The sequence below is a fragment of the Xenopus tropicalis genome, chromosome 1, assembly GCF_000004195.4.
Source record: "Xenopus tropicalis strain Nigerian chromosome 1, UCB_Xtro_10.0, whole genome shotgun sequence".
Lineage (NCBI taxonomy): Eukaryota > Metazoa > Chordata > Amphibia > Anura > Pipidae > Xenopus > Xenopus tropicalis.
In genome coordinates, this window is record NC_030677.2 from 176879124 (window position 1) to 176951212 (window position 72089).

A 72089-nucleotide genomic window follows, 5' to 3' on the forward strand; every position below is an offset into this window, starting at 1 on the left:
TGTGTAATGTAAATTGGAAAGAAAGCTCTGAATGATATTCTTTTTTTAGGTAAATATATATATTTGGTTTAACACCAATACCTTTAACATGCCATTGTCATTACTCATTAGCTGTAAGCACATTTCTCATGATGCCAAGGTAACGCGACTAAATCAGCCAGCAGCTGCCTCTCCAAACTGGCAGAGTAAGTGTGCGCTCTCGGCTCCCTTACAGCGAGTAGAGATTCAGGCATTGGCAGCGCCGAGGAGTTGTAGCCGCTGTCCAGAGATGTGGTGCTGAAATCCCCACAGTACTAAGGGCTGAGGTGCCACAGCCAAAATCCCCAGATACAGTATACCATATGCTAGGACAACAGATAATGGACTAAAAGTCATATTAACTGAGCCTTTATTTAACTGAGAATGGCCATTAGCTACATGTATATAGCATGTGAAGCTAGCCTATATAATCTTACATTACAGAGATACGAGCAGCAGACACATCTAGTATAAAAAAGAGTATGTGGAGGCTGTGCCAGCTCGAAACAGTCTGTGGATCAGATGGGAGCAGAGAGCAGACATGTTCATATGGGAGCGCACTGTTTACTCCAGTGATGCCGGCAGCCTAGGAATAGCTTCCCTAGTATTTGCAGTGCAGCAGCTGATTTGCGGGCTGCTGAGCATGATTTGCCTTTGTGTGTGGGCGTCTCCAGCTGTAATGAGTGAGCTCAGTGTAGTGGAGCTGCGAGCACCCAGCACTTGCTATTTTAGCCTCTCACCTCCCTCGGGAATACCTTATAGATTGAAGACGCCTGGAAGTGTGTTTGACGTTGTTGTGACGTGTAAAAGACACATTTCTAATGAAGCTGATAAAGGACCGAGCATTTTTCTAGCCTCGGAGAGAGAAACCTGCTGCTCTTATCTGTCCACATAGCAACCAGGACCAAGCACCCCGATTTGAAATTCTCATTGGACTCTTTTGGGGGTTTTGGCTCAGACACTGTGAGAATGGAAGGACGATACTGGTACCCCGTGTGCATTGCTTCAGTCGCTGTCTTGTCCTTGTTGTGTCAGGTGCTAGCGGTTGGGGTGGATAAACGGTATGTGAATGAATGGGCAGCAGAGATCCCCGGGGGGCCCGAGGAAGCCCAGTTACTTGCATTGGAGTTGGATTATGATTACCTGGGACAGGTACCTCTCACCATTTAACTTTCTCATTATTGTCTGGGAATAATTTATATATCTGTACTGTATGTACACTAGGTCATGTGTCCTCTCTCTCTTCTACTGTATATTGTGCTCATCATTACACTATCAGCATTTTGTGCCAGAAAAACCTTACTGTATTTGTATCTATTAATCTATCTATCTATCTATCTATCTATCTATCTTTCTATCTATTTATCTAAATCTATTTGTGTCTATTTGCTATGACTACATTTTTTTCTCAATACTTCTATTTATTGGAACTGTATGTGCAGTACAAGATATTCTATATCCTTATTTACATTTTTTTGGACTCTGTAAGCTATAAGCTGTAGTCCATAGCAGTGACCAGTTCAAATTTTGAGTCCGACTGACATATTGTGATGGCTTCATTATGAATTAAGTTATAGTTGAGCAATCAGCTATATTCAAAAGCAAGGAGCTGGTTAATATAACTCCTGGCACTGTTGTGGGAATATAGTTCTAATACACACCTCAAGCCTCTAGGGTCCCACATTCTTTACTGGTATTATAGGCTCAGCCACTGGGATTCAGCACTTAGGGGCCTATTTTTTATGTGTGTAAAATGAAATTTGCGTAAAACTGTGTAAAAAGCTGTGTAAAAAAAATGGTTTGCTTTCTGAACGCCAGATTTTATGCTGGTAATTTGCTTACATTCCGGCGGAAGAAAAAATTCGGAAAAAAGTTATGCAGATATTATGCAGTTTTTTATGCAGCGAAGCTAATTTTGTTGCCGTTTTTTTACACAGCATAATAAATCTGCCCCTTAGGTGTCTCAAACCCTAACATGAGATGATAAGGGTTAGCATTAGGGTTATTAAAGTATTAGAAATGTAAAAATACAACATATCCACATAATATGAAGCTCTGTATATAAGCTCATTGTATGAAACGCTACATTAATTGCCTTCTTTTAATTCGAAATAGTAAAAAGGACTAAGCCACGATCGTGAAGGGGTTGGGGGTGGGGGATATTCACTCTGCATGCATTATTGAGCAATTTAATAGAGGAAAGCAGTAAACACCAGTTTGCTGTTCAGCCTCCAGGTTTGTAAATGACGTCTATATTCTGCTGTCATGTTATGTTGTGTAGGGGGAGCACTTAATCCATTGTGGCCTGGGGGCGCTGCTAGAGATTCCCATGGTTACATGGGAGAATGGAAACATATAACAGTTAAATCTGTCATAGATGTCATATATTCACTTGTGATTCACGAGTTGGCTACCATTGGATACCACAGCTGTAGCTGAACTGCAACTTCCCTTGCCCCTAAGCACAACTCACTGACAATATTGTGACAAAAGGAAAAGGGGACTAATAACAACCAGATGCTAACTTGTTCCACTTCAGTGATGCTGGCATTGTTATTTAACTAGTATTTATATAGACAAAATATATTTAATATATTTCGTTTGTTCCTTTTCAAACAATATATCTAATATAAATATAAAATATGCATTATGTATGTATAAATGAACTGCTGCTCAGTCTAACGGGAAGTAGGCAAAATGCATGTTTAAATGTGTTTCAATATATGTTAGTATTGAGTTCCAAATTGCAGAAAAAAAAACTTTATCCAGAAGATCTAGTATTCTACATAATAGATGCCATACCTGTAAATAGTGAGCTTCTCAGGGAAACCCAAATGATCTAAGTGCCCTGTGCAGACATACACTACAATACATATATACATACTGTACCCAGCCAGATCCCCAGGGCTGCTCATGTTGGATTCTATGCATGCAGATTGCTTTACTCATCACATCTGTGTTGTCTCAGGACTAAATCTGATTACAGGAAGCCTTGAAATCTACTAAATACTGAACTAGAGCGGAAAATATGTCTGCAAAATAATAATGAATGGGGAGGTGTCTCTGTGACAGTGCGTCACCTGTGGAGCCTGATTCGCTTTCTGCTCATTAAGAACAGCTTGGGACTGAGTTGTGGCTCCCCCACCCTCCAGTGCCTTGTGCTACTGAATGGACTCTGTTACGTAGCTGATATGAAGCTGCACTATTACTCCTGCTATCACGGCACCGCTTGATCCACTTGAATACATATATAAATATGCAATTTCCACTGTGCCTACTGCTGAATATGTAGAACTACAATACACACATGGGATTAAGCACTATATCCATGTGCACTTGCCACTGATAGGTAACTTATGGTCTGTGTATAAAATGAATGTGTATTAGAATACATAGATAGTTTGCATGAAAAACTCCCAAGCATTTCAGGCAGGTTTTCAGAGAATGTATAAATATAATGCAACTCTGTACCAGGGGCAAATTATTCACGTTTACTTTCTTTTCAGGGTTTAAAATAATTTCCTATTTTTGTTTCAACTGAGACCAAGTAAATAAGAAACCTCAGCTTTTACGTATTAATATAGATTATGTATAATCTTACATTACAGAAATACTACAAGCATACACATCTAATATAAATAAGAGTACGTGGGGGCTGTGCCAGCTAGAAACAGCCTATACGTGATTTTAAAAAAATTGCAGCAGCTTTGGAGGATGCGGAGAGAGGGTGCTGTGGATCAGATGGAAGCAGAGAGCAGACATGTTCATATGGGAGCGCACTGTTTACTCCAGTGATGCCGGCAGCCTAGGAATAGCTTCCCTAGTATTTGCAGTGCAGCAGCTGATTTGCGGGCTGCTGAGCATGATTTGCCTTTGTGTGTGGGCGTCTCCAGCTGTAATGAGTGAGCTCAGTGTAGTGGAGCTGCGAGCACCCAGCACTTGCTATTTTAGCCTCTCACCTCCCTCGGGAATACCGTATAGATTGAAGACGCCTGGAAGTGTGTTTGACGTCGTTGTGACGTGTAAAAGACACATTTCCAATGAAGCTGCTAAAGGACCGAGCATTTTTCTAGCCTCGGAGAGAGAGAGAAACCTGCTGCTCTTATCTGTTCGCATAGCAACCAGGACCAAGCACCCCGATTTGAAATTCTCATTGGACTCTTTTAGGGGTTTTGGCTCAGACACTGTGAGAATGGAAGGACGATACTGGTACCCCATGTGCATTGCTTCAGTCGCTGTCTTGTCCTTGTTGTGTCAGGTGCTAGCTGCTGGGGTGGATAAACGGTATATGAATGAATGGGCAGCAGAGATCCCCGGGGGGCCCGAGGAAGCCCAGTTACTTGCATTGGAGTTGGATTATGATTACCTGGGACAGGTACCTCTCACCACTTAACTTTCTCATTATTGTCTGGGAATAATTTATATATCTGTACTGTATGTACACTAGGTCATGTGTCCTCTCTCTCTTCTACTGTATATTGTGCTCATCATTACACTATCAGCATTTTGTGCCAGGAAAACCTTACTGTATTTCTGTTTTTCTATCTATCTATCTATCTATCTATCTATCTATCTATCTATCTATCTATCATCTATCTATCTTTCTGACTGTTTGTGTGTCTGTCTGTCTATCTATCTATTTATCTATCTATGTATCTATCTATCTATCTATCTGTCTATCTATCTATCTATCTATCTATCTATCTATCTATCTATCTATCTATCTATCTATCTATCATTCTGTCTGTTTGTGTGTCTGTCTGTCTATCTATCTATTTATCTATCTATGTATCTATCTGTCTACCTATCTATCTATGATCTATCTAAATCTATTTTTGTTTCTGTCTGTGATCTCTGCCATCAATCAAACATTGATACTAACAATAATTTGGTTAAACTACATTTTTTCTTAGTACTTCTATTTATTGGAACTGTATTTGCAGTACAAGATATTGTGTATGCTTATTTACTTTCATTTTTAGCCAGTTGCTCTGTAGCTGTGGTCCATAGCACTGGTCAGTACTAGGTATGAGTCTAACTGGCATATTGTGATGGCTTCATTATGAATTGCCATTCTTGTAAAAACCAAGAACATCAGTTTCAACATCGATGCAGTGAGCCATAAACCTGAAGGCCTTTAACTGTAGCTTGATGTTTCTAATAAGTATGTTGTACGATATAAGCTTTTAGTTACTGACTTGGAATACTAGCGTTCTTGCTTCGTGGAGCAGTCACAGACATGGGAACATGGAGCATGTGCCTTTACAGAATTTTCTCTTCCATATGCAGTATGGCACTGCTCTTAATGCCTATTTGTATCCTGTTTCACGTATGAGAATGGGCACCCTGCAGCCATCCAGATGTTCTTGAACTAAAGCTCTCAGCACCCCTAAAAGCTGAGCTGTAGTTTGACAACAAACAACAAACAATAGCTTGCTTATTCTGATTTACTGGGTCCCAACTGGAACAGAAAAAATAAATTATTTTAAATTATTTGCCCCTGGTAGAGAAGAGTTGCATTATATTTATACATTCTCTGAAAACTAGCTATGTATTTTTATTTATACACATTTATCTTATACACAGACCATTTACCAGTTACCTACCATGTGTGTATTTTAGTTCTACATATTCAGCAGTAGGCAGAGTGGAAATTGCATATTTATATATGTATTTAAGTGGATCAAGTGGCACCGTGATAGCAGGAATAATAGAGCAGCTTCATATCAGCTACGTAACAGAGTCCATTCAGTAGCACAAGGCACTGGAGGGTGGGGGAGCCACAATTCAGTCCCAAGCTGTTATTGATGAGCAGAAAGCGAATCAGGCTCCACAGGTGACGCACTGTCACAGAGACACCCCCCATTTATTACTAATTTGCAGACATATTTTCCTCTCTAGTTTAGTTTTTAGTAGATTTCAAGGCTTCCTGTAATCAGATTTAGCCCTGAGACAACACAGATGTGATGAGTAAAGCAATCTGCATGCATAGAATCCAACATGAGCAGCCCTGGGGATCTGGCTGGGTACAGTATGTATATATGTATTGTAGTGTATGTCTGCACAGGGCACTTATATAATTTGGGTTTCCCTGAGAAGCTCACTGTGTACAGGTACAATTTGGAACTTAATACTAAAATCTATTGAAACACATTAAACAAAATGCATTTAGCCTACTTCCCATTAGACTGAGCAGCAGTCCATTTATTCATACAGTGTGCATATTTCATATTTATATTAGATATATTGTTTGAAGAAAAAGGAGCAAAAAGCAAAAGAAACAAACATAACACATTAAATATTTGGTCTTTATACTAGTTAAATACTAGTTAACTAAGAACCCCAGGGTGAGCACCCAGATGTTATCTGCATTTGGAACTCAATATTAAAATCTATTGAAACGTATTTAAACATGCATTTAGCCTACTTCCCGTTAGACTGAGCAGCAGTTCAACAAACATAATACATTAAATATTTGATCTATATACTAGTTAAATACTAGTTAAATAACAACTCCAGCATCACTGGAGTGGAACAAGTGAGCACCCGGATCAACAGTCCCTTTTCCTTTTGTCGCAATATTGTCAGTGAGTCGTGCTTAGGGGCAATGGGAGTTGCAGTTCAGCTACAGCTGTGGGATGCAATGGTAAACTCACGAATCACAAGTAAAGTTTGTCATAGATGTCATATATTGTTATCTGTTTCCATTCTCCCGTGTAACCATGGGAATCTCTATCAGTGGCCACAATGGATTAAGTGCTCCCCCTACACAACATAACATGACAGCAGAATATAGACGTCATTTACAAACCTAGAGGCTGAACTGCAAACTGGTATTTACTGCTTTCCTCTATATAATAGAAGCAGAGCAAATATCCCCCACACTCCACCCATTCATGATCGTAGTTGAGCCCTTTTTACCATTTTGAAATAAAAGAAGGCAATTCTCATACAACATGCTTATTTACAGGGCTTAATATTATGTGCATATATACAGAGTTTTATACAATGTACATATGTTATCATTGAGGATTTTTGTATTTTTCAATTTCTAATACTTAAAGGTTTAAACTAATAGTCAACTGGGCTGTCTGTCATTATCACTATGGATAACCACTGCAAGACAGGACACCATGGCAAATACCACACTATAGGAACACTGGATTAGTTGTTCACACTGTAAACATGTTGCTGTTACTGAAGGGAGATGGGCAACAAATGTTTAATACTCATTTATCAAAATTGGAAAACAAGGACAACAAACTGCCTTTCACACAAAAACACAAAACCTTTATCCTTAACAACATTAACCAGTAATAACCTTGCAGCTCCTACTGCCATACTCTGTGTCTGTGAAGTACAAGGCAGACTCAAGTGGGACCAGTCCCGGCTATCTCGGGATTCAAATAGGCCCTGGCATTTTACGTACTCAGCTGCCCATACAGCCCCCCCCCCCCCAAGCTACTGACTAAGGCAGGGGTCCCCAAAATTTCTTACTCGTGAGCCACAGTCAAATGTAAAAAGACTTGGAGAGCAACACAAGCATCATAAAAGTTCATGGAGGAGCCAAATAAGGGCTAAGATTGGCTATTAGGCAGCCTCTATGCACACTATCAGCTTACAGGGGCTTTATTTGGTAGGAAATCTTGTTTTTATTCATCCAAAACTTACCGCCAAGCCAGGAATTCAAAAATAAGCACCTGCTTTGAGGCCACTGGGAGCAACATCCAAGGGGTTGGTGAGCAACATGTTGCCCCTGAGCCACTGCTTGGGGACCACTGGACTATGGCATTTTACAGCAGCCCCTCTGGCATTTGCCAGAATCCACAGATTGCTAGTCCGGGCCTGGACCACCATGTGCTAAGGTGTTGCAAAGGGAATATGGGGGAGGGGGCTATTGTATAGGGTGCCACCTCTCCTGCCTGGGAAGCCCAGGCAGGGAAGCGGGGTGTGACATCACAGTGTGGGGCGTGCCTTCATGGGAGTGGGGCTATGGTGCGGTGATCGGCAAATGGCCAATCGCTGCATCAATCTTCAAGAACTGAAACCTACTGAAAACTGGACTGTCCACGTCAAAATGGGACAGGTGGCAACCCTATAATTTTATAAAATGTTAGGTAAAGTCCTGGTCAGTCCCATTTATTTCTTCTGCTCAGGTCTGGTTGTGATGTTTGCTAAACCTTCTGGGTCCGGGTGGTGTATGTACACAAGGCACACATTGCACTCTTTAACCTCAACAGTTATGGAAATGAAGCCAGTGCATCTCTAACAGGGAATGCTTCTGAATACATTTCTTCACTGACATTTTATTCCTGAATACCATTTCAATAGTGCAATAATTGCATATTTAATTTGGGTTGAGGACAAAGGTCCATTAGGTTGAGCCCTTTAGTACAGATTATCCATACTCTAATCATTCTAAAGGTGGCCATACACGTAGTCTGGGAGGTCGCCAAGCGAGCGGATCTTCTCCCGATATTGCCACCTACGGGTGGGTGATATCGGGGGAATATAGGCTAATTCAGTCGTTTGGCCCTGGGGCCAAATGATCGAATTATAACGAGCTGATGCGGTCCCTGATCCGACTGAATTTTTTAACCTGCCCGATTGATATCTGGTCAGTTGTTGCTGCCCCTACAAAGGCTGATAAGCTGCCGAATCGGCCCAAGGAACCGATATCAGCCCGTGTATGGCCACCTTAATGCTAACTATAATCCCCTCATGTTAGCAGGGGCGCTGCTGCAATGAGTCAAACTGAGAAACTTGCCACAGGTGGCAGCACCCCTGAAGTTACTGGGGCAGCAAAGAGCCACTAATGGTAACTTAGAGCCAAAATTCAGATTTTTAAATTGAAATTTAAGATTCTTTAGAGCAGAGAGTGCTATTGCCAAAACGCCCCTGCATGTTAGGGTTTGAGAAACTAAGTGCTGAATCCTAGTAGCTGAGCCTGTAATACCAGTAAAGAATGTGGGACCCTAGAGGCTTGAAGTGCATATTATAACTATATTCCCACAACAGTGCCATAAATTATATTTACCAGCCCTTTGCTTGTGAAAATAGCTGGATGCACAACAGTGCCAGGAATTGTGTTATCAAGCCCCAGCTCCTTGTTTGAGAGTATAATTGGATGCTGAACTACAACTCCCAGTTCACAGTTCACGAGAGGCAGGGACTGAGTGGCGTCACTGAGAACATAGGGCTGGTTCATACACAAGGAGGCAGGTGTGGTACGAAGGGGTAAGGAACATAGTTAAGAGGCTAGCCAAATCATACTCACGGGGGCAACCATTAGCAGAGTACCTGGGATCAAACAGAGGCAGACACTAGAACAGAGCTGGTTCCTAACCAATAAGCTAGGGCTAGACAATTTGATACCCCAGGATCAACACAAATCACAGTTGGACTTTGTCCTCCAACCTCATTTGCACTATATCCATGTTTTGTTGGAATGATCCTCGTGTCAACACAGAATGAAACCATGTACTGTATTACTGAAAGACAAAGTCGTCATTTTGTGTGTTTTGTCAGGATGCCAAGAAGAGAGCAATTCATATAAACATTTGTACACGCACACATATATATGGCTATATTGATTATAAATAAAAAGAAAAAGGTTGAGAGTTGTGATTTTAATGCATAGGCTTGTTAATCAAAGAGACACTCTGGCTTGTTTACTAATAAGGTACAAATCTTGTTCCCTGCAAAACCCATTAACAACCAATGTGATGGTTCCTTTCATTATTCAGACTGCTGTAGGCTGGTTGCTATGTGTTAGTACACCAATTTTGTGGGCAATATTGCGTGAGTATTTCTCTTTTTGCCTCAATATTACAGTTTTGTGGACTTTGTTCACAAGTGAGAAGTGAACAGCTTGCGAGAGTGCTGCATGGGGGTCACTTTAACTCTATTTAACACAATACATACAGAATATGCAACTGACTGTGCCTGCAAACAGCTGCTTATCTGTGTTTGATGCAGAAGGAGGCAGAGTGCTGGGCTTTATTGGCCGTTTCTCACAATGGATTCTGTATAAAAAGCTGTACAAGGCTGACTGGCAGGGGGCACTGAACGAAGGCCTGGAGAATAAACTTGACAATGGTCTTTTATAATTAACTAGAAATTAACTCCGGCTAAAACTTACTTTATGACCATGTTCTTAATAGGAAAAGCAGATAAGAGATCAGTATTTCACATTGGCCATACCACAACATCCTTCTAGGCTGCCATTTGCCCCATGCTTCCACCCGCTGATGTACCACATGAAACTACTTACTGTTCCTTCTCTGACATATAACATTATATACTACATCATCTGTACGACTCTGCTTCTGGTGACATAGGTATGCATGGCAACAGCCTGCAGTTTGCAGTTCTGAACTTCCAGTTAATACCATCCTTGTTAGTTATATATGTTCCTTCTCTTTCTCTTGGTTATCCTATCCTATGTTCCTCACAAAATGGGGCATGTAATATTTTACTTATACACTAGGAGACAAGGAAGTTAATAATAACTGGGTTAAGTGGGAACAGGAGTCAGAGGAAGCAACATACACAATATTTATCTTACAAACCAACAGAACAAAACAAGCTCTGTACTCCATTGGTCTCATAGCCCTTATGTTCCTGATGAAGTCCAACAATCTAGCACCTCTGTGTGGGTCTATAGTAGTGATGTGTGGGTTGACCCACAAGTTTGCCCTTAGGGCAGTAAAGTTTAAGTTTGGGCTACCATTGTGATGGGTAGGGTTCTACAATGGCAACATTTGGGGGTTAAGGTCAGGTGTGGGTGGAGTTTTTCCTGACCTGCACAGCACTATGTATATACTGTACAGGGGATGTATCATTTTTGGGTACAACAGAATTTGAAATTCTCCATCTAAGATTCAGCCAAATACCATTTGAAACAAAAACAAACATCGTGTCATCTGTCAACACAAAAACCCCTAGGGCTGAACACCTAGGGCCACATATATTGAAATTTAAGATCTGGATTTTTGCCATGATTTGGGTAAATTATGCAGAATAAATGCGATGGAGTGTTTGGCGCCAATGTTTGATAACTTGATCACAATGAAACCCATTTAAGATTTAAGATAGAAGACTGAAGAGCACTATCACATAACTATTGGAAGAGACAACATTCCAGCTTTTCTCAAACTCAAATTTAAAAAATGTATTATGAAATAAGCACACAAGTGTTTACGATGAGATTAAGATAAATAAAATTACTTCCAGGCAAAAAGCATTATGATGTTTTCAGCTCAGTCACTGTGCCGTACAGGGCAGAGCTAATGTGATATTTATTGGATATGTTTCAGCAATGCAAGTAATATTTTACTCTCTATGCAGTACTTTCACCTCCCTTGCAGGACACATAAAATAAGCGATATTATTGCCAAGTCTTTAAGAGGAATACCACCAGTCTCAGTTAGGGTTTTTGGATTCAAACCCTACAATAAATTTGTACAATATTAAAAATTACACATTGAAGGTTTGGGGAGAACAAAAAAGTATTTATCTGTCAAAGGGTAAATGGCCAATACTCTGTAGCTCTAGGAGATAAATAGACTCAAACCCCGTGCAAGGTTTATTAATGCTGCACGATTGAAGGTCTCTATGATGAGCCATTATAAATTGCTGTTTTTAAATAAACCTTTGAGCAGATGAAGCAAGAATACACCAAGCAAGACTTACAGTATCTGCCCAAAAACTCATTGTTCTTCTAACTTCTTCTCTTGTAGATTGGATCCTTAGAAAATCACTACCTGTTCAGACACAAAGCTCATCCAAGAAGATCACGCAGAAGTGCCCCTCATCTTACAAAGAGACTAGCTGATGATGGGCGGGTAAGTGCATATATATTCCACATAGCTTCACAGTAACAGGGAGAGATATTAGTATATTAGATATTAGTATATTAGATATTAGTATATTAGATATTAGTATACTAGATATTACTTTCGCAGTGTCACTGCTATTCATGGTCACCTTCATTCTCACCTCAGCCAATGCACCTGCCCATCATTTACCTTTATTTTCATTGTAGGTGGAGCTTGTTGCTGAGGGCCACGCCATTTCATATATGGGACCCAGGTGTTATTTGACTAAATCTGAAGCTTGAAGTCAATTATAATTAAGCATTATTTTCCCAATGAAAAGCAACTGCCTGAACTCAATTCAGCACTCACTACATCTAACACATGAACCCACTCCACGTAAGCAGCCATCAGTGAGTCACCAATACATGGCTGGACTTGGGTGTTTCACTTCTGAGTGCTATTCTTATACCTACTATTAAGTGGGGCATGTGAACATTTTTTATTATAATGTGTAAGCCAACATCAATGGTAATGCTGCCAATAGCAACCAATAAGTTGGATTTGAATTGTCATCTACAAGTTATAAAACAAAAGAAAAGATCTGACTGGTTGCTTTGGGCAACATCACCAGTGATGTTGGCTTACACACTGAGAGGTATATTTAGTGATGTTGCCCATAGCAACCAATCAGATCTTTGCTTTTGTGTTCTCACTTGTAATAAATATGCCCCTAAGCATAATTAGGGGCAAAGTTAATTCAAAGTTACTTTGATGCCAATATTACCTTTTATGTAAATGAATTACTTGTTTGCACAAATAACAGAAATTGGAGCACAAACCAATTCTGTTTCTGGTACTGCATACCCCTCTATACCAGACTCTGCCTGTGGTGCTACTTTATTCAAAATACTGAAATTCGATGTTCCAATTTCAAAGCTAGCTATAAAATATAAACCTTTTTTGTTGTCTCTTGTTAAACTCTGAAGTAATATGAAGGTTTAATGAGTAAAAAACCTCTCAGGACCTACTCAACATAAACTCTTACTGGCTTGAATAGACCACCTATCCTTGCCGTGACTGGGTTTGTGTTTAAATTTGTGGTGTTTGGGGATACAATAGAGATATGGATTACAGGTCTCTTAACACAAAAAGTTATAATCGGTCTTGTCAATGAGATCATAATCCTTCCCAGTTTTAAGAATTCTGAATGGTACATTCAATGGGATTCATTTTTAAAATCAAATTTTTTGTCTCCAAACAAATTCCAAAAATATGTTTGTAACATAATTGTCTGTATTTAAAATGACTTAGGTCACTATATAATTGTTTTGATGTAGCTTGGTGGTGTTTGCATGTCACAATTTGGGTAGGGGTCCAGCCAGTTAGACCGACGTAGGTCTCTAGTCTATGTCATGTCAATTTTCTGTGTCAAACAATTATCATATAAGTGGTCTCACTTTATAATGAAGTTCAAACCCAAATTTCTTACTGCCCCAATATGCAAAAATCCCCCCTGGGTGATGCCATAAATCTGTGTGGGGGTGAACTCACCAAAGCATGTGGGGGTCCAGGTGCTTACTCCCCAGACGTTCAGCTTGAGGGAGGATATAGGCACTCATTTTTAGTCACAGGTTGGCACAAAAAATGGACACTTTTAGAAAAATGCAAAAAATAATATTTAAAGAAAAATTATCTCAAACAAAGCCTTATGTGTTTTGTGCATTGAAGGGCACTTCATAGAGCACTACATAGGCTAAAGGAACGCTAAACGTGTCCCAATATTTAAACTCCAGTTTTTGTGTCAGCCTGTGATTGAACATTAGTATCTCTTTCTACATAGCTAGACGTAGAAGTTACATTTTTGTATTGCTCTAAGTTCATGCTGTGTAACCATGTATTCATGCCCTGTGTGTCATTGTGTTGCTTAACACAGGGCACAATAATTACTATATTCAGCCCTTCCTCTGATTTGCATGCCCTGTCTTATCCTGTTCTACGCTAACAGTAATTTTGCAGACAGAACAAAATTAGATAATTATTAGTCTGAAAAACACTAAGGTCTTATGCAATTATGTCTGACCTTTTCGTCCGGAATATAATTTTAAAAATGGCTAGAAGCTGTTCTTATCTGCTAGGCTATTATTTACATTATATACAACATATACTATATGGTACAATAGTTTTACTTTTGTTTAAATTGTGTTATCATAACTTGGTTTGCATAAGAGATCAGAAACTACTCAATACAGAGGGTTTATACCCCTTGTTTGTTATTGCGTAGCTTACCTTTATTATTCTGTCTTGAAAATCCAAGCATCCATTAAAGTCCCTTTGAGTAGCATGGCCAGTGAGCTGTTGTGGTTCTAAGTATTTCATCAACACTATGCAGATTCAGTTCTGAAATTAAACCTCTAGCCAGTGCTCTGGGGTTTTCTCCCATTGTGAGGTTCAGTTGGAAGCTGGAATGCTGGAGGTATTTGTCATCTTCTAGGTCAATGAAAAAAGTTATTTGCTAAGTATTTGCTAAGTATTTTTGCTAAGTATTTGCTAAGGTTGAACTGGATGGGCCTGTGATTTCTACAGTATCATGGAACTAAATAACATAAAAGGCTAGCTGGCAGGCTGTTTATGTAATTGAGCGTAGCTTGTGTATGCATGCATGCAAGAAGGGATCTAAATGACAATCTCTGTAAAGATATTTGTTATCTTATATTCATTATGTTGGCAATATATAAATAAAACGGTTAATAATATGGAACGTTCTGTGGTGATAAACACACACTCTCGCTTTCTCTCACAGTGTTTGCATAGTTGAACCATGTGTACTATTTGTTTCTATGTTCTGTTTGCAAAGAAATGTCTTTCTGAAATGTACTTTTCTCTCAGCTCTTCAATCTCATGAATTAAACTTCAATTCAGACCATTCCTTCAATATTTAGTCTTACAGAAGTAACATACTTTTTTCTCTTTATTGACGAAAATATTTAAGCTTTGCATTTATATTCTTTTTCATCTTCTGTTTCGGTAATTCAGGTGTCGTGGGCGGAACAACAGTACAGTAAAGAGAGAAATAAGCGGTCAACCTTCAGACAAGACACCAAAAACCTGTTTAATGATCCCCTGTGGAATCGACAATGGTACTTGGTAGGAGATACTTTCAGTAGCCTTGAGACTGCTTCAGAATAAGGGTGAAGACATATGGCGCTAATAGTACCAGCTACTTGTCACGGCTACAAAAACAGACAATGCTAAACATTTACTGATAATTGTCTCTACATGTGTTTTAGCAGAAACAGTTCTCAGTATTGTCTATGGCAGGGTATTTTCTGGCGTTTCTGACAAGTAGCTTCTACTAAGTAGCTTGGTGTATTTTTGCCCTAAGGGTTTGCTTTTTAAATTCCATACAGTGATATCAATGACCATGAGGGAGCACTATCACTTTAACAAAATAGCTACTCCCACCATATTCCAGTTTCACTGGTACAACCAGTTGGGTCATGTTGCCTGGCACTTGAGAAATCCATCATGCTGGAAAATCATAAATTATACTCTATCTTGCTAAGACCAAAGCAATATTGGGTTCTTTTAGTGTCTGTTAATCGCAAGAGAACTGCCAAAATACTGTGCATGGCCGATGCCAACGTGCAGTCCCGTGAACAAATGCCATGTAAAACTCTAGTGAGAGTTTTGCTACTAGTTATTGGGGAAACAATGACCCTGTAAGCCCTGTTGGCCTAGGCCTGCTCAGCACATAATGCAGAAGTCTTATTGGGTCATTGTTTCACAGCAATAGATACTGCTAAAGAAAAATGTTAGTTCTCAATGCTAGTAAACATTTAAATTGAGAGAACAGGATCCTACTCCGGTTATAGTTGTGTACCCAATGCTAAATTGTTGCAAAACGCAAACAGTCATAAAGCTTAATTTTGCACAGATTTTACTTTACCAGGGAATAAATATTACAGAAAAATATTGATTGTTTTTTTGTTGTTTTTTTGATTGTTTTTATAACAACTGAACTTTTGATGGTTTGAATAGGAGCTATAAAAAGGCTTATTTCCTAAGAAGAAAAGTAGCATTATTCATGACACATGTTACTGGGCAAAGGGACTGCATTCCAAATGAGGCCAATTAGCAACTGAAAATACATGTGGAGCCACTATTATTCATTAATAAACTGAAGCTGGATTCAAAAATATTACTTTTATATTATATTTATTTATAATAAGGCTTGTTGCTTGATGAGCATGGATTCACAGCAAAATTCTGCATTTCACCATTTTCGAATTCTTTTGCAAAACTACCGCAAAAATTGGCCACTATAAAAATTCACAGAGTGAGGAAAAGGTCACAGGCACTTCAAAAAAGGCATCTTTGCATCAAAAAAAAGTTGTGGTTGTGTAAAAAAAAAGTTGTAGTCAGGCAAAGCCGCATTTCGCAATTTTTTTTCTGTTTCACTAATTTGTCAGCAATTTTGCCAAATAGGACAGATTCACTCATCACTACTTGCTGTGCTTAAGCCTGCATAGAAGTTCCTTATAACCGCAGATTTAATCCCATCTTGTTAGTCAGCCATACAGTTATGGTGTGGAATGAGGCCTTGTAGCGTTTGGTTTTGGCATTTGGCATTGGTTTTGGAAATAGGCACACAAGTTGGTTACATTAGGGGTAGTCTGCCTGAGGTGAGGTTTTACCATGCTTTATAGATAATATAGGCTGGCTAATAATAGGCAAACAAATATTTCATAAAATGTATTGAAAAATACCAAATCCTGCAAGCTGTTCTGTTCCAGTTGTAATGGGCAATTCCACTTTTTTGCTTTCAGCAAGACACAAGATCGAATCCCTCATTGCCTAAGTTGGATTTACATCTCCTTCCTGTATGGAAGAAAGGAATAACAGGCAAAGGTGTTGTTATCACAGTGCTGGATGATGGTTTGGAATGGAACCACACTGATATCTATGCCAATTACGTAAGTGGAATCACAAGATAATTAATATTGTAATGCTGACAAGCTTTACATTAGTATCATCATCATTTTTTTAAATGTGCATTTTTTTAGCCCTCTAATATTTCTATGGCATTGTATTTGTATACATTGTATTGATATAACCCATTGAATTTATTGGGACAGTGTAATAAAAATCATAAAGTTTGGGCCAGGTATAGTAACTTAACATAACAACAGATCAGCAGATAGCTTGTCGGCTTTTGAACAAAATATTTCAGTTGCTGTGGGTTACCATACCTGGGAGCTGAACTTTGACACTTAGGGGCATATTTATTATGCTGTGTAAAAAACAGCGAGAAAATTTACCAAACATCGCCAGGCTTCGCTGTGTAAAAAATGGGTAAAATCAGCATCATTTTTTTTACGCATTTTTTCTTCGACCAGAACTTACATAAAATAATGTTCAGACAACGATCTTCTTCATTTATTTTACATGGCTTTTTACGCCATTTTTTAAGTGAATTTGTTTTACACTGCTTAATAAATATGCCCCTGAGGGTAATATTTATCAAAATGTGAGTTTAGAGCTTAATACATAAAAATTCACCCATGTTCTATTCATTCAATTTGCTGGCGCTATATAAATAAATGATGATGATGATGACAAAGGGAATTGAAGGAGAAAGGTTGGAAACAGCAAAGGCTGAATTGTAAAAAATATAAAATATGATCATGTTTCAAAAGGAAGAGGATGTAGCCATGGAGACCATACCCAGCCCTCTTGGCATATGCTAATGTGTCTGGCGAATGATCCAGCTACATGTGTAGGGCCACAGACTGCCCAGCCCTGGATTAATCTGACAGTCAGTGTCTATATGAACATTTCTATGTTTTGCATTTCAGGACCCAGAAGCAAGCTATGATTTCAATGACAATGACAATGACCCCTTTCCCAGATATGATATTACAAATGAAAACAGGTGAGTATATGGTTTGTAAGACGCATTTTACTTGTCCCTGTCCCTCTTGTTACCCTCTACTTCAATAAAAAGATAAAAAGAAAAGAAAAATGTATATTTCCCAGTGATGGGTAAGAGCTTTGGGTCAGTCATCAGTTTTTAGACATTGCCTTATTATCTGTTACTGTTGGCCTGTGTATTAATGTTATATAAATAAAGTTTTTGTCTGGAGAAAATGTTAAACTAAACTTTTTGCTTGGATAAACTAGAATATGTTTCATGATAATTTGCCCACAATAGACCCTGTTGCTTTGAAATCAATATTTAATTTTAACTGTACACAGCAAACTGTACGGCAATTTATATCAAACTCGAGAATGTCAGTGGTACAGCAATCCAAATGAGGGTTGCTGGGGTTGGATCTAAGTGATACAAGATAAGGAAATGTAAAACCATAATGGCCTTTTTTATTGCAATAACTATGCAAGTGCTGTGGGTTTATGTGCTTCTGTGCAGTGATATAGGAAGAGGTTCCACATATTCCATATATTCCTTCTATATACAACAAACGCATGTCTAATGCATGTATCTCCTAACATTTGCAGACACGGGACAAGATGTGCTGGGGAAATTGCCATGGTTGCCAATAACAATAAATGTGGAGTCGGAGTTGCATATAATGCAAAGGTTGGGGGTAAGAACATATAAAATGTGTATACGAAATAGTAAAAAAGCTATAAATGTCTTTAAAGGTACAACAAAATCATTAGCACTTTACTGCATCAATGGAATATAGACTTATTTCCTTTCTACAAAAATCATTAAGTGCTCTATTTAATCATGCACAGTAGTGGGCACCAAAGCCCAGACTCTCTTAGGGCTCTGGTACACGGGGAGATTAGTCGCCCGCGGCAAAACTCCCTGCTCGCGGGCGACTAATCTCCCCGAGTTGCCTTCCCTCTGCCATCCCACCGGCGAACATGTAAGTCGCCGGCGGGATGGCAGACGCGGCGGCGCGATTTCGGGAAATCGCCGAAAAAGACTCGCGAGTCTTTTTCGGCGATTTCCCGAAATCGCGCCGCCGCGTCTGCCATCCCGCCGGCGACTTACATGTTCGCCGGTGGGATGGCAGAGGGAAGGCAACTCGGGGAGATTAGTCGCCCGCGAGCAGGGAGTTTTGCCGCGGGCGACTAATCTCCCCGTGTACCAGAGCCCTTAAGAGATACTTAAACTTTGTTGTCCATTTAATTCCTTTGAATTGTTTTTTTTTTTTTGCCTTGGATACTGGAACTTTCTTCTATTGTCTTTTCCATTATGTTTAGCATTTCAGATTTAAATACCCAAATATGCCCAAATATTGGGCTAACCTTGCTCTGAGTAATTGTGATGGCAGCTAATGCAAAGTTGTCCCTTTGCACCAAAAAGAACTATTTTGTGAACATATGCACCATGCAAAGCATAGAGCAGCTTTTTATTCTTATACTATTATTAGAGTCCCTTTTGAGGGATTCCAGTGTAGCACTACATTAAATCAATCAGTATCAGTAAGTATACTTACAGAATAAACTTTAATTCAGAATATTTTTGACACAAGGCATACGGATGCTGGATGGTGTTGTGACAGATGCCAAAGAAGCAAGTTCCATTGGCTTCAATCCACAACATGTGCATATATACAGTGCCAGCTGGGGACCTAATGATGATGGCAAAACCGTAGAAGGACCGGGTAGACTGGCACAGAAAGCTTTTGAGTATGGCATCAAACAGGTACATGTCTTGCCTATGATCAGCATTTAAATACATATGAACTTATAAATACTTTAAGGGCGGGGTTAGAAAAGCTTATTATGTGCCAAGGTCATTATTGGCTATTGATTCTCAGCAACTGCATATCCCCTGACTAAGATCCATCCTATAGTATATCATCCAAAAAATGATTTAGCAGCCATAGGTGCTGGGACAAGTAAATATTCAGTCTAAAATGTCTGCAATACAGGTTTATTTTAAATATAAATTATAAATCCCCTTTAACTTGGCATTCATGGAAGCCTTAGACTGCTTTTATATATATGGGGCCTACAGTTCTAATAGAGGTGCTAAATTGCAGTTACTTACAATAACCAATGCAATCTTTGATTTCATTTTCTAGCTCTGAGGTAGGGATCTGGTATTATAAAGGAATAATTAATGTGGGTTTTCTCCCAATCATATCCTGTGACATTTATATCCATAGGGGCGAAATGGAAAAGGTTCCATCTTTGTTTGGGCATCTGGAAATGGTGGGCGACAGGGTGATAACTGTGACTGTGATGGATACACAGACAGCATTTACACCATCTCTATCAGCAGTGCTTCCCAGCAAGGTTTGTCTCCCTGGTATGCTGAGAAATGCTCTTCCACCCTGGCCACAGCATACAGCAGTGGGGACTACACAGATCAGAGAATTGTAAGTTAACAAATAAATGGGAAAATGTAAACAGAGTAATGTAAAAATGTAATATATTCTATCAGAGACACTTGAAAAAAATCACCCCAACACACATTGCAGCTGCAGTTTGCTATAGGTTCTTCTATTAGGGTTCCAGCAACCAGGCCTGGACTGGCAATCTATGGGTTCTGGCAAATGCCAGACAGGCTGCTGTAAGAAGCCACAGACTATTAAGTGGGGGGCTGTTTGGGTCTCTGTGTACTTGAAATTCCAGGGCCTATTTTAAATCCCGGTAAAGACCTGCCAGCAACCAATACATTGTAGAAATAACATTGTACGAATAAAAAAACACAGAAAATGTCTTCTATGTCATTATAGCTGGATGACTGCAGCTTGGGCATTCCTAGTCTCTAGCCTGTGCCAGCTTAGAACCCCCATCATACCCTGCTATACCAACTAAATATGTGTCCTCCTTCACCAAATTCTTACTACAAATGGTTCCTGACCATGAAACCACTTGACCTACCATCACCTTCTATTGTATATATGATTACATGGAAGGTAAGGCACATGAGTGGGTCCACATACTGGTTGGGCCCAGCCTAAGTTGTGAACAGAAAGTGCCCTATTTTATGAGTAACATTCAAATGCTAGAATTTTGATGACAAAATTGCCATTACCATCTTTATAAACATCTCACACTATTTTTACATTTTGTGTGGCATTATACTTGTTCTGGCTACAATTATACATTGCTTAATGTGGGCAAACATGGGCTGATAAAAGCTGCGGACCGAGTTGGCAGCTTCTTGGCTCAGGTATAGGGCCTTCCGACAGACCTACCCGACCGATAACTGAACGATAATTGTCCAGAAGTTGATTGGGTAGGTTTAAAAATCCTGTTGGGACAAGGAGGGCATTGGCTCATTGATTCCGTCCTTGCCCCGATAGCCAATATCACTGTCGTGGTGATTCGATCATTTGACCCCAGTGCCAAACAATTCAGTCAGCCAGATATCACCCACCTATCATAGCATATCAGGGAAAGATCTGCTCGTTTGGTGACCAGCTTTAGAGACTTTGCCCTCAGGCTAAAATCAAACTACATTACTATATACACTAATAATATTAGTTTATATATAATAATAGTGTATTTGACTAAATTTTACTGTTGGTTTAGATGCGGCTGCACAGACTGTGCAAAAGTACAAGGGGTGGGGGAGCCAACACTTTATGGTGATAAAGATTCTAAATGGCTTCTTGTATCTATATTGTGTATAGCAGGCACTGCATTCGCTTGTATATTGCTATTTTTTGTTATTAATACGTTCTACCCATGACACACAAGCATTTACATTTTTATCTGTGAAGCTGCTTATGTGATTATTCCTGAAAAAGGGCATCTCTGTTACAAATGGAGCAATACTATAAATACTGAGTGACTCGGAACTCTGTTCATTATATATGTGCTCCTGATGCAACAACGTCATTCCTTTTTGATGCAAATCAGATTTCTTTCTTCCCACATGTAATGTCAGATAAACCTCGGTGACATTTCTGTAATAAAGACTTTCTGAAGGAGACAAAAGAATAAGTCATTAGTGAGTGGACGTGACATATTCTTTCCTAATTTTTTGTTACATTTTAGATAAGCGCCGACTTACACAATGAGTGCACAGAGACGCACACCGGCACCTCTGCTTCAGCTCCGCTGGCTGCCGGGATCTTTGCTCTCGCACTGGAATTTAAGTAAGGATTTCTAAATACAATGTTCATTTATCAATTTTCAAATTTGTGAATTTTAGAGGTTCTTTTTCAATTTGAAACAAACTCGAAATTTTACCAAACTTAAATGTTGGCTTATTTTTAAAAAAGTTTGATTAAAAAAAACAAATTAAACTGTGAAAAAACTTGAATGTGTCAAATTCCATTCTACTCATGATTCTCAATTGGTCTACAAACATCAAAAATACTTGAATAATTTCTTTTCACAAGAGTTTTTTTCATTTTTTGCACTTGATAAATATTGAACGTTCAAGTTTTGGAAACCACAATTTGAATTTGGGAGGTTTTGGTAAAAAAAAAAAAATAAATAAATAAATAAATTTGAATGTTGATATATCAGCCCCTAAGTGTCACTGTATAATTAAACAGTAACATTAAGGGGTAAATTTATCATGCTGTGTAAAAGTGGAGTAAAACATTACCAGCCAATCAGATGCTTTGCTTTGGTTTTATAACTGTTGAAATCTAATTGCTGATTGGTTGCCCTGGGCAACACCACTGGTAATGCTTCACTCCACTATACCACTAAGGGTCTATTTGTAAATAATTCTACAAGAGTTGTTGGGCGATTTCTACAATTAGGGCTTATGGAATCACAGAAATCTTGCTTTGTTGAGAATCATGTCTTTTTATGCAACTAAGTCTTAATTGTGCTATTCAGACTGATGCAATTCAAGTGATCCCTTTATCTCTAATAATAATTTGAAATACAGAAATATCTTGTACCACCTATAGGCTGAAATACACAGGATAACAACAATAACCATTTAGCATTTACAGTTGTACTTCATTTAGCTTCATCAAGGGAAAGGGGATTAACACAATCCTATAACATTATGTGCCTCTCATAGCCCTGACCTTACCTGGAGGGATATGCAGCACCTGGTGGTTTGGACATCAGAGTACGACCCGTTGGCTAACAATGCTGGCTGGAAGAAAAATGGCGCTGGGCTAATGGTTAATAGCAGATTTGGATTTGGGCTGCTCAATGCTAAGGCACTTGTGGATTTAGCTGACCCTAAAACATGGAAAGGAGTTGCAGAAAAGAAGGAGTGTATAGTAGAAGATAATGAGTTTTCACCAAGGTAAGAAATGCACAAAAACAAGAGGAACCTCTTCATTTCAGCAAAGAAAAATCTAAAGCAATCATTTTAGTAGTAGTAGTAACCACTGTAAAAAAATAATGATGGCTATTAAGTTGGCCCTTGATATTTTGTTTTGTGAGGAGCTGGATCTGATGCCCATAGTGTAGCTATATTTGTGCAATATACTTTATCAAAACATAATTCAAAACAAATACATACATTAACTATCTGTCTTTATTCCCTCTCTGACAGGTTTCTAAGATCAGATGGGGAAGTAACCATTCAAATTCCTACAAAAGCCTGTGAAGGCCAAGATAACCATATCAAGTCTCTGGAGCACTTGCAGCTTGAAGCCACAATTGAATACACCCGTAGGGGGGACCTTCACATTACACTCACCTCTCCATTAGGTAGAATAAATATACTCTTTGGAAGTTGCGTGTGTTAATTCAAGGACATCATAAGAGTTTTTCCATTGATTATGAATAATGTAATTATGTATTAAGTAATGGGAATTATATATGTGCAGTACATGTACAATGGAGAGTGGAAGAGCACACGATAGGTAAGGGCAAACAAGCGAGATACTGATATTTATTGTTCACTTCCAGGGACTAATACAGTTCTTCTGACTGAAAGAGAGAGAGATACTTCTCCATATGGTTTCAAAAGCTGGGACTTTATGTCTGTGCATACGTGGGGAGAAGATCCAGCGGGAACCTGGACGCTAAAAATCTCTGATGTGGTAAGTCTGCACATTTTAGAGAGTTTTTTCTGCGCTGCGCTATTGTGCTAAGTCAAGAAATGTCACTAGTGGTGGTCTGCAAACTGGAACTGGATAATGAATCATAGACAAACGGCAAAACAGTAGGAATGCTCTTAACCAAAATGTCCACACAAGCTGAGGTAGTTACAAATAGGATACTACAGCTTCTCTAACACCCCTGTACAATTTAAGGTCCATCAACAAGGTTAAAACTTGCAGGGCCATTGGACTTCTGGTGTGAGACAGGCCTTTTATTATCTACCCAGGGGAGTCACTAACATGAATGTCCTATATTCATGTGTAAAGCTATAGTAAAATGGGGCTACCAGGGGCTCCCAAAACCATTAGATTTATCAATAAATCTTTGCATTTTGCAATTGCATGAGACTTTCTTTCCTTAGATTTGGTCCCTGAGATATGTTGGAGGCGAGGTGTAGTAGAACTATATCTCTCAGGCTGAGACAGTAATTGGACGCCAGTGGTTGTTGAACTTAAATATGCAAAGGCTTTATTAACTTACTCCACATAGGAAGACTTTAACATCAGTTAAGTAGGGGATACAGAGCACAGGTGTGAGCCATATACTCACTAGCGATGAGGGTTTTTTTTGGCAGGCATGGATTCGCAGTAAAATTCTGCATTTTACCATCAGCTAATTTTTTCGTGAGACTGCAACAAAAATTCACAGCAGGAAAAATTGACTGCGACAAAAAAGTCACCAAGACAAAAATGTCACTGATATAAAAATGGCTATTGACTGCATTTGGAGTTTTTGGAAATTTGTTGCGCATAAAATTTGTCGCCTGCTGACTTAAATGTGCTATGTAAATTTTTCTTAGTTTCGCAAATTTTTTGCCAGTTTCACAGATTTGGCGAAGTTTTGGCAAGTGAAATGGAACAGATTCGCTCATCACTAATACTTACAGTCATATCTGCAATGCGCTGCCCCTCAGGGTCAATCAATGAACAGAGTATTAGTTAATTCAGAAGTGTCTCCCCCAGCTTTCAGCATCTTCTCTGTAAGTGGAACCTAGGTGAGCTACAATAGTCCCTGAGTCTGTCCCTACTCTGGGCAGTAGTGCCCACAGCATTCAAATCCTTAGAAAATCTCCTCGGGGGAGCCTCTGGCTGCTCAGCCCCATTACTATCTATCAAACCTAGTGGGATCTATGGCAGAGTATATCTGTACACTTATTATAGGGTAACCAGATCACTTGAAAATTCATGGACACCTCTAGCTGGAAGGGCTGCACTGCAATTGGCTGCAATTATATGTAAATGCAATCAGCGCAGCCCTACAACATGTATTTTTTCAGCTTATATATTTTAAAAACCTGACACCTTCTGGACAGTTACTGAACTGCCAGGGGCATATTTTAACACAAGAAAATGAACCAGTGTCCCCTCTCTCACTAAGGATCCCCTTAGCTGTCTAAGTTCTAGGGGACTGCATTAAAAAAGGGGGGGAGCTATTTTACCAGTCCCCTACAAATGCTACATGTGTCTAAAGGCATACTGACATCCACGTCTCTTCTGCAGAGTAAAGTAGTGCTAGAGTTAAGCTTTGCCTTTGTTTTGCAAAAAAAAAAAGGCATTGGAAAAACACGTGTCAGGGCAAAGAGTTCACAGTGTTGTTGATTTTATTAAACGCCAAAGTCCTTTAGGGATCCGGTGGCGGTGTAGCTGTTTTTATCATTTTTAACTTATTGTACTGCTGCTTTTCTTTTACCTTAAAACTGTTTTCCCTCCAAGGTCCTAGGGGTTTGCGGTTTTGTTTAACATTTGAGACTGCAGCCCCTGGGTTCCTACCTTCTCTTTCTCTGTGGTATTCCCAGGGCTTAGATAGCCAAAAGTGAGATAGTAACTTCTTTGGGAATCTCCACCATCTATTCTTTCCAATTTCAATCCTATTTTTAATCAAGGTGGTAAAACATATTTCTTTTCTAATAGTCTATTCACATGAATATACTGTAAATGATGGATTCATTATTTGAAATTATGCACCAGTCACTTTATCAATATAGCACTTTATTGAGGTGAATGTGTTGATTTGAAAAGCTGTTAAATTATTTTGATATCAATTATTAATAAATGACTGATCTTTTAGTAATTTATACTTACCAGTATTATACTAATGAATTGGTGGTGATGAACTTTACACTGAGCACTTTATGAGATAAAATCACTGTGAATCTATCGTCAAACATATTTTTAACCAGTGAGATTTTAATAGGTATTATTTTTTTCTAACTGGGAAATATTTTGATTGTGGAAGTGAGAGAAGGGGTTGGCCAGGCATCAGTTGTTGAACAGGGGTAACTATAGAGGTTAAGTGATTACATCTGATTATATAATATTATCTAATTCACCAACAGAAAGGGTTATCTTTCCTTCTTCTAAAACACTAGTTTGTTCCTTACACCCTTGTTAGTGCGAAATTTCAGCAGGAGTTTTTAATTGAGTGTGTGAGTTGTAGTTTCCATTACCTTTTTCCTAATTTTTTCCAAACACCAGAAAGTGGCTTCACAACAGTAGCCATTCATTTCAAATGGAAAAAAATTAGATTTTTATTCAGGGACATAAAAACAACAATTAAAAGGGCGCCTATCACAAGAAAATAGCTTCCTACACCAGAGGTGCGGGCTGTTAGAGCCAGCAATATTTGCAAAATGAAACATATACTCTAAGTAAAAAAAGTTGAAATCTCACCCATAGTAGAAAGGGACCCAGGTGTTTATGACCCAGACCTTCAGTTTAAGGGAGCCATTTAGGGAATCCAAAAATATGAAAGGCAGGCACTTCGGAGTGCCTGCCTTTCATATTTTTGGGTTCCCTAATAGAGCCAGCACTCCAGTTGGGGGAAACAATAGTTTTTTTGTTGTTTTTTAAAAACAGGTCCTGCTGGCACTAGGCCACCCCCACTGGGAAGGAGCTCCCGGTGCAGACGGCCATATTACTTAGCACGCACATGTGTAACGAGTGAGGCTCCCCGTCTGCTCATTATGCCCATGCCTGTGACATAGGAGCGGTGAATGCGACTCACCCGTACGTCACACACATGCGCATAATGAGCGAGCTGTCCACCTTTCCCCACCTCGCTTAGCCCAGTTAGCACCGAAAATACCAACCCCAATTTGTTAGTTGGAGTAGCAGCCACCTCCATGAGTTATAAATTGATGAGGGTGCATGGCAGGACCACAACTCTGCTTTAAGCAAAGTGAATGTGAATCAAATTAAGTCTTATGAATTATTATTATTATATAATTAATATAACATCATAATTATAAAATGGGAATGTGCCAATTTAATGGAATTTTATGTTAAAATTCCAGTCTGGAAGAAAAAAAAATGAAGGAAGAATAGTCAGCTGGAAATTGATTCTTCATGGAACATCGACCCAACCGGAGCATATGAAACATCCAAGAGTTTATACTTCCTATAATGTTGTTCAAAATGATCGAAGAGGCGCTGAGAAGATGGATGACATTGAAAAGGTACAGAATCTGCTCAATAGCAATCACACAATTTTATGTAATTATATTATTAACAATTTCATAGTACAGATGGGCTGGGCTTTAGTGATTAGTTTGCTATCTGGAAAGATAATACAGGCTGAGCCAGTGCATTTCATACAGACTGTGGTGATGTCAGGGAATGTTAGAGAATGAAATATAAGAAAAAAAGACGATATTAGCTTGTATGTGTCAGTGGATGCCAGGAGTCTGCTGAATAGTTTGATGCCCAGTGTAGTGAATGATGTACCTTTTTCATGTGCCTCTTTCTAGCTTTCAAATGTGGGTCCTTCTAAGAATGGGGGATTCACTCATATAGCTAGAAAGGTGCATTATCAGGTGTAATTAGCCCTTTCTTGGTTTCCATGACGTTTTCCAAGGAACCTACCCATGGCCATGGGTTAGCATTCATATATTCTCCAGTGAGTGCAGAGTGTGTTTCGCAGTTATTTATTTATAGTTCTTGGATTTCAGTTGCATGGTTTAGTTGCACAGCTTACCTGTGTTGTGTTGACCCAGTCCAGTGAATGCTAATGCTAACACTGAGCTAGGTTCCAAAGCCCAGAGGTAAAATCACTGCATCACTGAAGCCACCACTGTAAATATTTTCTTTCCTTTTTTCCGGAACTGAGTCCTGGAATGTCAAAGTGCTGCCTTCTCCATAAATTCATTTTTCTTGTTATTCAGTGTGACAAGACACTTATATAAATGACACAATGGCTATGGTTTATATAAATCGTGTCATTTATATAAGTGTTTTGTCACACTGAATAACATGAAAAATGAATTTATGGAGAAGGCAGAACAGGATTTGCTGTACAATAGTCAGGTGTAGCATTGTATATATCCGTATATCACTATACAAATATCTGGTAATGTTTGCCTGACTTAACATTTCCATTTCATAAATGATTACATTGATTGGCTATTCTAATAATATAACAGGGTAATATAATAACAAGTGCAACGTTTGCTCCATGTCTTGTAGTCCATGGCAACCATGTACTGGTCGGCTTTTTATAAGCAAACACCTGATTGGTTGTGTGCTTTCCCTACCAAAAAGCCCACAAAAGTTTGCTGCAGACCTAGTAACCCATAGAAACCAAGCAGCAAACAGCATTTACTAGTTAGCTTTTAAAAGAAGCAAAGAACTGATTGATTGCTATAGGTTACTAGGCCTGGGTCAAATTTGCGCCTATTATTACATTACACTAAATAAATGATTTTTACACCTTTACGTAATGCCTGCAGGCTGCAGCACTTTTGCTAAACCCCCGGCCAGGGATAACTATAGAGGAAGAACAGTGGTGAAGGAGCTGATGTATGTTTGTGGAATATATCTTATTTGGACATTTACAGGTCGTCCTAATATCACTAAGCAGAGAAGCCTGTTCATTTTCTAGTTATGTCACTACTGCAAGCCTTCTGGAAATTGACGTCTGTGGACCCCTCCCCACACACATGCAAAATGATCAGTACACTGTCAGTGTAGGAACCTGGGATATCAAGGGGCACATTTACTAACCCACGAATCCGAATCTGAATTGGAAAAATTCCGATTGGAAAACGAACATTTTGCGACTTTTTCGTATTTTTTTGGTGATTTTTTCGTCGCCTGTACGACTTTTCGGAAATTGACGCGACTTTTTCGTTACCAATACGATTTGCGCGAAAAAACGTGAGTTTTTCGTAGCCATTACGATGCGCTTGTATCTTGTCGCGACTTTTTCGTATTGAGCGCTCGTAAGCGGCGGGCGAAACTTTCAGACTTAGCATGATTTTGGAAGCCTCCCATAGGACTCAATGGCACCCTGCAGCTCCAACCTGGCCCAAGGAAAGTCTCCCATAGGGCTCAATGGCACTCTGCAGCTCCAACCTGGCCCAAGGAAAGTCTCCCATAGGGCTCAATGGCACTCTGCAGCTCCAACCCGGCCCAAGGAAAGTCTCCCATAGGGCTCAATGGCACTCTGCAGCTCCAATCCGGCCCAAGGAAAGTCTCCCATAGGGCTCAATGGCACTCTGCAGCTCCAACCCGGCCCAAGGAAAGTCTCCCATAGGGCTCAATGGCACTCTGCAGCTCCAACCCGGCCCAAGGAAAGTCTCCCATAGGGCTCAATGGCACCCTGCAGCTCCAACCTGGCCCAAGGAAAGTCTCCCATAGGGCTCAATGGCAATCTGCAGCTCCAACCTGGCCCAAGGAAAGTCTCCCATAGGGCTCAATGGCACTCTGCAGCTCCAACCTGGCCCAAGGAAAGTCTCCCATAGGGCTCAATGGCACTCTGCAGCTCCAACCTGGCCCAAGGAAAGTCTCCCATAGGGCTCAATGGCACTCTGCAGCTCCAACCTGGCCCAAGGAAAGTCTCCCATAGGGCTCAATGGCACTCTGCAGCTCCAACCTGGCCCAAGGAAAGTCTCCCATAGGGCTCAATGGCACTCTGCAGCTCCAACCTGGCCCAAGGAAAGTCTCCCATAGGGCTCAATGGCACTCTGCAGCTCCAACCCGGCCCAAGGAAAGTCTCCCATAGGGCTCAATGACACTCTGCAGCTCCAACCTGGCCCAAGGAAAGCCTCCCATAGGGCTCAATGGCACTCTGCAGCTCCAACCTGGCCCAAGGAAAGTCTCCCATAGGGCTCAATGGCACTCTGCAGCTTCAACCCGGCCCAAGGAAAGTCTCCCATAGGGCTCAATGGCACTCTGCAGCTCCAACCTGGCCCAAGGAAAGCCTCCCATAGGGCTCAATGGTACTTTGCAGCTCCAACCCGGCCCAAGGAAAGTCTCCCATAGGGCTCAATGGCACTCTGCAGCTCCAACCTGACCCAAGGAAAGTCTCCCATAGGGCTCAATGGCACCCTGCAGCTCCAACCTGGCCCAAGAAAAGTCACCATACTGAAGCTTGAATGAATGCGAATCTTTCGTACTTGGCACGAAAGCTGTGAAAAAGTCGCGAGTAGTAACGCTACGAAAAAATTGCAACATTTTGCGCAACATTTGGAATGGCTACAAAAAAGTCGCGACAATTTTCCGAAAAATCGCCAAATACCGATCATTACGAAAAAAACGCAATCGCCCGCATTCGGCCCGTTCATGAGTAAGTAAATGTGCCCCCAAGTGTAGTAAGACCTTGCCAAGCTATCATAGTGGGGGATTTTATTTTTGCTCCCTTTCCTTCTGCTCTTCTTCTCTACCTACTTAACCTCTCCACCTTGTATAATTACTCTCTACATATTAGTGCTTAAGTAGATACATTAGCAATGTTTGCCCCATACTAGTAACTCACAGCAATCAATCATATCATAGTATTTTTTCATGCTTTAGACTAGTTAAGCTAATTATCGATTGGTTGATAGGGGTTACTGAACTGCAGGTTTATATGGGTTAATGAATTGGTATCCTTATGACATATCCCCTAAAATCCAGTAATAATAAATTAATCATTACATGTAAATCATTTCTATTTTTTAGGAACCAATCAGTGAAAGTTTCACAACTGAGCGGCCAGAAGTCACTAAAAACACTCCAGACAGTCAAGAAGCTGCTGAAAGGGCAAAGTCGCTAGCAATAGCCCACCTTTTGAAGAATGCCTTCGACAGAGACGGAGGTTCATTTCCTCTAGAAGACAAAGATATCCCTAAACATAGTTATTTGTATGCTCTGGCCACCATTAGCAAGCAGGGAGAAGGAAGGGACAGAGAGAACGATTTGTACAATGAGTACATTGACAGGTTCTACCATTCCAGACCTTACAAACACAGAGATGATAGACTATTGCAAGCTTTGTTCAACATTTTAAAGAAGAAACCCTAATATTTTATAGTGCCAGGAAACATTTATGCCTCCTCTCAACCTCCATCCATTGCATTTTTGCCATTGTGCTCCTATGAAATTCCAAAAATTATTAGCAGTGTTGGTGCCTAATGTGTATATATAACTCCCATGCTTTAAATAAATAGCAGGTCAGATTATGTTAGCTGACAGGCCGGTTAAGGTCCCCATACACGATAAGATCCGCTCGCTTGGTGATGTCGAGATCTGGCCAATTCCAGGCCGCTCTGTTCTGCCCATACACGGGCCGATTAGCTGCCGAATCGGTCCAAGGGACCGATATCGGCAGCTATAGTCGGCCCGTGTATGGGGACCTTTAGTCTGAGGCTGCATTAAGCAGCCTATTGGAGTCTTTCAAAAAATCTGTTCTGGGGTCACAAAGTGATATCTGCATCTGGCTGATGAACTCTATCATGTGACATGGCTCAGGACAAAGCAGTCTTCTAGCTTCCATTTGCACTAATAGAATGGCCATGTTTCCATGCACAGTAGAGTGTAGTGTAAAAGAGTCAAACTCAGTTGTGTTAAGCCACCATTAAACATCTACAGTTTTTCACTACCAGGACAGCTCTTTAATGGGGCTATTTAAGACAGTCTTAGATCAACCACAGTTTATTTAATGCATGGGACAACAAATCCACATTAAAATCTGCAGCAACAATAGATTCCCTTTAAAATCTTGTAATCCCTGCCCTCTAGCCATCACAAAACAGTGAAGGGCATACTTTATATTCTCAATTTAATCCACCAAATTGATTTAGTGCCCAAAGGATATTGTGATACTACCTGAATAAAGAGCATCTATTCATTTTATTTTCTAGTAATTGCCCATATTTCTTTACAACACTGTAATACAGAACCTTACAGAACATCCAATAACTGCCCACCCCATTTTAACTGGATTCCTTACTACCTATTCAAGGGCAGAATATCAACTTTAAATTATAGGCATAACATTATACTATGTGGCTTATTCCTATAAAAATAGAACCACTGTATCCATCCTATAATATTTTTATGACATTAAATTCAGTTTTGTAAACAGTTAGCAAAATTATTTTTAAAACCCCAAATGCTGATATTATAACACTTTGTTACTTATGGGATTGGTACTTTCATTTTAGTACAATGTGACTACATAAGTATTTTTGAAAACTGGTAGAAGTAAAACTGATTCTTTACATTTGAAATGTAACCACGTAACTCTAATGGTAACTGAAAGCAAATGCCTTCAGCCATATTGGTTCCAAGTGCCCAGTGCCAGTGCTTGCTATAGGGCACCCTGATGGGAAAACATGTAGCAACAGTAGCATCTGGGAGATCTTCCTTTGACGTTTCCCATATTGCTAGATAATATCTATAGATCTATAGAATAGTTTTTTTTAGAAAGAACCTTAGGGATCTCTCTATTAAACATCTTAAATTATCCAGCACAAATTATACAATGCTTCCCATTTTATTATTCTCGGACTATGCATTATAACCTTGCAAAGTTGCCCATTACCCCTTCAAATGTTACACTTTTGTACTGGCAATAGGAATGGCTATGGTAGCTCTTATGTAGAACAAAGCAAAGATAATTTCATTTTGTACATTTAGTTCTACAGATCTGGTCCTCCACAAAGACAAAAAAATGAAAGATTATTGCCCACAGTGGATCATTGGTTTAGCCATAGAGCATAATGGTTGGCTATTTAATGAAAAATACTAATGTGTACCATACACCCTGCTGCTGAACTTAAACACAGGGACTTGAGTTCTTTGATTCTGTGGACCAACGTCTATGCTACAGAGGCAGATTGTACATCATGGCAAGACCTTCTAATGCTGTCCATGTGTTATGCTCATGACTTGCTATTGCTGTCCTTGCCCCAACCTCTGTTTGTGCAGCATTGTCAGAGACCTCTTTGTGCTTTGCCTTTAAAAACTCCAGTCCTTGCCCCTATCTGTGATTTTCTGATCTTCTGGGTGTTATATACAAAAGAGCATGTTGTACCCAGGTTCCTAGATGCCCATGGGGTTTGCATAATATTGAACATTGGCAATTTGTAAAATCTTCATGAGTAGCTTGGGTTGAGAAAATTCAAAACAACTCTTCTGCTCATATCATGGAAAACTAATTTTCCACGCTCCACAAATGATAGTTTAATATTTTATAAAAAGGAACCTTAATTTTATAAAACAAGCATAACATAAGGATTCTACTTTTACACCACTGTCATGTTTATATCCCCCAGGAAATATCATGGTATGACCATTGCTCCATGAGGTCGTCTTTGGTGCTTAGTGCCTTCAGGGACATCAGGTGAGGTCTGTTACTACAGAAAGAGACCAGACTGTCATCTTTTGTCCATTGCTTCTGGATGGCATCTTAAAGGGGGATGTTTACCTTTAGACAGTAGCCTAAATTTGACTGACCCTGTCAGAAACATTTTTGCAATCTTTTTTATTTAAAATGTTTAGTTCTAAAGTTACAGACCAGACCTGGTGCTGCTAAAACTGTTTCTTATCTGTTTTCTGCTCTCTGTTTGGAAGGGATTGATGACACCAACTTGCATTCTGCAGACAGAGCAGGGAGAAGAGCAGAAAGAGTTTTAGCAGCATTGATCCTGGTTGTAGCTTCAAAAGTAAACATTTTAAATAATAAAGTTGATTTAAAAAACAAAAAATTCTGACAGGGGCTTTTCAAATTCAGACTATTGTCTGTAGGTGAAATCAATGTTTTTATAAACAAATCTAAGATATAATATCAGCCTTATGCCTATTTCTTCCTGTCATAGGCTAAGAACAAATGTGCCAACATCTAAACGGTGGAATCTGGTTGTCTGTTGGCATTAACATTTTTATACAGACATAATGCTAGTAAATTGTATGGTGCTGTGTTGTGCTGAACTTGAACTATGAACAGAAGTATTGGGGTAACAATGTCACCCACTTTATTTAAGGGCATTGAACGGCTTAATGCAGGCCCAATAAAATTATATTTGTATCTATTCACTGGTATAATCAGGATTATTATTTGTCATTATATTGAGGTTGCAGGGAAATATGTAGTCTTGTCATGAAGTCAAAACATAAGTGAGATGAACAATAAGCACTGCTGCAAGTGAGCAACCTGGGAATCAGGCACGTTCCTTTCTAAACAAAGGATGTTGCTCCCCTAGAAAGCACAGATCTACTTACACATATACCCATGCACCTACCTGCACACACATCCCCATGCTTACAGCAGAGCTCGGGCAAGGAAGACACCAGTGCCTAAATTTCCAATAATCACTTCATTTCTTTGTAAACCCCCTCCCTAGAAGGAGGAAAAAACAGAAGAAATGGGGCATTTTCCTGACAGTGGGAATGGTAACACATTTATTAAATCCGATACCGGTGTTGATTCAGAAACATGTGTTTGACTGTTTGAGCAGTTGAGTGCTATTCTGTTCTAGTGATTGTTAGTGCAAGGTTTTAGAGCATTGTCACCCGTCCAAATACTTTCACCCCCAATGGAAGTTGCATTTAGGGGGACAGGGTTTGGAGAATTCATTTCTGTAATAATAGGCAACAAAAGGAGCAAGCAGCAAAACTAACCATTTTAAAAATAGTTTTCCCCCATAAAATTCTTTTTGCTTAATTTTATCAGTGGTTTACACTTAATGAATCAGGCCATACCATATTTTTATGGGTTCATACTAATATTCCCATTGCAGTATTATGATCTGCGAGTAACAAAATGTTTGTTTTAGCAGCATACAGGGGTTGATTTATTATAGACGAACTGGAGAATCCAAAAGGAGTTCGTCTATTTTGTGCTTTATCAAAATTTCCTGCCAGTTAGGAAAATGAATTGACCCATTTATCAAACTGGTCACATGGAATGTATTCAACTAATCTGGGCAGTCAAACGCTATTCTGTGCGAAAGCACTTATCTGAATCCTTGCTCCCTGATTCAGTCACTTGCAGGGAGAAATTCGGACAATAATTTTCTGTTTTGGAATGAATCGTTCCAGTGCCACAATTTAAAACTGTAAAATCTATAATAGTGAATCTGCTCCAAAGTGTAACTGACCCAAACATGATTTCATGCAAACCCCTGTGTTCTGATATCAGTCTGTAATGGAAATCCCTGTGTGTTAAACCTAAAGTCTTGGGTGTATCAGGGGAGACCCAAGAAATCCTGTGCTTCAGGGTATAGATCTATATTGACTACATTTGTAATCCATGGTGAAGAAGACCTGACAGCTTTAATACTCTGTATTGTGGTCTTCACCTTTACATACTTACTGGTGCCTGCTAGAACTTTGTGTAAATGCTAAAAGAAGGAATAGAAATTTTATCAGAAAATTGTTAACTCTATTTTCTTTACAGGTACTGTATATTTGTATGTCGATCTTTTATCATATCAGGATTTTAAAGGCATAATATATTGTATGAATAAAACATTTTTCCTCAAGAGACAAAAAAACATTTCATTAAATAAAGTATTTTTAAATAGCATGTTCCCACAGCAAGCAAATATATGTGATGTGATGATTTCATGGGTGTCATGGCGGCAGTGACCGGAGTGTGGAAGGGTGCTACTGAAATACAGTGATCCGTTTAATGAGGTTAAAGGAATGTTCTGTCATTATTAGCTTGCTAGTTTGTCCAATACCAATGGCAAGAACTAAAGGGCCAGAACAGGCAGCCATTTATGGTATATTGCCCCCTACACCTTTATAAAAGCATCACAACATGCTCAGATCAATTCTCATGCTCAGATTCAAACAACATATTCAGGTTTATATTCCTAGTGTAATCATGCTGATAAACAAGTGCCCCCTATAGGGCAATCCTTCTGCTGATCAAGTGCCTCGTATATGGCAATCATGCTATTAATCCAGTGACCCCATAGGGCAATCCTACTGCTGATCAAGTGCCCCATATATGGCAATCATGCTGCTAATAAAGAGCCCCCTATAGGGCAATTGTTCTGCTGATCAAGTGTCCCCTATAGGGCAATCATTCCGCTGATCAAGTGCCCCCTATAGGGTAATCATTCTGCTAAACAAGTAGCTTCTCCATTAGATTCTGGGAGTAGATTCCAAACCATAAATATAAAAGTTGTTCAGTGTAAAAATGAAACTGGGAAAAATTGGATAGACTGGGAAAAATAAAAAATATTTGTAATATAGTTAGTTAGGCAAAAATGTAATCTATAAAGGCCGGAGTGGGCAGATGTCTAACATAATAGCCAGAACTCTACTTCCTGCTTTTCAGCTCTCTAACCTCTTAGTTAGTCAGTGACTTTAGGGGGGGGGGGCACTAAGGTTCAGTTAGTTTGTGAGCACACAGGTCAGATTCAAAAGCAAACTAACTGAATAGTTATGTCCCATATGGCCCCCCCTCAAGTCACTGATTGGTTATTGACTGCTAACAGGTTAGAGAGCTGAAAGCAGGAAGTAGTAGTTCTGGCCTTTATGTTGGACATCTGCCCACTCCAGCCTTTATAGATTACATTTTTGCCTAAGTAACTATATTGAAAACATTTTTTTTGCGCAGTCTGTCTATTTTACCCAGTTTCATTTATATAGTGCAAATCCAGCAGTAATGCTAATATTCAGCAACACAAATTGCATTGAATCTGTAGTCACGCTTCTGGAATACAACAGGCTTAGACCTGTTGGAAGGAATTAAGGCAGAAATCCTGCATCTGAGACAAATGGTTTAAAGTGTACAGCGGTGCAAACATTCCTGGCACTAAGACAAGGCATATGTGGGATATAACATTAACCCTCGACTGGCACAAGACTTGAGACTTTTTATTATTTTTTTTATTATTTGTAAGCAATGGACATATATAGGAAAAGAAAAGGGAAAGAATGAGATAATAGAATAGTATAATACAATGTCAATGGCATTCCCCGTAATGAAACTGACAAACCATCTAAAACAAGGGTTATATACTGTATGTGTATATGTAATATGTTATTTATATGTAAAATTGTGTGAGGTGGACTTGAAAGGCAAACATGGCCACACTTCTACACTATGTAAATTCACACATATTTAGGATCTTCTAACCTTGGTATGGGCTGAATAAGCAGAATAGAATGCAGGAGAATGGCTGCGCAGGCAGAGCCCACCTTCACAAGTACCACTGGTAGGGACCACTGAGAACACAGGAGCAGATCATAGCCACCTGTTTGCCTGTGAGACCCATATGGAGTGACAGACCAAAAGATGCCCCAGAGAAAGATCCTGCCACTATATATCACTACAGCATCAGCCCCAGAGCCCCCACTGAAGCAGGCACATGACCACAGAGCACAGAAGACCCCTGGAGCCCTATCAGCCGTAAGGCACATATGCAATGGCATTTCAGCATCAATGATGGCAGGTATTTGAGCATTTGGTAAATTGAGACCAGTAGCCTATGGCTTTGGACAGTCACAAGAGACTCCTGGACATGTGGGTGCAGAGTTGATGCCTTGCAACCAGAATACAGATATAGGATCTATTATCCAGAATGCTTGGGACCTGGGTTTTCTGGATAAGGGATTATTCTATCATTTGAACTTCCATACCACGTATGCTACAAATCATTTAACATAATATATAATATATAAATATACTCAATATAATTGCTTTGCCACCAATATTGATTTATGCAGCTCAGTAACCATCAAGTACAATGTACTGTTTTATTATTACAGAGATAAAGGAAGTGATTTATCAAATTAGAATTATTTACTCATAGTCTATAGACTATAGTCTATGGAGCCTATGAGAGATGGCCTTCCTGTAATTTGGATTTTTCTGGTTAATGGATTTCCAGATGACGGATGCAATACCTTTATAGTAGTATAAAGGCATTTTGACTTTTATTAAGGCCCGCCCATTTCCCCACCTTACCCACCCATTGCCTCACCCCATGTCATCATCCCCCCCACCCAAGTGCACTCATTGCCCCCCCACCCAAACACCAGTATAATACAGGCCACAAGGTGGCAACCCTAGCTATGGAAAGACCTATAACTGGCAATTTTATTCTCTATTGTTTTGTCTTAACTTCAATGGGCCCCAGGTCTGAGACAAGTCTTTGAGCAAACTCATCTACTGTGTTACTATTGCATACAATAGTGCAATAATTGCTTACAGACTAAAGTAGCAGCTGTTTATTCTAAAGACTGTTTCCTCCTTCCTCCTGTCTCTTAAAAACATGGCCCTTGATCATTGTAACTCTGTATATTTATTGCAGTGTTTGCATTCTGTAAGACTGTACACTGCTGTGTATACAAGCAGCACTATATAGAGATACACATACATACATATAAATAGCAATGTTTTTTCTGTTACAGTCTTGTTGTTGTTCACTGTCACAAAGGAGTTTAATTAAGCTGTTTAGGACAGTAGATTCTTATATATGGCAGAGCAGCGTTAAAATTAGTGTAAGAATTATATGGATTAGAAAACCTTTTGATTTAGAAAAGTATTAGGTGTGTATAACACAATGGCATAACCACATGGCGCCAGCCCCCCCCCCCCCCCCCCTTCCTGCAAGAAAATCTTCGGAGGGGCCCATCATGCACAGCCACCCCTTTCCGCCCACTTGAGTCCTCTACTGAGAAGGGGCAATTTCTATACAGCTATAGAGAAAGCAGACCAGTGTGCACCCTGTCCCCCCAGGCACCCCCTGCGACTGTGGGGTCTTATAGTCACACCACTGATATTACATACATTTATCATGAAAAGCATTTGGCAGTGTTTTTCCCTGTAGGTCCCTGACTACACATATCAGCCAGTAAAAATATTTGCCATTTTGAAACCTTATCTGTGTTTTCTATATTAAAAAGTTGAAAAAATGTATATACAGTATTTTTATTTATATATGAAAGCACACTGGCAAAGCAGAATCACAAACCAACAACTGCTATATACAGCTAGTGTTACCTGTGATCAGACTTTTTGTTTCCCCTTGAAAATAATCACATACATCTGCTTAGGCCAATGTACTTGGTAAGCATGTGTCATGGAAATGTTTCTCATATAAATATTCTCAGATTAATCACCAAATAAAATCTGCATGGGGGAAAAAAGCTGTTTCTCTTCACTAGGTGGCGCTAACACTGCATGTGTGCAAGGAATTTGGCATGTTTCAAAAGAGAATTTTCTATACTAGATTCTATTATTTAATGAAAAGTGTGTCCATTATATAACTTTAAAATGTATTTATTGTATGTCTTAAGTGTTGGCTGTTAAAGAGAAAAGGTGCACTGCAGGCTCTCCCATTCACAGAAGCGCTTAGGTTAACCACAAGGTGAAAGTATGCAATGTGTACTGATTTCCCCATTTCAACTCTTTTAGCCACTTCCCGACTATGTTGAGTGTATTTGAGATACATTTTTTTGGTTGTCAGTTTATAATGAAAAATATGCCCCTAAAAGTCCCATAAAAATGAATAGAGAACAGCAGGATTGTACTCAGATTGTGGCAAACAAAAGGAATTCTGGGAATGAATTCCAAACTCTTAAAAAAATCCCATTTACATGGGTTTATCCTATAGGCTACAGTTCACCCACTGGGTTTGAAGCTGAAGCCAGGATAATAGCTGATCAGATTCCCAACTACAGACCGGTTTCGCCCTTCTTGGGGGCTCATCAGTGTAGTGTAGGGTTTTCTGATCAGCTTATGTAGAGTCACCATGTGGTTCTACAAACAAATAAATAAGGTTGAGGAGACTGCCTCATACAGACATAGAGAACAGCAGGATTGTACTCAGATTGTGGCAAACTCTAATTTCACTTTTTCATTTACAGGTATGGAATCTGTTATCCAGAATGCTAGGGACCTGGTGTTTTCCAGATAAGGGATCTCCCCACAATTTGGATCATCATACCTTAAGTCTACTAAAAATAATTTATAAAATATATTATATTATATAAATACAGTAAATAAACTCCATAGGATTGTTTTGCCTCCAATAAGGATTAATTATATCTTAGTTAAAACCAAATACTGTATTATTACTACAGAGAAAAAGGAAATCAGTTTTAAAAATTGGAATTATTTGCTTATAATGGAATCTATGGGAGATGGCCTTCCCGTAATTCTGAGGTTTCTGGAAAACAGGTATCCAGATAATGGATCCCATACCAACACAGAAGTTTTGGTCAAAATACCCCTTGTGCCCTTAACATGAATTAGGAAGGTGGGTTTGGGCCACTGTGATATGGAGCTTGGCAATAGTTACTGCAATTTAGCTTTAATTTAACAGTGGTTACAGTAATGAAGTCAACATCCTATAGCAACCAGTAACTAACTTTGCAGTATTTCTCTCAGCAAAAATATAATATATGACTCTTTTTTAGTAAATAAACTAAAATGCCAACATGCTACTTTACATTCATAACTCCAATGTGTACAGCAGTTAGACGCACAGAAAGGTCTTAACTTGCCACTTGTGAATCTGATTTAAAAAAGGTCCAGTGGTATTTCTTAATGTCTTAATTTAGGGCAATCTAAACAAGTAATGCCCAACTGGGATGGAACTTGGACACTGTAAGGCTCCTATAGCAACCAATCAGCAGGTAGAATGGTTAGCAAGTTACTGATTAGCTGTATGAAAACAAATATCTGATGGGTTGGACTGATTTGGGCAAACTGTGTTTTCTGAGCAATAACATTTTATCTTGCTTGAAACAACTCAGTCGTGCTGCCTGGCAGCGGAGCATTGCTTATCTCTGACATGCGGGGAGCAGTTTGGTAGCTTAAGGAACAGACTGATACGTGCCCTCTCACACTAATCACTAATAGTGCTCACGTGCTACACACACACACACACATATACTTTCTTATCAACCATATACTATAGTCAATTTATATTTTTATCTCAATGATGATGATTTAAAAGTGCAATTTATAATAAAATCAACATTTTCCTGAGATATAGGCAGCAGTATTCTTAGACAATTTGCAATTGGTCTGTTTTGTGTGTTTTTTTTTTTTTTACTTTTGGTTCAGCTTTTCTTCAGCCTTAAGGTGGCCATACACGCACCGATATTATCGTACGAAACCTCGTTTCGTACGATAATCGGTGCGTGTATGGCATGTCAGCGAGCCGACCGATATCGCAGGAAGCTGCTGAAATCGGTCGGCTCGCCGATCGGCCAAGTTAGAAAATTTTGATCGGGCGCCATAGAAGGCGCCTGACCAAAATTCTCCCTTCAGAGCTGAATCGGCAGAAGGAGGTAGAAATCCTATTGTTTCTACCTCCTTACCTGCCGATTCAGCCCTGAATGGTGTGTGGCGGATCTGACGATGTTTCGTGCGACCGACGGTCGTACGAAACATCGTGAGATCGCCACGTGTATGGCCAGCTTTAGGGTGAAGACACACAAAGCTACTAGTAACAGCTACTTGTCACGGTGACTAAACCACTCTGTGGGACATCAACCTTAAATGTAAAGTGTTGACTGTAGGCTGCACCTGATTTAAAGTGACTTGTTCCCTGGCCTGTAAGTGCTCGGGGCAATTCTCAATATGTAGAGAGGCTTCTCACTAGCAAAGATGCCTTTACATTTAATTAACCCCCAGGCCACAAGCACAGCAGCCCCCTGCAGAGCAGCTGTGTCAATGCAGGCAAAAAATGACCTACTGTATCTGAAGGTTATAGTTTGGCCTCTGCTTAGCAATAATATGCAGTCTAGTTTCCAGAGTCCCTGACACTATCAACTACAGATTCTCTGAGGAGCTACATATGTATTGTTATTATTACCTTTTTGTTGCTTACATTTCTGTATCAACCCTCTCGCATTCATCTTATGTACAGGCTTTCAAGTCACCGGCTGATTGCTATGGTAGGTGGGAATCTGTCAACCAGATAGCAGTTGAAACTTGAAAATGAATGATTAAACCAACCTCCCCAACACATATATATTGCTATAATATACTGTATATATATATATATACAGTGATTTGCAAAAGTATTCGGCCCCCTTGAACTTTTCCACATTTTGTCACATTACAGCCACAAACATGAATCAATTATATTGGAATTCCACGTGAAAGACCAATACAAAGTGGTGTACACGTGAGAAGTGGAAGGAAAATCATACATGATTCCAAACATTTTTTAAAAATAAATAACTGCAAAGTGGGGTGTGCGTAATTATTCAGCCAATACTTTGATGTCTCTACCAGCTTTGCACATCTACAGACTGAAATCCTTGCCCATTCTTCTTTGCAAAACAGCTCCAGCTCAGTCAGATTAGATGGACAGTGTTTGTGAACAGCAGTTTTCAGATCTTGCCACAGATTCTCCATTGGATTTAGATCTGGACTGTGACTGGGCCATTCTAACACATGGATATGTTTTGTTTTAAACCATTCCATTGTTGCCCTGGCTTTGTGTTTAGGGTCGTTGTCCTGCTGGAAGGTGAACCTCCGCCCCAGTCTCAAGTCTTTTGCAGACTCCAAGAGGTTTTCTTCCAAGATTGCCCTGTATTTGGCTCCATCCATCTTCCCATCAACTCTGACCAGCTTCCCTGTCCCTGCTGAAGAGAAGCCCCCCCAGAGCATGATGCTGCCACCACCATATGTGACAGTGGGGATGGTGTGTTCAGAGTGATGTGCAGTGTTAGTTTTCCGCCACACATAGCGTTTTGCATTTTGGCCAAAAAGTTCCATTTTGGTCTCATCTGACCAGAGCACCTTCTTCCACATGTTTGCTGTGTCCCCCACATGGCTTGTGGCAAACTGCAAACGGGACTTCTTATGGTTTTCTGTTAACAATGGCTTTCTTCTTGCCGCTCTTCCATAAAGGCCAACTTTGTGCAGTGCATGACTAATAGTTGTCCTATGGACAGATTCCCCCACCTGAGCTGTAGATCTCTGCAGCTCCCCCAGAGTCACCATGGGCCTCTTGGCTGCATTTCTGATCAGCGCTCTCCTTGTTCGGCCTGTGAGTTTAGGTGGACGGCCTTGTCTTGGTAGGTTTACAGTTGTGCCATACTCCTTCCGTTTCTGAATGATCGCTTGAACAGTGCTCCATGGGATGTTCAAGGCTTTGGAAATCTTTTTGTAGCCTAAGCCTGCTTTAAATTTCTCAATAACTTTATCCCTGACCTGTCTGGTGTGTTCTTTGGACTTCATGGTGTTGTTGCTCCCAATATTCTCTTAGACAACCTCTGAGGCCGTCACAGAGCAGCTGTATTTGTACTGACATTAGATTACACACAGGGGCACTCTATTTAGTCATTAGCACTCATCAGGCAATGTCTATGGGCAACTGACTGCACTCAGACCAAAGGGGGCTGAATAATTACGCACACCCCACTTTGCAGTTATTTATTTGTAAAAAATGTTTGGAATCATGTATGATTTTCGTTCCACTTCTCACGTGTACACCACTTTGTATTGGTCTTTCACGTGGAATTCCAATAAAATTGATTCATGTTTGTGGCTGTAATGTGACAAAATGTGGAAAAGTTCAAGGGGGCCGAATACTTTTGCAAGCCACTGTATATATATAGTATAGTAATAAACACGTGTTTATATATATGTATATAATAGAAACAGTTCAAAGTATCTGCACTCAGCCAAATTTCCAACACTTAAAGGAAATGGCAAGACAAAATTTATAAATAGTACCAATGGATAGAGCTACAATTGCTAAAGAAAAACGCCACCCTTTTGGCTCAATTACAGCATAAAAAAATGTTTAAAAACTTACTTCTAAGTTTGTGCTCTCTGCAAAGAATGGCGTGGCCATTTTGGGAATGGTATGCCCACTTCCTTGCCTTCACTATCTACACTGCGCATGCGCAACCTTCTCTCCCCCTTCCCCCCCCGGGAGCGCGCCCTCCTGTGCGCATGCACAAACTTTCCTTCCCCCCCAGCCTAGGCGCGCGTCCGTGCGCGCTTTTAGGGGCCGGCTCAGGGGATTTGATTGACAGGGAGCGCGCCTGCTTGTGCGCGCCCCCAGAAGAGCCAACTGCGCATGTGCAACTTAAATTACAAGTCCTCAAGTCCGGCCAAGCGCGAGGGATCATGGGAAATTTTATCACACTGCTCCTAGGATTTCTTTGCGTTTCTGCTTTGGTTCTACTACTACAACTGTGGAGATATGGGGAGACTTAAGGGCACCTTTGACACAACAGATGGTAAGCTTGCAGCCTGAAATTAACTCTTATCTAGCCTTTCCTTCTCCTTTAATTCATGTTTATTATAGTGTGTCCAATGTTTCAGTCCTCACTAGGGTCTTCATCAAGAATAAATAACTGGTGATAGTGTTATAAACTTTATACTCTCACTCCCTCTTTCATAAGGGAGTGAGGGTATACAGTTTGTTACACTATCACCTTGATAAAAGCCCCAATAAGGGCTGAAAGTGTCAACTGTATTGGCCAGTTCAGGGTGCTGGAACTGTTCTGCCTATTTTTTATATATAGCTTTGAGACTCCGACACGCCTGCCTGTGCAAGAAGGGGTGGGAGGGGGGAGCTTGCAGACTACAGTGGCTTGGCCACAAAATGACATAATCCTTGCAGTTCCACAAAGAGCTCTGTGCCAACTACAGTGCCTCTATAATCTATCTGGTGGGTCCTTGGTGCCCCTCTCGCATGATGGTCTGGCACCATACAGGTATAATTACAAGGAGAAAAGCAAATTATGTAGGATTTTAAGATAACCATAAATCCCACGGATGACTTCTGACACAGTTTTGGTTGCAAAATGTATTTAGGCAAAGTGAGTGGGAACAAATGCCTGAGTAACACAGTGATTACGCTTTCCAAATAGAAAAAAGATCATTCACGCAGACACTTACATTAACAGAGAGAAAGTTTATAATATTGTATTTTTATCAGTGTTTTATTTTACCCTGTAAGGTGAAAGTTATAAATAAGATGTCTGGTGGAGAGTCTAGTGGGAAAAGAAAAGGTCACAGTTATTTACAGAAAAGTTGCTCTAGAAATACCGCCAGCTTGAATGCAAGCTCTCAATGTTTTCATTTAGATTCATTCCTCGCTCACATTAGCTTTGATCAGTATTAAATGCTGCCTGATGTGCAGAAACAATAAAAGGCTGGATTTTGTTCCATGCTTTTCCCTTCAATAGAATTTTTTTGTTATAAACAGTGAGATAAGTTTTTCTTAGATAATTACATCTGGCTCTATAGGAGATGAACTTTTCTCTGATTAAGTAACACTAATTAAAGATGGATGTTGATAACTGTAAAGGTGGCCATACACAGGTAGATTTAAGCTGCTGATTCAGGTCCTTTAGACCAATTCGGCAACTTATCTGCCTGTGTATGGGGCCCTCGACAGGCCTCCCTGACTGATATCTGTGCAAAAAATGGGCAAACGATAGGGCCCAATGATCACATTAGCATGATATTACCCACCAGGCTGGGCATATTGGGGAAAAGATTAATTTGTTTGGCCAACTTAACTCTACCACCCAATCAGTCACTAAACTGGACAGTTTTAGGGGCAAATTAAAATGGAGCTCAGACGTTGGCCAAAATTCACCCAGCACCTCTAAACTTCCAGTTCGCATTTTGTGCTGAGGCACCACGTAACACACATTGGGCCACATTCAATTTGATGAGAAAAGCTTATCTTCTACTTCAGTTCCAGATTTTAGGGAAGAGTATATATGAGAGTTGTTGCTGAACTATACCTCTCCACTGCCAGGTGTAGTAAAAATAAGAATAGGATGCCAGAGGTTCTTTGCAAACAACTAGAACTGAGTGAATAGGGTGAATACTCACAGCTTTCAGTTAGTGCAGTAAAAAACAGAGAGTTGTAGCACCACTGTTGAGACCAATATGGGAAAGTAGGAAGAAGAAGATCCCTACAGCCGACCTGAATCTGAGTTACAACTAGGTCTGATTGCCCTGTCGCTACTGCAGTCCCACTACTCCCACTAATTTCTCCTAGCTGAAGCACACAACTGCTCTTTCTAAATAAAGCTAGAATCCTATTTAAGGGCCTTGTTGGTTCAGTCTCCCTGGAACAGCCCTATAAAAAAGGCATTGACTCAAGGGATTAAAACATAATTTTGCCCCTTTATAGGTCTCTGGTAAGGCTTCACCTTGAATATGCAGTGCAGTTTTGGGCTCCAGTCCTTAATCAAGATATTAATGAGATGGAGAGAGTGCAGAGACTGCAACTAAACTGGTTAGACTGTCAGGGTTGGGGTTGTTTTCTCTGGAAAAAAGGCGCTTGTGAGGGGACATGGACTCTGTACAAGTACATTAGAGGGGATTATAGGCAGATAGGGGGTGTTATTTTTCCTATGAAAACAATCAGCGCACCAGAGCCCCCCCCCTTTAGATTAGAGGAGCAGAACTTTCATTTGAAGCAGCGTAGGTGGTTTTTCACAGTGAGGGCAGTGAGGTTGGGGAATGCCCTTCCTAGTTATGTTGTAATGGTAGATTCTGTTAATGCCTATAAGAGGGGCCTGGATAAGTTCTTGAACAAGCATAGTATTCAAGGCTATTGTGATACTAATATCTACAGTTAGTATTGATGTTGGTATATGGTTCTGTATGTGAGTGTATAGATAGGTCAGTATGGGTCTGTATGTGAGTGTATAGATAGGTCAGTATGGGTCTGTATGTGAGTGTATAGATAGGTCAGTATGGGTCTGTATGTGAGTGTATAGATAGGTCAGTATGGGTCTGTATGTGAGTGTATAGATAGGTCAGTATGGGTCTGTATGTGAGTGTATAGATAGGTCAGTATGGGTCTGTATGTGAGTGGATAGATAGGTCAGTATGGGTCTGTATGTGAGTGGATAGATAGGTCAGTATGGGTCTGTATGTGAGTGGATAGATAGGTCAGTATGGATCTGTATGTGAGTGGATAGATAGGTCAGTATGGGTCTGTATGTGAGTGGATAGATAGGTCAGTGTGGGTCTGTATGTGAGTGGATAGATAGGTCAGTGTGGGTCTGTATGTGAGTGGATAGATAGGTCAGTGTGGGTCTGTATGTGAGTGGATAGATAGGTCAGTATGGGTCTGTATGTGAGTGGATAGATAGGTCAGTATGGGTCTGTATGTGAGTGTATAGATAGGTCAGTATGGGTCTGTATGTGTGTGTATAGATAGGTTAGTATGGGTCTGTATGTGAGTGGATAGATAGGTCAGTATGGGTCTGTATGTGAGGGGATAGATAGGTCAGTATGGGTCTGTATGTGAGTGGATAGATAGGTCAGTATGGGTCTGTATGTGTGTGTATAGATAGGTTAGTATGGGTCTGTATGTGTGTGTATAGATAGGTTAGTATGGGTCTGTATGTGAGGGGATAGATAGGTCAGTATGGGTCTGTATGTGTGTGTATAGATAGGTCAGTATGGGTCTGTATGTGAGTGGATAGATAGGTTAGTATGGGTCTGTATGTGAGGGGATAGACAGGTTAGTATGGGTCTGTATGTGTGTGTATAGATAGGTCAGTATGGGTCTGTATGTGTGTGTATAGATAGGTCAGTATGGGTCTGTATGTGTGTGTATAGATAGGTCAGTATGGGTCTGTATGTGAGTGGATAGATAGGTCAGTATGGGTCTGTATGTGAGTGGATAGATAGGTCAGTATGGGTCTGTATGTGAGTGGATAGATAGGTCAGTATGGGTCTGTATGTGAGTGGATAGATAGGTCAGTATGGGTCTGTATGTGAGTGTATAGATAGGTCAGTATGGGTCTGTATGTGAGTGGATAGATAGGTCAGTATGGGTCTGTATGTGAGTGGATAGATAGGTCAGTATGGGTCTGTATGTGAGTGGATAGATAGGTGAGTATGGGTCTGTATGTGAGTGTATAGATAGGTCAGTATGGGTCTGTATGTGAGTGGATAGATAGGTCAGTATAGGTTTGTGTGTGCTGGGTTTACATGGAAGGGTTGAACTTGAAGGACAATGATCTTTTTTCAACCCTATGTAACTATGTAACACAACCATCTGATGGCTCAAGAAGTGTCCACCTACTACTAGACACTATATTACAGTGTGCAGGAAGTGGTCATCCTATCTAAGGACCAATAATACCCATATATGTATTACAGATAATGATAATATGTGCTTCTACTTCTACTAGTAACAGCAAATTTATAGAGGATGTAAGGTCAAAAAAGAAAATGAATCCTACCGAGAATGCATTTTTCTATTACTGTAATTTCCATTTTAAATTATATAAAATATACTGCAAATTCAATCCTGCTAAATAGGGCCTACAGCTCAGCAGCTACCTCTTCACCAAACTCAGCACAGCTTCCTTTTACAATTGCTTGCAGTCTTGATAGCAATCTGAAATCCACCTGCTGCTCTCAGTCACCTTGTGCCGAACAGAATAGGATTGCTAGTGTTCCTCTATTTTGGGCATGCAACATCCCAACAGGGAAATTAAAGCTAGGCCATGTTTGGTCCTTGTCAGTGTTTAGATAACCCCCCCTACCTAATGGACTCCTGCTAACAAAACAATCACAGGGTTTAGGGTTGGGGTTGTATTCTGGTAATCTAATTATCGACCTCACAAGGACCAAACATGGAGTAGCTACAGTTTTCCCTACTGTATGGTTCAGCTCAAGAAATTAAAAAAAAAAACATAGATTTTTTTGTGCTTAACAATAGGTAAAAAAGTATGTTCAGCACCTATACATGTTCAAGCCCTGTTCATTGCACTTGTGTTGAAAAGGGGGAATACTACCTCTTTTAAACCTACTAACATACAGAAGTAATTGAGACATTTGGAAAGCTAGTGGTTTGGCATGATGTCTGTCACGAATCTGTGTACATTCAGTTGTGCTTGTTCTTTGCTCAGGGTCAGATTTAAAGATATTTGCTCCCCTAGGCACAGACCCCACTCACCTGCCCTCACTCACCATTCACACCCCTGTCACCCATCCGCGGCTTGCAGCTTCCCTTCACTGCTTTTGGCTCCAACCAATTGAAAGAGCAGCTAGCGGGCAGTATGCCACTACCAAATTTTTGTCCTGGGCCTTTGTGGCCTTCCCTCAAATCTTGGGTTGCCTTTGCTAGTATGACAACTGGCAAGGAGCAGTGACAGGCAGAGGGAGCATTTTGTCACAGTAACAGTAACACTGGCAAACTGTCTGGGCCAGTATGTAACACCAGTGGCATTCATTTAACTTTTGCTCGGCAGACGTATGTCCTCTATACAAGTGTGGGCTTCGTTGCTACAAACTGTCAGATTTATCCCAGAAACATTTATTTTTAAGTTTGTAAATTCTAGAGTGTTTTTTTAATTCATATAAACTCGCATTTTAAAAAAATTCAAATCCTTGCTCATTTATTAATAGGGGAAACTAGTTTGAATAAAAAAAGCTTGAATATCTTGAATTTGTGAGTTTACAAACTCAAAAAAAGAACTTGAAAAACTCAAAAATCTCAAATTAAAAGTATAGCTTAACTTTGCCTAGGAAACTCCCATGGACTCTGAAATGAACAAAAGCTTTTAGATACCAAAGTTTTACATTCAAGTTTTTGGGTATTTTGCACTAAGTAAATATCAGATGTTCAAGTTTTCGAACCATAATTTGAATTTTGCAACTATTAGCACTAAAAACAACTCAAATTGTGAAATAAAATCAAGCTCGAACATTGATAAATCAACCCCCAAAGTCCATTCCTCTGGGTTTCCCTGACACACACTATATCAGCAGTGCATTGTCTAGTTCTGTGCAGAGGGGCAATTTAACAATCAATAAATTCCCCAATAAACAAGACTTCCAACCAGGCTTTATAGGCCTGAGGGAAAGCTGATGATGTGTTAAAACTCCTCTTCCGCATCAGAACTTGGAATGGTGAGCACATTTACTGAAGACACTTACTCAAACATGAAACTGTAAACTCCAAAGGGAAAATACTGGGAAACGAAAGCTGAGGAGCAGAGCACAGAGCCATCAGTGGCTGGGAGTGCTGCCAGGAACAACAATGCGCGATAAAGTAAAAAGGAGCTGTTAGCAGATGAGTACAGTCCAGATTTCTATATTACAGACAGCATAGCTCACATTACATACATATTTACCATCAGTCTATCCAGGATACATTAGAGATACAGAAAACTTTGTCAGGTTGTTTGGTTTTCTAATGACAGTGTAAATATCAGCACGGTCAGCGACGTAACAATATAGAGAGCAAAACTCACAGATGATGGAGGAGGAAGGAGGTCTGTTAAGAACCCAGAAAAAATAATTATTTTATCACTGTATCACTGTAAAATGTGAAAAAAAGAAACAGCACTATCCGGGCCACCTCCAGGCCTAAAGCTGGCCCTGCATCGACAGATCCACTCATTTGGCAAGGTCGGATATCAGACTGATCTGATCATTTGGTCCTTGGGATACAGACCATTGGGACCAGGACCCAACTCCTTGTCCCGACAGGATTTTTAAAGCTGCCCTATCGACTCTGCCTTCCTCCACTTTCTCTGCAAATGAACTAACAGGCATGGCAACAGCCTGTCGACACACAAAGGGTGGATTTTGGAGTTGAAACTCAAAAGTGTATAAGCCAGCAGATAGAACACCATAAACTAGAGTTGGTTGCTCATATCTAAAATCATCTTATTCATTGCCCCACACTGGTTTATTTAGGAGGTGCCTGGACTGGGTGTATGGTGACCTCTTGTCCACTCCCTGTGTTATAGAATTATGGGGTATAAAGGTGAAAAATGACACCAGTATACTTGAATTCCTACACAAATTGAAAACATTACTATTATAGTACTGTTACATTGTAGAGCCTTATCAGGTCTAAGGAGTGGTTTACCCAAAATGACTGTGTGACCATAGGGCTCAAACAAATTTAAGGGCACTTAAATTTTCACTTTGCCACTTCAATATATATATACTCATTTAAATATATTTCAATAATCCAAGTGCTCTATTTGGAGTGTGTATTTATTTTAGACATGTTTATTCCATACGAGAGACATTTATCATTACAACTCCAAAGCTTCCAAAGCGCCCTCAGTTATTCCTCTATATCAAATCCAAATGTTAAAAAGAGTCGGGGAGCAAAACAAGCATAAAAAATGCTAATTGGGGTCCCCAATAAGAGCTGCAATTGGGTATTTGGTAGCCCCTAAGTGGGCTGGCAGCCTACAGAAGACTCTGTTTGCAGTACCCCTGGATTTTATGCAACTAAACATGATTCCAGGCCAGGAATTTAAAAATAAGCACCAGTGGGGATCACTGCTCTATATATTTCCCCTGCAGAATTACTGGCACATGCGGGGTTAAGTTATTGTACTGCTAAATGCAATGAGTCAGAACCGATGGCAATCTCATGTTTCCTAGGGAGTCTGTGCTCACAGGAACAGAGAGCAATAAAACTGAGAAAGACCAATTTTTATTGTGTTTGCACTGATCTCTGTTGTAGTGAAAATCTCACTTGTTTGCCTGGGTTTCATGTGGCGCTGGTTCTGTGAGGCAGCTCAGAGGAGCTGACAGCAGTAATTTTGCCCAGACACAGTATGGCATTTCCTGTCTATTCTGTACTGTAAAGACTTGGTCGTCTCTGATCAAGCTTCTGGCCACTAATTACAGACAGTTACTAGTGATCGACTGAATTTGTTGCAGAAAGTCACTGAATTCTGTTTTCCACCAACTTGACTTTCTATTAAGGTTTTCAACCTCAAATACATTTGTGACCTCTAACCATTACTGGAGAGCCTCAACTTCTTCATTGTTAATATGTACTATGCCACTCACACTTACGTTCTCAGTATTTCAGATTACTCCCCGGCTCATTACTCTGTTAAATGGTGGGTAATGGTGAAATAAACAATGGTATTTCTACGGGGGTCTATGCATTTTGTTATGCAGGACTGTATCCCCCATCGTGTGTGCACTTATATGAGGGCACAGCTAAAGCATGCATACTAGATGATGGTTTCATAGGAATATAGTTGCAGCTAAAGATTGTTTATGCAGATCAGATTTGTTATTGTGAAAATTATGTGCAAGTTCAATTTAATGAAACAAATTAAGTTCTTACCCAAGTGCGTCACAGCCTTCAAAGAGCTACTAATCCTCTCTTGCGCCCTTTCAGGCAGGTTTCTTATAACCTCTTATTACTTCAAGAGCATTTTTTCTGCACCACCACCCAAGTCTATGGGGCACATTTACTTATCCACGAACGCTCTGAGCATTCGTTCGATCGGCCCAATCGTATTTTCCGCAACTTTTTCGGTGCTTGCACAACTTTTTCGTATTTTCCGCGCGAAAAATCGGATCAGTTGCTGTATTGGACTGTCTTTCTGGTTTTGACCCTTTTGCCTGATCCTGACCTCGCCTATTGCTGCCTGCATTGACCTGTTCCTGGAAATTGACTAAGAGAATCCCATTTGATACCACAGCTTGGACTTTCTGCCTGCACTCAAGCTTCCTCCTTGGTCCCGACTCCAATCCAAGCAGGGGCCATGCAGGCCCTGAGAGCCCTTTCCAGCACAAAAGCACAGCAACGAACACTCTATAGATGGGAGAATAAATATAAGCATTTTGGCATGCTACCAACCCATTCTGTACATCATAAAATCTCAGTTTTATGATTTCCTGGAAATGTATACAGAATTATTTTATCTATAATTCACTGTACCATGAAGTTATACCTCATAATGCACTGTGCCCAGAGGAAATGTGCTGAATATTATTATTATGAATTTATTGCTTAGGTGCACAGCTTAATGATATTTTCAATGGCCTACTTTAAACCACGTACCGCTCTGCTTAGGGGTGGTACCAGGATGCTTTGCAACAGATAATAAACAGATAACTTCAAGATGTATAGATGATCCCTTCAATCTCAATAAATGGCACTTTGTGGTTAGGGCTAGTAGTCATTCATTTTAGCTAGCTATATCCACCATTGGGATCTGCATTCAATGAAAAACGTGAGCGTGTTTTTAAAGTGATACTGTTACTGTTAACTCTGCAGGATAAGAGAAATGTACATATGTGGCTTCATGCAAGGCCTGGTGATTTAAATCCCATCACACCATAACACTGGTCCTGCCGTTAACAATTGTATAGGATGAGTCAAGCTTACGCAAACAAGGCAGTAGGTTGTGGGAAATGGGTGTGTTATTCTTCAGCTCAACCATGGACCATAATTATGACTATAAAATGGAAAAATGTACATCATAATATGTTCCAATGTTGCCAAGAAGAAGTGCAGCTATGGGCCAAACAGGCATAATTATGCAGTGATCCACACATTTGCTGCTGATACAGAACAGAAATTCTGACATAATTCACTTCAATTCAAAGCCAAACTTTGAAAAGGCAGCGAGAAGGAACATAGGTGTGAAATGATATGGTATAAATGATAGCCATTAAAGAAGAGAAACTACAGCAGAAGGTGCCAGAAAAAATGCAGAGTGCTGAGAAAAGACAGCAAGGCCCTGTCAGCCATTCCTTAATGCACTGAGCCTGATTGGATACTGGGGATGTATGTGTGTTTATGCCAGAGCAGCTAGAATTCTCACCTGTGCCTGTTGGTAGGTCACATTACACTGCCGGCTTACTGACTGACTAAAGGTCAGATATTTCCAACAGAACTCCTTATTTTTTGCAAGAAATTAGAATAAATAACACAAGTACTTCTCACGGAGGGTTTGGTATATATTGGTTTCTGTTCTTATGGACTTTATTTACCTAGGGTCAACAAAAGCCTTATAAATAAACATGGAGGCATTTACAAGGCAAACCACTACCACTTATAGTAGTGTGAAAGGCAGTGCTCAAGGTGCATAAAGCACTGACAGACAGACCTCTGTGTTTTGGAGGATAAAAAGATCAGTTAGATAGATGTGAGAGAAATGAATGCAGAAAATATGATCAGAAAAATACATCATAACATCTGAACAAATATATGAGAATAATAGCCCATGTTGTCTCTGAAGAATTCTATGACCATATGAAGCAAAATGGGAAATACTGTGCCTACCACTAGACCAGGGATCCCCAACCTTTTCTACCCGCGAGCCACAATCAAATGGAAAAAGTGTTGGGGGAGCAACACAAGCATGGAAAAAGTTCTTGGGGGTGCAAGTAAGAGCTATAATTAGCTATTTGGTAGCCCCTATGTGGACTGGCAGCCTACAGAAGGCTCTGTTTGGCTTTACACTGGGTTTTATGCAATCAAAACTTGCCTCCAAGCCAAGAGTTCAAAAATGAGCACCTACTTTAAGGCCACTGGGTGCAACATCCAAGGGGTTGGTGAGCAACATGTTGCTCATGAATTACTGGTTGGGGATCACTGCACTAAACCATTAGGTGTTCTGTTTAAAGGAAAGGGAATTTTAGGGTCGCTTAATGTGCAGACTGTCTAAATGAATTTTGTAGTCACAGCCTCAGAAAGCACAACTTTCCTTTGTTGCTCTAGCAGATTTCACTAACAATTAAATCCACATCTATTCTTTATTCTTTTCAAAAGGAACCTCTGCAATGAGCAGAGATACCAGAAGCGAGCTCCAAAAAATGGTATTGGTATGTATACCTGGCCAGAAACACCATTGTAACATACCTGCTTTGGTTTTTTCAAAACCCAGGCATCCTCCCAACACATTTATGTGCTGTGTCTAATTCCATTTGCCTTTATAGATGGGATACCACTAGCTGTTCTACTTCCCCACATATTTTATCCACTTAACACTTGACTAGTACTTAATTATGGAGAAGTTAGTTACAAGGCCCCTTAGAATCCCCACAATACAAAAAAATGCATGTTAAATGTCTGTAAAAGTCTATGGTTTTTAATCTGCTGTTAGAATACTATTCCCTACTTAATTGGAGTAACCCTTGGATGCCTTTCGTTTGTTACACTGTATAGCTCTGTAACAGGTTACCAAGCCTTTAGAAGTATCACTGGGCAGTGCTCTAGAATACCCCAGAGCACCCCTATAGTACCCCAGGGTTCTGAGAATGACAGATTGTAAGCCTGCCCTAATAGAGAAAAGGATTTCTCTATACTCGTACTTAGAGAAAAAAAAGCAAGAAAGGGTTTCTTTGTCTGTCTCATGTTGCAGTGAGGGAGGAGGGACAGATAATAATTATAGTGGGAATAATATTACTCTTGAATGCAAACTATCTACTCTTAAACCCACTACTATCTGTTCCGGCACTATCTATTTAAAACCATTAAAAAACGAATTGCCATGAATGGCAGTGATTTAATCAAAAGATCTGAACTGAAAAAGTACAAACAAAATTCAGAAAAAGTACAAACAAAATTCAGAAAAATGCAACTTTTTTGACTTGCCGCATGATAACAGTAACTTTTTCATATTGCTGCACAAAAGCCAGCTTCAAAAAATCTAAAAACCTCTAAAATCATAAAGCAAAGAAAGATCTTCCAGTTCTTAAAGGGACATCTCCCATTGACTTGTACATGATCTTGACAAGTTTTAGATGGCGTATTTTCGGATTCAGAATTGCACTTTGTCACATAATAAATTTTGAAAATGTCACTTTTTTTCCTCGCAATTTTTTGGGTTTTCAAACCTGACCCAAAAAGTTATGGCTTAATAAATACCCCTAAAATCTAATTTTCCTTATTTCATAGCTGAATGAAAAACAACCACATTGCTTTGTTTTCTCCAGAATCTGGTGTTTAATCATTTAGCTGGCAGTTAGGACATTTATAAGCTTTGGCATGTTTAGTTTAATTCTGGTCAGGGAACAGCTGGCACTTAGGGCATTCATAAGCACTGGCATGTTTAGTTTAATTCTGGTCAGGGAACAGCTGACAGTTAGGGCATTCATAAGCACTGGCATGTTTAGTTTAATTCTGGTCAAGGAATAGCTGCCAGTTAGGGCATTCATAAGCACTGGCATGTTTAGTTTAATTCAGGTCAGGGAATAGCTGGCAGTTAGGGCATTCATAAGCACTGGCAAGTTTAGTTTAATTCTGGTCAGGGAATAGCTGGCAGTTAGGGCATTGATAAGCACTGGCATGTTTAGTATAATTCTGGTCAGGGAACAGCTGACAGTTAGGGCATTCATAAGCACTGGCATGTTTAGTTTAATTCTAGTCAGGGAATAGCTGGCAGTTAGGGCATTCATAAGCACTGGCAAGTTTAGTATAATTCTGGTCAGGGAATAGCTGGCAGTTAGGGCATTCATAAGCACTGGCAAGTTTAGTATAATTCTGGTCAGGGAATAGCTGGCAGTTAGGGCATTCATAAGCACTGGCAAGTTTAGTATAATTCTGGTCAGGGAATAGCTGGCAGTTAGGGCATTCATAAGCACTGGCAAGTTTAGTATAATTCTGGTCAAGGAATAGCGCTGGCAAGCAATTACTGCCTTCTACCCATGTTTATGGATTTTGATCTACGAACCCTGTTTTCTTCCCAAGCTTCAAAAAGATATTGGCAGGTTTATTGGCTCTAAGTGAGTACAACAGCTTTTGTTTCAGAGCATCTTTCTATTGCTCTACTTATTTAAGCATTCTCCTGAGTTAATCATTTGATTGGGAATTAATTGCCACAAGACAATTAGTCAGATTACTATGAAGATGTATGGGTGCATACATGAGCAAATAGGCTTTTAACTAATCAACTCTTAGGCTAATGGCACCCTTGGCATCTTATGCTCTGGTGTGCCTGTAGTCAACTGTCAACCCCGCCCCCACCCATTTCTTCGAGAGTTACTGATTTCAAAGGCTCTCCCCCGTTCTCCCATCCCCCATCCATTCTCCCGATTTTGCGAAGTCTCGCAAAGTCCTGCGGTGATTTTCAGGCGCACATGCACAGTAAGCATTCAGTGACATCATTTGATGCATTCGCACATGCGTGGGAGTATTTCTCAGCTTCAGCGTCAATTTTGCGCATGTGCGTGATGTCACTTGGTCAGATTGATTGCTTGATGCAGAGACCTGCTACTTGAGAAGAAGAGCACAGTTTATGCCAGGGCTCCTTAGATGAGCTCTAAGGGATGTGCTCTTGTGCTTCTTAAGCTATATTAGCCTGCATATGCATACTTGAATTTTACTTTAAATTTACCACTTGTGTACAGTGTTAGGTAGTCACTAAGTACACCCAAGCCCAGTTATAAGTGGGTTAAAGGGATGAGCTTACTGTTTATTTTTGAAAGCTCATGAAGATCTCATTACACTGCATTTCCTCACAGTTTCACCAAGTTCAACCTACATTTCACTAAAACTGCACTTAAGTGCCTATAAGTTGCTTTACCTTGGTAAACAAAGTGAACTAAAATGGGGCTTGCTGTTTTTCACTTAGTCAGCCATACATGTTAAAATATCTTTTCGTGATTGTAGGGCCAAGCTTATCCTGAAACAATCGTTTAAAAGCATGATTAGTCCATCAACCAAAACGACCATTTCTAGTTGAAGCTAGGAGAAACTGTGGCTGCCTGCTTGGTCCTGCAAATAATGGGACACTTTTTTAAGGTAATTTTATGGTTTTGTTGGATCGCACTGAAACTGGTCATTAAGGAAGGAAACATTGTTATGTATATGGTCAGGAGAAGGAAAGGTAAAATTACTGGGGGGTGCGATTGTAATCGCAGCTGCCAATGAGCGATTCTCTTCCTTCTCTCGTCTATCCTCAGAATCCCGGGGCCGGCGCATGTGCAAGCGGCGTGAAGACACAAGAAGGAGGGTGCCCCTGTATGGCCAGCTTCAGTCTTCATGGGCAAAGACCTATTTAAGGTTGCATGTTCTGGTTCTGAACCAGTCTGGTTTTTACATGGGCTGTTTAGTTCAAAATTGCTTGGCTGGATTTCAGAAGTCTGAACTACAACAGAACTCTGCCCTGATGCACAAATTAGCCAATCACAGATGGGTGTGTTATGGACTCTCCCCCTATTGTCAGCAGACCACCCCTAAATGTCATTATCTTGCCCCCGGCGTCATCAGCTCCAGCAGTACTCATTAAAATGGTATACATTATTTAGTTATCATTTCTGATTAAAGGAAGGAATTCTATAACTTTACATTAATGGAGCATTGCAATTACACTTTAAAATCTGCTTTAATTTCTATGGAGAGAGATCTGAGTTAATCAGGGCCATTTCTAGCAAACTGTCCAAGCTTTGCAAGGGACACAAACTGAATACAAGAATTATACATATGCAATATACAGTATATTACTATTGTCTGTCCCTGATTATTTTACTTCTCAGAAACACAGTGGAAAGCTCAATATAAACCATGCCACAAATGTGGTTTTAATAAATATTATAGAGGAATGTTACATTGTGTTCTGCATGGACTACATCAGTCTTCACCATACATGTAACAGTGCTGGCTTATTTTCTTTACCTATGGTTCCCTAGAGAAAGGTATTTGAAAGGGGTTAAGAACAATATCTAGCTGAGAGTTGATTGGCAGAGGATTTTCCATAGGTCCTGCATTTTTTCTTATACATCTTATCTGCTCTAATGCTTAAAACTCATTAGGATAGACTTTCCCAAACTGTAAGGGAAAACCCCCGGGATGAAAAGCCAGGAGCAGGGGTGCAAAACACAGCTGTTAAAGGGGGAGCAGGGCAAACTTATTAAACTTAGAAGCAGATGTGCTTATTCAAACAATTAATTGCCAGATACCCACCCCTTGGCACTTGACAAGCTGTTTGCAATCTAGACATGCATATTAATTTGCATAGTCACTAAGCTAATTAACATGTGCCGCTGGATCCCATACTGGTTGTGAAGTGCAGGGCCAAGTGTCATGAAATACAGGAGCCACTATAATATATATTGCTGGGGTCACTGTGTCATATATTTCTGGGAACCCTATGGGATATAGTGTTTGGTTCAGTGTGACTGAATAATTATTATATTGCTGGGGTTACTGGAATATATATTGCTAAAACCACTGTGATATATGTTGCAGGACCGTTCTGTTATGAAATGCTGGGACCACTACGAAATGTATTGCTGGGGCCACTGTGACATATATTATTGTGGCTATTCTGTTATGAAATTCTGGGATGATTGTGATATATACTGCTGGGGCAACAGTGGCATAAAGTGCTGGGACAACTGTGATATATATTGCTTGGGCCATACAGTTATGAAATGCTGGAGTCACTGTGATATAAATATATAGCTGGGATAAATGTAAAATATATTGCCAGAGACACAATGCTGCAGTCATATGAAGAAATAATGCAAAATACATTACAATAATGTTATAAAATTGTGTGATCTCACAAGTGTCTAAAACAGGCGAGTGGCCTAAAATTCCATTGCCCCACCTTTGAGCCACTTCAGCCCCAGATGGGCTGCCTAAATCTCAGCATAGAGCAGCATGAAAAACTTCAAGGACTTAAGGTGACCACACACATAGCAATAACGATCTTTCCTGTGACCATTGGTCCAAGGAAAGATCGTTCCCACCCTCCATTGATGTTCATGGATGAATCGTCAGATTTGGAGGCAGAAACAATAGAAATTCTACCTCCTTCTGCCGATTCAGCCCTAAACATAGATTTTGCTTGGGTGCCTTCAATGGCACCTGATCAAAATCTTTTAACCTGGCCGATCGACATGATGACCGATATCCGCAGCCTTTGTGATGTCAGTCATCTAGACGAGCCGCCATACAAGTATTGAATATCGTACGAAACGAGGTGCGTGTATAATCGGCTTTAGTATTAGGAGGATTCCTTCACAAATGCACTATCCAATAAAAGAAAAGGAAAATATTTATTTTATTAGACATATAGTGGGCTTTATAATTCATTCATTATCTGCCCACCCATCACTTCTGCCAAAACTTTTGTTTGCTGACTCACCTGACACATTTCTTATGAAGTTTAGGGCTCTGGTACACGGGGAGATTAGTCGCCCGCGGCAAAACTCCCTGCTCGCGGGCAACTAATCTCCCCGAGTTGCCTTCCCCCTGCCATCCCACCGGCGAACATGTAAGACTCGCGAGGCTTTTTCGGCGATTTCCCGAAATCGCCCCGCCGCGTCTGCCATCCCGCCGCCGACTTACATGTTCGCCGGTGGGATGGCAGGGGGAAGGCAACTCGGGGAGATTAGACGCCCGCGAGCAGGGAGTTTTGCCGCGGGCGACTAATCTCCCCGTGTACCAGAGCCCTTAAACAGAGCTGCAATTAATTTAACACAATGTTTCCAACCTGTAACCTTACAGCTGTTGTGCTTCAGCTCCCAGCATTTCCTCCCAATGGTTTCCATCCTAAGAGTTTTAATCCAGTATCAGCAGAAACACCTTAGGCTCGCGCAATCATACTGTACATCTGCCCCCCCCCATGTTGGATATCTTAATTTATAGTGAAAATACTTAAATTATTATACATCCTTTGTATTTAATCTAATTTTCTCCCATAGAATCTCCTTTCTTCCTTACCCTAAAACTGACTCTTGTGTGTCATATTTATTTATTATTAACATTTATTTATAAAGCTCATACACATAACCCGCAATAAGTGGGTTTCATACATTGGACATACAGAGTAACATATAAAGCAATCAATAACCGATACAAGAGGTGATGAGAGCCCTGCCAAAAAGAGCTTACAATCTACAAGGAATATAGTGACGTTCAAAGGGAGTGGGGGTTTTTTTTTGCACCTTTTACATGAAAACTGTGCATATAATGAAAGCAACAAGAAAAATGGTCTCGAGTTTAAAATTCTTATGAATTTGGATGTTATCAGCACATGTTTTGAAATTACAGTATGCAGGCAAGGTGTGATCATTTCTTGTGACAAGCAGTTTCTAGTAACAAAGCTTTCCTATGCACTCAAAGACAATAATAACAGAAAGAAGGGAAATGTGACAACCAATTTAGGGTTTTAGTAAAGGAAGGATGTGAGCAATATAAGGAGGAAACAAGACAGATTACAGTTATTAGATAGACACCCGATAAAATTCTGATGTGTGTGCTACGTGAATCTATGTGTTTAATTATATGACAATATCAAAGCGCAGACTGCTACAGTAGGCAATGCAAGAAAGCCAGCATGAGAGTCAGCTGTGTGTCATAGCATAGCCCAAATATATATTTTAAGTTACCAAAGCACATAAAAATCTTCTAATTTGGCCACAGGAATGTATTTTTGCCCAGTATGGCCACCTACATGCTAGGCCAAATTAAACTGATCAAATCCAATCAATTGACCACCAAGTGGACAATTGAATTACAAAACAGGCCTGTGCAAACCCATCATCAAAGGGCTGATGCTGTCCTCGCCAATGGAATTTTCGAACCTGCTCAATAAGTGGCTGATTTATTTTCTGCATGTGGGTGCAATTCTCCAAGGGAGCCCTATAATTGCCACCTAGTTGGTGGCAGGTGGAAATTGCAGGGCTCCCTTGCACCTCAGCACCTTGTGTCTTACATCTCATCAACAACAACAGGTTAGACACATTGATGCAAGGTGCAAGAAAATATATACAGAAACACATCTGTGGTCCCCTCAATTTCCCCTCAGTCAGTTGTGAGTAAAAACACATTTATTAATCAGGTACTTGCATCAAAATGTGCTCAGGTCTGGACTGGGATTCAATATAGGTCCGGGCATTATAAAGACACAGAGGACCAAACACGCACCCCCGCCCACCCCCACCAGCCCAATAAATAGTGTCTGCCTACAGCAGCCCCTCTGGCATTTGCCACCATTCACAGATTGCCAGTCCAGGCCTGACTGCACTCAGCACCACTCAGTCCTTCCTGCTTTCCATTCTGAATCGAGCACTTCTGCGCCTATTGATGCAGAGTAACCCTGGACCTACCACACCCTCCTAACCAGGCAATAGCTTCTGGGTTCCCTTTGTGCCAAGCATCAATAGGTGCAGCACACATGAACCTAAATAATCTGCCACAGATGTCACTGACTTGCAGAAATTACGGCAGACAGACCGCAGGATCCACCGCAGGGGAAAGCATAAGAGAACGTTGCTCTTACATGCAGCAAAAAGTCCAGCAACTGACGCGCGCACACACATTGACATATTTCCATTCACAGATTGTAGCAATAATATTCAACACCTTATTAAGGAATCACACTGTAAACAGGAAGCTTAATAAAGTAAGCAGATGCATGCAACATCACAGTAATTATCCTACTTACATTGCACTTTGAAATTCAATGAAAAGGCCTGAGGACAACTTTATATAATGAAGATATTGTATTCTGGTAAAGGCAAAATTAGTTGCAGAATTTAGAATAATAGATGAAATATTATGCAGCACAAGTGCTATCTTGATTTGTTACGGTGTCTGTTGGCAGCAGGATAATTGCTCTTATCAAGAGGCTGCTTCACATAATGCCTCCAAGGAATCACTGCCTAATAATGAGCCCCAGCTGCATTTCCCCCCATATTAATCATGGTGGCATGATGCACTGAGAAAGCCTAGAAACTCATTCTTTTTTCTTTTTTTGGTGATCTTTTACAAGAATCTCAGGAATGGGTGATCAACCTATCACATTGTTTTCTAAAGCATTTAAACTCCCATCAAAGTGTACAGAATAGCCACAAAGGGCAGTTTATTTATTTTGCTTGGGGGTGATGAAATTTGACCTATGCTTTAACAACTGAGTGGCTGGAGGTTGGGCAGTGGTTTAGGTGTTACTGTCCCCAACTATTGTTTTTTGACTGCTATAGGCATTGCATGTAGTAAAGCACAGTCAAAGGTACATCTGTGGTGCATTACTGATATAAGGTTTTTGTTAATCCAGGTCATATATATAGATATTCAGTATCTAGTAGAAAGCATCTGGACATTCTTAGTATTCTTGAAAATGTTTCACCTCTCATCCAAGTGGTTTCTTCAGTAGTAGGGAATTCCCTGACATTTTAAGCTTAGTAAGAGAATGGCCCAACACAGGTCCAACACCTATGAGGACAGCAGTGTGCATATTTTGGATTGAGAAGACAGATGGTTTGAAAGAATGAAGTAGGCCAATTATGCCAAACTGGAACCGCCATCCATAAACAGAGGAGGGGGTCTGTTACAAACCAGTCATGTAAACTGAAAAATTAACACCTGCCTTAATGAGAGTCATGACTGGATCAAACTTTCACACCTCTGTGAATTTCAGCCAACACCTAACTGAATAAGTTCATTGGAACCCCTGTCATTGGATATTGGTAAGTGTGACACCCTTAGGGCAATGACACATGAGGAAACTAAAACACCATGACTAAAAATTATTACTTGTGGCGATTTTTCTTAATCATAAGAAATTGCCTCCCTTTCCAACTTCCTGAAATTAAGCCACATCACCACGATAAATATGTTTAGTTAGTTAGTATGTTAGTTTATGGCAAGGCATTTTCGAGGAGATTTGTAGTCAGCAGTAGCAATATTTTATTGCTGGCTAAAAATCTCCCCATGTGGCATTGCCCTCAAGGGTTTAAATGGATACTGGCATGATTTTTATGGTACATTTTATTTCTAAATTACACTGTTTACATAGCAATTCACTCTACCATTTAAAATGTTACTCTTGCGCCAACAAATGTATTATTTTAGCTGTAGGCGCCATCTCAGTGTGTAGGCGCCATCTCAGTGCATTGTGCCTGAGTCTGAGCTTTCAGAAGGAGCCAGTGCTACACATTAGAACTGCTTTCAGGTAACCTCTTGTTTCTCCTACTCCCATGTAACTGGAGGAGTCCCAAGCCGGACTTGGATTTCTTACTATTGAGTGCTATTCTGATATCTACTGGGAGCTGCTATCTTGCTCCCTTCCCACTGTTCTGCTGATCGGCTGCTGGGGGAGAAAGGGAGGGGGTGATATCTCTCCAACTTGCAGCTCAGCAGCAAAGTGAGGCTGAAGTTTATCAGAGCACAAGTCACATGGCTGTGGCACCCTGGGAAATGAAGAATATGAGTAGCCTCATGGGACATTTTAAAATTAAATTTTAAAAAACTGTTTGCGCTTTTGAAAAATGGATTTCAATGCAACATTCTGCTGGAGAAGCACTATTTTCTGATTCAGGAATTTGCTATTTTCTGAGAAGCGGGAATGAGAAGTGAAAGTTTTTCAAGAATATTCAGTCAAGTCCAGGTGCCAAACATGGGCCGATTCTAGCTGCTGATATCGGTCCCTTAGACCGATTCGGCAGCTTATTGGCCCGTGTATTGGCACTAACGACGGGCCGTCATCTGGCCTGAAATCGACCAAATCTTGATCGGGCAAGTTTAAAAATTAGTCAGACTGGGGAACGGATCAGCTTGTTGATGCGGTCCCCGAACCGACGGACGCCTATACCCGCCGTTCTAATACGATCATTTGGGCCCAGGGCCAAATGACCGAATTAGCCCGATATCGCCCACCCATAGATGGGGATATCAGGAGGTGATCGCCAGGCGAGTGGATCTTAGCGTGTATGGCACCTTAAGACTTAATTCTGCTAGATGCTGTATTACTGATCTTACTTTCACAAGCAACTCTGCAGGGCCCCAGTGTGTGGCGCACTAGGCAGTCGTCCATGCTGGGCCCCTCTAAGGACAGGTCTGTCTAAGAGGTGTTAATATAACTCATGCCATCCCTACATAAAAATATATTACTCTGTCTATCATCTATCTATCTATCTATCTATCATCTATCTATCTATCTATCTATCTATCTATCTATCTATCTATCTATCAGTCTATCAATTTCTATCATAAAGAGACCAACTGCAGCATCAACTGTTTCAGAGCTTTTTCTATATGGGGAGAAAAATGACAGATACTGTCAGCAACATCTGTTGAAGCGACTAGTGAGTTTATGGAAAGGATCAACAGCTACTGCCACATCAGCACGAGCGCCCTGCCAAACTGTTTTAAGGTGATCTCCCTGAAATCCAAAAATAACACTGGGACGGTGACTATAACAAGCTAGAAATGAGGAGCATAATGAGGATGCCTTCCAATGCGTTTTTACATCAGTGAACATTCTGCATATTTCCTTTAGACAGTCCTTATTTTCCCAGTAGTGCAAGGTGGGTATAATGAATAGGGCCCACACGGAAAGCTAAAACTACTCCTGTGTTTGTGTGCATAGAGGCCTGTTGTGCACAGACTGTGCAACATTTGCCCCCTCCCCCTTTGTTCTGGCTGTAAAGCTCGTATGCTGGGAATCACCGCCAGCTTGGATTTATGGGTTTTTGGCAGAGGCGCAGCAGACTGTACCCTGGAGTTCACATGTGATGATTTTTCGGCAATGTGCGTCACTAGTAGTGTAATGTGCAGCCAGGGCAAGAAGGTCACATTATACATACACCGTCCTTACAAAAACACAAACTTCTTCCCTTCCAGTATTTATTATCTACCATAGACTATAGATCCTTACCCTGCACACACACAGCACAATGGTAAACAGTTTAGATATTGTATTAGATATTAGGGGGGCTGCTGAGACATATGATGTAATGGCAGAAAGGCTTGCAATGGTTGCTGAGATCTGTCACAATCAGCTAATTACTTTGTCTGACTTGCAAAGGGATCAGGGTGAGGTGTAGTGAGTTACTTTTTTCCATTACTGGGTACCAGTTCCCCAGTTAAAGGGGTGGTTCACCTATAAGTTAACTTTTAGTAACTTTTTAGTCCTATTCCTAGCAACTTTGTAACTGGCCTTCATAATTTGTTGTATCTTTTGAATTATTTTCTTTCTTTCTTCTATCCCTTTCCTGCTTTCAAATCAGGGGGGTAACTGGCCCCAGCATCCAAAAAACTATAGCCCTGTGAGTTTACAGTTTTCTTATTATTATTACTTTTTATTCCTTATCTATTTTATTCAGCCCTTCTCATATTCATCTCCCAGCCTCTCATTTTAACGACTGCCTGGTTGCTAAGGTGAACAAGACCCTAGAAACCAGATAGCTGCTGAAATCCCAAACTGGAGATAAATAATTGTAAAAGGATAAATAATTGTAAAACCACATAAAAAATGAAAACCAATTGCAAATAGTCTCAGAATATCAATGTGTATGCCATGCTAAACATTAATTTAAAGGTATACAGACCCTTTAATTCTTTCTGTAGTATGAGCAGTATCACAATGCTTCCACGGTTTCCCTCCAACTTTCCACCAGTAATATTATGCCATGTTACAGAAAGTAAGTAAACTGTCTACACTGTAGCCAATTGATTTCTGCTTCTGCCAGCCCATAATGAGCTCCTGCTAACAAAACAGTCACACCAAAGGTGTAAGGGGACTGCAGATAAATGATTCTATATATATACCTGTATGATTCTGTCTATATTTACCATTATATTAGTATGGTCATTACCTAGAACTCACCATTTCATATATGGTAAGTAAAAGGGAACTTTATTTTTTTAATATATTCATACTGTACATGTCTAGATACTGGTATTTTTCTAAGCTGTATTTACATGTACTTTTTTTATCTGTTATCTGCATGGAACCAGTACATCCAGCTTCATAAACTCCATGTTAGGTGCCCTGTGAACATGTTATCTGTGCCACTGAGCAGAGCAACGTGCCTGGTTCTGTAAGCTCACCCTTGGGTGGATGCTGCTTAGTCATTCTTGTTAGCAACTACATTTGTGCTGAGTCACGCACGGCTCTCTGCCTGGGCCCTGGCTCCCCTTCTCAGTAATTCATACCTCCTTTCCATTGCTTTCTGCTGAGTAACTATTCTGCTCATTGCATGATGGGAATTTAACCCTGACTGTTGTTAACTGGTGGGAAAACTCAAGTTTGCAATGAGTTGGGAAAACCTAGCAGATCAGTTAGCAGTTAATGAGTTAATGCAGCACACATCTAAACCTCTATATATACCAACATTACATTAACATTTATTTATAAAGCGCCAACATATTCCGCAGCGCTGTACAATATGTAACCAATATTTACACATTTCTTTGCATATGTATAAATAGGTAGGTACAATAGCTTTTACTCAGGTGCTTGCTAAGAACAAGGCTATGGAGGCTGGATGAACATGTGTTTATTATGAAATAAAATGTATGTATGTATGTATATTTTTATTTATAAAGCGCTACTTATGTACGCAGCGCTGTACAGTAGAATACATTAATACAAACAGGGTGTTAATAAGATAATAGATAAATACAAAGTATAACAATAAATACAGATAAATACAGCTGCAATAAGTTAAGAGTTGAGGACACAAGAGGAAGGAGGTCCCTGCCCCTTAGAGCTTACAATCTATATGGGAGGGGTAAAATTGGTCTAAATAAAATGGTCTTTAGCTTTACAGTTATTATGAGCATGTCACAAAGGAAAATAGCTGTTTATTTGGAAAAGCAAGTCATGATGGGGATATACTATATCCTGAGATGTATGGCTTAGAAATCCTTAAGGAGAGAGACTTCAGAGAAGGCAAATTGCCCCACAACTAGTGTACATGTCTTCTGCTCTTGTTATGTCAGTGTTGTGATTTCCCACATACAAATTGTACTAAAACTGGGTATATTAGTATTTACCACTAGTGCAAGTAAGCACTCTGTATAATGTAATACTTATAATGCCATTGTCCAGGGCATTGAGCCTGATTGCTTAGACTTAGCAAACTTTCAGATATGTCAATTTTACAGGCCTATTGTATAATTACCTGGTTGAGAACATAAATCCCTTTTAATTACATCAGATGTCCTCTAATCTGGTACCATACTAGATGAAGTTTAAAAAAAATCAAAAATAGTGACCTGGCTAAAACTGAGCACAGCTCACATAGTAAAATATTAATTCCTTCAGGCCTTGGCGCCTTGTTAACATTACCTAAACATATATACTATATCCTGTAAACCACTGACAACTTGTGTGAGCTGAGACATCTGCCCTACAGAATGGGCAACCCTAGCTCTATAGCAGGGGAAAGGTTGGGGACCTCAATGATTTTTTCCTAAGGGAATAAACTGAGAGTAGTAATTCTTTAGTATCATTTAACTGAGACCGGCAGCTATCTGGCTTAATTATGGGAAAATGCAATGACGGCAATGTCCCACAATTAACCCCCTACAGTAGTGCAGATTTACCTCAGGTGACAAATCTCACCATGTACCATTGCCCTAAGTGTTCTCTGAATCCTGCTAAAACCTTTTACTGCTTTTGTTTTCCTGCCTGCCTGGTTTTGACTGGATTTAGACTGGATTTGACACTTTTTTTTGCCTGCCCTGACCTTTTCACCTGGGCCTCAGATTACATTGTTTGCTGCCTAAACTGATCCTTGGCTTGGACTCTGAACACAAAATTAGCTTCCCTTCCTCGCTCAGCCGTCTATTAACTGTCTTACCCTGGGAACTGCATGTTGCTCCAGCTTCTGGTGGTCTTAGATATAGAGGACTTGGAGGTTAGCAGAAATTGTAGGTCCCCAAAGAGGCACTAGTGAATGCCTGCACTGAGGAAAACCTGAATTTACCATCACCATATTACGCACACAGCTAGCCTCTGTTCTGCGTCAGATCTGTCACCAGCATGCAACATGTTTCTGTCCTAAGTATTAATGAAAGCTCAACCTATACTTCAATTAGTGTGGGTAAAATACTTACAACATTAAGCCAGAATTATATGCCTTTAACAAGTGGAATTGGCTATGTAAGTCAATCGCATTGTTGGCCAAGAAGTTTAATTAAGCACACAGTCATGCAATCTCTAGCAACAAACATTGGCAGTGGAAAGGAAGGGTTGTGCTAAAGCACTCAGTAACTTTGAATATAGTACCATCATAGGATACCTCTTTAACAACAAGTCCGTTAATCCAATTTCAGCCCCACTAGAGCTGTCCTGGTCAAGTGTAAAGTAGCATTTGTGAAGTGGAAAGTTCAGTTCAATTCAAAACTGTAAGAAAACACAAACTCAGAGAGAGACCAACAATTGCTGAAAAATGTAGTGTAGAAAAATCACATGTCCTGCGTTTCACACAGTCTCTGGAACTATTTGCCCGGAATTTAACAAAATGGTTTTTCAGTAAGAAGGTGAATACAAGCCTAACGTCACTATCTGAAAGTCATATATTTGGCAGATGTCAGGTGAATGTTACCTACCTGCATGGTGGCATGACATGGACTAGGTCTGCGTAAAAGCAATGCAATGGCATTCTTGACAATTTTGTGCTTTAATATTCATGTGGCTGAAGCAAATCTCACCAATGATGTTCCAACATCTAATAGAAAGACTTTGCAGAATAGCAGAAATTTTTAAGGAAGAGAGGACTGCATATTGGCATATTTCTCCAGAAATATTGCTTACATTATGGATTTAGGTCTGATAATAAGAATACAATTATTTTGGGGCTTTTCTGGAGAAATGAAATTATTATGTTTAAAATGTATGGCTGTGTTGTTAAGTGGATATATGGTAATGTGGGAGTGGACAAAACGTGGGTGTGGCATAAACAATTTTGCAGCACCTTCCTGTCCCCAGATTTCACTTTGGAAATCTGGTATCCTTAGTGTAAAGGTCCGCATACACCTTCAGACCCGCTCACTTGGCGATGTCGCCAAGCCAGCGTATCTTCTCCCGATATCCTCCACCTATGGGTGGAGGATATCCCTAAACCGACTAGATTTTTTAACCTGCCCTCAGGCCAGATATCGGTCGGGCAGACCCGACGGTAGTGCCCATACACAGCCCGATTAGCTGCTGAATCGGTCTAAGGGACCGATATTGGCAGCTAGAGTCGGCCCGTATATGAGGACCTTAAGTCTCCTCTGGATCCCATTAAATAAAATACCTTACTGTCTCTGAGAGAGCTATGCATAGTTTTCCTATATAAACAGTTTTCCTTCACACACAGTTTTCCATAATTGCATTAAATCAAATATTTCAATATAAACGCTTAAAGTAATACAAAGGAGCCAGCTGTAACTTGATTTATTTGCTGACACATGAATGTTCTCCATTTGATGATATAAATCAGCTTGGAACAGGTGAATAAAAAGCTGCAAATAACCTCTGTTTCAGCAAATAGTGTGACACACATCTTGTTAGTTTATCTGCGCTTCTTTCATAGAATTTCAAGAAAAACCTGTCTTGCAATGGTCTCAGAACTGCTTCTAACATGAATTGTAGATATGGCTCTATTGTTATAGGCTCAATGATGGCAGTAATTAGTGAAAGTACAGCAGGCGTGTGCCCAGAGAAGCCCTATTCAGCAATCCTTACAATACTTACAATAGGGGTTTAAGGTATTTCCCAGTGCCTTCAAGAGAATTAGCCATTTAGAAATATTAATGAGACAGTTGTTAATCTTTGTTGCTGCAGGTAAATGCTTTTCTATCCTGTAACTGTGGCAATTATATATCTTTGACCATTTTGAATAGAGAACTCCACCTACTACCATCCAGCTAAAGAAGGACACAGTAGGCAGCATGACTAGTGATAAATCATCTTGCTTCAGGTTAACAAAAAAAAAATAGACTATTCAGACAAACAACAGTTCCAGTATCAAAAACTAAAAAAGCTGAAACTAAACTAAACCTTTTAGAGCAAGACTGGAATTTACCCCAGAACTACTTGTAATGAAAGGAGATGAGGATCTCTACATCAGTGTTATAATGTAATCATTTAAACTCCCATGATTATTTGGCTTAGTTCTGTCTTCCCTTCGATGAGGAATATATATTCTCCATCTTAACTGGTGTTAAGGCTGGACTGGTTGTCCAAGGGTCTATACCAGTGATCCCCAAGCAGAGGCTTGTAAACAATATGTTGCTCATCACCCCCTTTGATATTGCTCCCAGTGGCCTGAAAGCCTATTTATACATTTCTGGCTTGGAAACCAGTTTTGGAAGCCAAAGCCAGTTTTACTCCAAGCAGAACCTCCTACAGGTTAGCAGTCAACATGGGGCTACCAATCACAGCCCTTATTTGGCATACCCAAAGAACTTTTTTCATGCTTGCGTGGCTCACCAACACTTTTTACATCTTTGTGTGGCTCACGGGTAAAAAAGGTTGGGGATCCCTGCTCTATGTTATGTCGTAGTAAAAAGCTGCCTAGCCTGCATTCACTTTAGTCAACACATGCACATACCATTGTCTATAGATTGTAGTTTTGGAATGGGTAAAGAATATACCAGCTGAACTAAACAGAAGGATGATGAGACAATGAAGGACAAGCTAAACCTTGCAGGAATGTTTGGGGACAGTAGAAATAAATGGACTCTCATAAAGCTGGAACCAAACTGGACAGAGTCTATAATGACAGAGTTCAGAATGGAACTTGGAACCGTGTGAACGATCAATACCACAAATGTTGTTCCGGTGTAAAAATAGCAAATTATTGGTATTGGACACTGTAGAATGTATTGGTGAACACATTGGCCTGAACCTATGGACCCAGGAAAAAAGCTTGTTAACATATGACTATACAACTCTAACTGAATACCTTAAATGGGGGCCTCTATTCAAAACAGGTTTTTTGCATAACTAAAGAAATGTAAAGCTACAAAACATTCTAGTATACATTTACAATGACATTTACAAATGATTTGTAAATGTAATTGTTACTGAAATCAATATTTGCCTAGCCCTTCCTGTCCCTGGTTCTCTTAAAGCAATGTAGCAATTCAGTTCCAGGTGTAAAGCTGACTTTGGATACATTGGATCAAGGGTCAGAACTAGAAATGAAGACATTATAAACAGCCAGACAGATACTTCTATCAATTGCAATTACATTTAGTAATAACTTGGTAACAACAGCAAATGTTTAGGGCTGTGTATATTTTGTGTGTGTGTATGTATGTCATTATTATGATTGGCGAGTTCCACATGTATAAATCATTTTTAAATAATTACCAGCTAAAGAATGAATGGGATTTGCAATAAAAAAAAATAATAAAGCTGCCTGATTAATAATTAGCTTATGTAAATGACTTAGTTTAAAGAGATGATGGTATGCAATAAGGAAAATGATTATTCACTGCCATTTTTTCAGAATGTAACTGTGAAAATGCATAACCACCTTTCGCTGAAACTGAAATCCTGCAAGTATGAAAGACAATATTGAATAAAGTCAAGTTCCAAGACGCAGGAG

At 40.0% G+C, this 72089-nt stretch overlaps 1 protein-coding gene across 2 annotated transcripts; it reads left to right on the top strand.

Annotated features, from left to right (window-relative positions):
• Nucleotides 1–637: 637 nt before the first annotated feature.
• pcsk1 (proprotein convertase subtilisin/kexin type 1) lies at nt 638–35650 on the top strand. 2 transcript variants are annotated; one of them, XM_018090795.2, is made up of 14 exons: nt 638–1170; nt 11760–11864; nt 14871–14981; nt 16664–16810; nt 17693–17769; nt 18354–18442; nt 19343–19515; nt 19982–20194; nt 21825–21925; nt 22813–23046; nt 23299–23456; nt 23658–23791; nt 27145–27306; nt 30788–31350. In XM_018090795.2, exons 1-14 carry the CDS (start codon nt 988–990, stop codon nt 31127–31129), a joined length of 2229 nt encoding a protein of 742 aa, XP_017946284.1. In that variant the 5' UTR covers nt 638–987; the 3' UTR covers nt 31130–31350. The 2 variants fall into 2 exon arrangements, with proteins under 2 accessions (XP_017946284.1, XP_004910515.3); XM_004910458.3 differs by lacking the exon at nt 638–1170 and adding an exon at nt 3858–4393 and having other exon boundaries at nt 30788–35650.
• The last annotated feature ends 36439 nt before the right edge of the window (nt 35651–72089 follow it).

Bases quoted from the DNA above. Each gene is read 5' to 3' on its own strand.
- pcsk1 (XM_004910458.3), top strand. From the start codon at position 3,881: ATGATTTGCCTTTGTGTGTGGGCGTCTCCAGCTGTAATGAGTGAGCTC. The intron at 23,047-23,298 runs GTAAGAAATGCA...CCTCTCTGACAG, and splicing joins GATAATGAGTTTTCACCAAG to GTTTCTAAGATCAGATGGGG. The intron at 23,457-23,657 runs GTAGAATAAATA...GTTCACTTCCAG, and splicing joins TACACTCACCTCTCCATTAG to GGACTAATACAGTTCTTCTG.